The sequence below is a fragment of the Oncorhynchus kisutch genome, linkage group LG12 (genome assembly GCF_002021735.2).
Source record: "Oncorhynchus kisutch isolate 150728-3 linkage group LG12, Okis_V2, whole genome shotgun sequence".
Lineage (NCBI taxonomy): Eukaryota > Metazoa > Chordata > Actinopteri > Salmoniformes > Salmonidae > Oncorhynchus > Oncorhynchus kisutch.
In genome coordinates, this window is record NC_034185.2 from 28,695,473 (window position 1) to 28,767,561 (window position 72,089).

General features: G+C 41.2%; 2 protein-coding genes across 3 annotated transcripts in view; both read left to right on the forward strand.

Annotated features, from left to right (window-relative positions):
• The first annotated feature begins 17,957 nt into the window (after window positions 1-17,957).
• LOC109900839 (snRNA-activating protein complex subunit 1) lies at window positions 17,958-38,734 on the forward strand. The gene is made up of 11 exons (XM_020496689.2): window positions 17,958-18,229; window positions 18,313-18,451; window positions 23,975-24,134; window positions 24,840-24,980; window positions 27,636-27,740; window positions 29,627-29,770; window positions 29,954-30,010; window positions 30,302-30,364; window positions 31,244-31,385; window positions 36,843-36,902; window positions 38,481-38,734. The coding sequence occupies exons 1-11, from the start codon at window positions 18,220-18,222 to the stop codon at window positions 38,516-38,518; spliced, it is 1,059 nt and encodes a 352-aa protein (XP_020352278.1). The 5' UTR covers window positions 17,958-18,219; the 3' UTR covers window positions 38,519-38,734.
• Window positions 38,735-50,685: 11,951 nt separating this feature from the next.
• The window catches only part of sgpp1a (sphingosine-1-phosphate phosphatase 1a), a 23,767-nt gene continuing 2,363 nt past the window's right edge, over window positions 50,686-72,089 (forward strand). The window contains exons 1-4 of one of the 2 annotated variants that reach the window (XM_031837342.1): window positions 50,708-51,476; window positions 51,595-51,812; window positions 58,422-58,511; window positions 70,549-72,089. The exon at window positions 70,549-72,089 is cut by the window's right edge and continues 2,363 nt beyond it. In XM_031837342.1, the coding sequence (XP_031693202.1) occupies window positions 51,738-51,812; window positions 58,422-58,511; window positions 70,549-71,100 (717 nt within the window). In that variant the 5' untranslated portion in view covers window positions 50,708-51,476; window positions 51,595-51,737 and the 3' untranslated portion in view covers window positions 71,101-72,089. Of the gene's footprint in view, window positions 51,813-58,421; window positions 58,512-70,548 lie in introns of both variants that reach the window. The other variant, XM_020496690.2, reaches the window with a different exon arrangement.

A 72,089-nucleotide genomic window follows, 5' to 3' on the forward strand; every position in this document is an offset into this window, starting at 1 on the left:
GTGTTGATTTATGACATTTGAATGTGCATTAGATGGCAACAAGATCATATTGTACAGCAATTTCATCAGGTAACATGAATACAAAACCGGCGAGAGGTGGTTAGAATAGGATGGGAGGCCAAAAGTCTGTGTAACCAAGAGATTCTCGAGTGTTGGAACAAACATAGTCTGTCTCACTGTTGGGTCAACAAGAAAGTTCATAGTCAACAAAGCATGCAGAAAGCATGCAGGAGTCATATGGCAAAATGCACAAGAAACATTTTTAATATAAAACGACTTGGGGCTAGCCATTGTAAGTTCAGAGTCACTCGCCCCAACAGTGCTTGTGTGCTGGTGGCGAGTGAAAGCTCGGAAGAGAGGTGGGGAGTGTGGTGGGGGAACCTGTGCCAGACAGGGAGACAGTCCAGGGCAGACGGTGAACAGATCACCAGGTGGAATCCAAGCAGCAGCACAACAGGCAACGGGAGTAGGTGTCACACCCACTTGGAAGAAGCTTTTATTTCTGGAGGCAGATTTCTTGTAGAAAATGCCATTGGATGGTCTCTGAACAGCGGGAGGGGGCTTCAAAGGCCTCTGTATTTGGATGGGGCAGGCTGCGAGAGACTCCTAGCACTTGTTGGGCCCAAAGGCCTCTACACCTCTTACTTCACACCTCAGTACTAATTTAAGTTGTATCTTGTCTGTTCAAGCCAACCTGGAAGTCTTAACTCAGCATTCGGGCCACATAAAGTCAAATATATCATGGTAATGTACTTTATTTTTCATTTTTCTTCTTCTTGGCTTTCAAAATAACATCAGACCAAACACTACCCACTCAGTTCCAGGTTGGATGGTGTCATCAGGAGTGTGCAGGGATGTCCACCAGAGCTGTTGTCAGAGAATTGAATGTTAATTTCTCTACCATAAGCTGCCGCCAACGTCGTTTTAGAGAATTTGGCAGTATGTCCAGCTGGCCTCACAACCGCAGACCACGTGTAACCACGCCAGCCCAGGACCTCCACATCCGGCTTCTTCACCTGTCGGATCTTCTGAGGGAGGGTACTGAGGAGTATTTCTGTCCAAAATAAAGCCCTTTCGTGGGGAAAAACAAATTCTGATTGGCTGGGCCTGGCTCTCCAGTCGGTGGGCTTGGCTGCCAAATGGGTGGGCCTATGCCCTGCAAGGCCCACCCATGGCTGCATCACTGCCCAGTCATGTGAACTCCATAGATTTAAGACCAAATTTATTTATTTCAATTGACTGATTTCCTTATATGAACTGCAACACAGTAAAATCTTAGAAATTGTTGCATTTATTTTTGTTCAGTATAGTTTCTTTATTATTTTTTCTTTATTTCACCTTTATGTAACCAGGTAGGCCAGTTGAGAACAAGTTCTCATTTACAACTGCGACCTGGCCAAGATAAAGCGACAAAAACAGAGTTACACATGAGATAAACAATCTTACAGTCAATAACACAATTGAAAAATCTGTATATAGTGTGTGCAAATGAAATGAGGTAAGGCAACAAATATGCCAATAGTGGCGAAGTAATTACAATTTAGCAATTTACTCTGGAGTGAGATATGTGCAGATGAGGATGTGCAAGTAGAAATACTGATGTGCAAAAGAGCAGAAAAACAAATATGGGGATGAGGTAGGTAGTTGGTTGGTTGGATGGGCTATTTACAGACGGGCTGTGTACAGCTGCAGCGATCGGTAAGCTGCCCTGACAGCAGACGCTTAAAGTTAGTGAGGGAGATATAAATCAAAGCATCCTTTGATTGCAATTTATTCCAGTCATTGGCAGCAGAGAACTGGAAGGAAAGGCGGCCAAATGAGGTGTTGGCTTTGGGGATGACCTGTGAAATATACCTGCTGGAGCGCGTGCTACGGCTGGGTGTTGCTATGGAGACCAGTGAGTTGAGATAAGTCTTTGCTAGGTAAAGCTCCGCCTTATAGATAACCTGGAGCCAGTGGGCTTGGTGACGAATATGTAGCGAGGAGCCAACAAGAGCATACAGGTCGAAGTAATGGGAAGTATATGGGGCTTTGGTGACAAAACGGATGGCACTGTGATAGACTGCATCCAATTTGCTGAGTAGAGTGTTGGAGGCTATTTTGTAAATTACGAATATGTAGCGAGGATCGTCAGGATAGCAAGTTTTACGAGGGTATGTTTGGCAGCATGAGTGAAGGAGGCTTTGTTTGCGAAATAGGAAATTGATTCTAGATTTAACTTTGGATTGGAGATGCTTAATGTGAGTCTGGAAGGAGAGTTTACAGTCTAACCAGACACCTAGGTATTTATAGTTGTCCACATATTCTAAGTCGGAACCGTCCAGAGTAGTGATGCTAGTCGGGTGGGCGGGTGCGGGCAGCGATCGAGAGCATGCATTTCATTTTACTAGCATTTAAGAGCAGTTGGAGGCCACGGAAGGAGTGCTGTATGGCGTTGAATCTCGTTTGGAGGTTTGTTAACACAGTGTCCAAAGAAGGGCCAGATGTATACAGAATGGTGTCTTCAACGTAGAGATGGAGAAAAGAATCACCCGCAGCAAGAGGGAGATCATTGATATATACAGAGAAAAGAGTCGGCCGAGAATTGAACTCTGTGGCACCCCCATAGAGACTGCCAGAGGTCTGGACAACATGCCCTCCGATTTGACACACTGAACTCTATCTGAGAAGTAGTTAGTGAACCAGGCGAGGCAGTCATTAGAGAAACCAAGGCTGTTGAGTCTGCCGATAAGAATACTGTGATTGACAAGTGTCGAAAGCCTTGGCCAGGTCGATGAAGATGGCTGCACAGTACTGTCTTTTATCAATGGCGGTTATGATATCGTTTAGGACCTTGAGTGTGGATGAGGTGCGCCCGTGACCAGCTCGGAAACCAGATTGCATAGCGGAGAAGGTACGGTGGGATTTGAAATGGTTGGTGATTTGTTTGTTCACTTGGCTTTCAAAGACTTTAGAAAGGCAGGGCAGGATGGATATAGGTCTGTAACAGTTTGGGTCTAGAGTGTCTCCCCCTTTGAAGAGGGGATGACTGCAGCCGCTTTCCATTCTTTAGGAATCTCAGAGGATAAGAAAGAGGTTGAACAGACTAGTAATAGGGGTTGCAACAATGGCGGCGGATCATTTTAGGAAGAGAGGGTCCAGATTGTCTAGCCCAGCTGATTTATATGATTCCAGATTATGCAGCTCTTACAGAACATCAGCTGTCTGGATTTGGCTGAAGGAGAAGCGTTGGGGGAAATTTGCAGGATGCACATTTCTGTTTGAAAAAGCTAGCCTTAGCTTTCCTAACTGACTGTGTGTATTGGTTCCTTGAGAAGTTGCATATCGTGGGGACTATTCAAAGCTAGTGCAGTACTCCACAGGGTGTTTTTGTGCTGGTCAAGGACAGTCAAGTCTGGAGTGAACCAAGGGTTGTATCTATTCTTAGTTCTACATTTTTTGAAAGGGGTGTCTTGTCTTTACTATCATTAAATTGAAGACATAGTTTTATCAAAGATTCCCTGTAATTAGTATAATGCAATCAAATTAATTAATTGTGTACCTGTAATTAACTAGGAAATAGGGGCACCAAGGAAAGCATTCAGATTACAAAGTTATAATTTCCCAATATAACCTTTCAGATAGTTTCATATCTGATCAATAGTCTTCTGATTAATGATTAATTTATTTTACTTCACGTTAGTCTCATTCCAAACGTCTTAAACTGTTGGTTATCTGCACGAACCCAGTCTTCACTATGAGTCATCCATACATCAATTGTCTTAAATTATTTATTTATTACTAACTAAGTAATTCACAGAAATGCATAAACAAACAGTAAATATGGTAACATGAAATGATAGAATGTACCCTAGTGGGCTGAACCGGCATGGCAGCTTGTTAGACAAAGGGGCAACAGAGTTAATTATAACAATTAAAATGCTAATCCCTTACACATGAACGCTCACTCATTCGGGAGCAATTGCAATCAATATATATATTTACGCTCAGTATGTCGTCTTGATCGCTGGTGAAAAGTTCATTTCTTTTGCAGAATTGTCCTCTCTCGGTTGTGGTTAGAGGGGATTGTTCAGAGTGACATTCGTTATAGAATGGATGTTTCGGTGGTTGTCGTTCTTCGCGTTCAATGATGCCAAATTCCTAGCTGCAGACTAGTAATCAATATCAAAGACTTGTTCTTATTCTGTCAGTATCGATAGTCTAAGAGTTTAACCACGTGGTATGGTTAAAAAGATTCAGCAATGGTCTGCAACCTTTAGTCCCCCTCCTAATGGAGAAAAACATGGTCTACTGATAATTTCTCAAAGTGAGGTTTTATTCAGAATGGCAGAAGAGGGCTGTCTCAGGATGTCTGGCCCTAACTGGGCTCAGGGGCGGTCCTCTGATTTAGTTCAAATCTTCATTAAACAGTCCACAATCATATTACACCATTATTCAAACAGTATCATCCTCACTCGTTCATCTTATACAACAATTAGATGTAAACCTCATATCTGAGGCTATTATATAAACAGCGGTATGGTAATGTGGCCACACCGTCTCTCTTGAGCTTCCCAAGTTGTGACAAACGCACCAGTTCGTAGCTGGATTCTTCACCGATCTTTTACACTTTCTCTGGAACATGAAATTTGTTAGTTTTACACTTTCTCTGGAACATGAAATTTGTTTGTACCTCACGTTCTGTGAGGTGGAAGGATTTCCTTTGTCTCCATGAAAACGACTCTCTATAACTGTGTGTCCATGAGGCAGGTTCTTCCTTAGGAATTTACGACCTCACTCTGCCCACAGCAGTCTGGTTGTAGAAGCAGAGAGCGGGGGATGGTGCTCGCTGTTCTCAGAGGGCAACATAATGACAGGGGCATGCTTATTTAAGATGGTGAGGAAAGCACTTTTAAAGAACAACCAGGCATCCTCAACTAACGGGATTAGGTCAATATCCTTCCAGGATACCCGGACCAGGTCGCTTAGAAAAGGCCTGCTCGCAGAAGTGCTTTAGGGAGCGTTTGACAGTAATGAGGGGTGGTCGTTTGACTTCGGACCCATAACGGATACATAACGGAGGCAGTGATCTCTGAGATCCTGGTTGAAAACAGCAGAGGTCTATTTAGAGGGCAAGTTGGTCAGGATGATATCTCTGAGGGTGCCCGTGTTTACGGATTTGGGGTTATACCTGGTAGGTTCCTTGATCATTTGTTTGAGATTGAGGGACTCTAGCTTAGATTGTAGGATGGCCGGGGTGTTAAGCATATCCCAATTTAGGTCACCTAGCAGTACGAACTCAGATGATAGATGGGGTGTAATCAATTCACATATGGTGTCCAGGGCACAGCTGGGAGCTGAGGGGGGTCTAGGACAAACGGCAACAGTGAGGGACTTATTTCTGGAGAGATGGATCTTTAAAAGTAGAAGCTCGAACTGTTTGGGCATAGACCTGGATGGTATGACAGAACTCTGCAGGTTATCTCTACAGTAGATTGCAATTCCGCCCCCTTTAGCAGTTCTATCTTGACGGAAAATGTTGTAATTGGAGATGGACATTTCACATTTTTTTGTGGCATTCCTAAACCAGGATTCAGACACGGCTAGGACATCAGGGTTGGCAGAGTGTGCTAAAGCAGTGAATAAAGCAAACTTAGGGAGGAGGCTTCTGATGTTAACATGCATGAACCCAAGGCTTTTACGGTTGCAGAAGTCAACAAATGAGAGCACCTGGGGACACACAGGGCCTGGGTTAACCTCTACATCACCAGAGGAGGAGTAGGATGAGGGTACAGCTAAAGGCTATAAGAACTGGTCATCTAGTGCTTTGGGAACAGAGTATAAAAGGAGAAGATTTCTGGGCGTGGTAGGATAGATTCAGGGCATAGTGTACAGACAAGGGTATGGTAGGGTGCGATTACAGTGGGGGTAAACCTAGGCATTGAGTGACGATGAGAGAGGTTGCATCTCAGTTAAGCTCAGTTTGGTCTCCGCATATGTGGGGGGTGGGACAAGGGGGCTATCTAAGGCATGTTGAGCAGGACTCGGGGCTCCGCAGTAAAATTGAACAATGACAGCTGCCCTAAACAACAGTATACAAGTCATATTGCAGGAATCTAATGATGTAATGGAAAGAAGCAGTCCGATAAGCTCAGGGCTGGTATCGCGCTGTGCAGACTGGCAGGTACTACCCGGGCTAAAGCGTCTGGGCTATTGTCACGAGAATTTTCAATCCCAATGATGATAACTAAACAATTATTTGAGCTTTGACCAATCCCCGAGGTTTGTAAGACCCTGGGTTTAATAATAATTAGGCAGACTCAGCTTCTGCAAAAGATTCGTAAGCTTTATTCAGAAAATGTTCTAAAGTCAACCAAAAATTGAACAGTCTTTATAACCCCCTCTACACACACAGAGACACACACACACACACACACACAGACAGGTTTATCACTTTTCTACCAGCCTTGGCAATTTCTCGCCGTTCCTTTCCTCCCCAGATAAGAGGGACCTTGGAAGGAGCCTCTTTCTTGTTGTCCTTTGTTCTCTCAACTCTCACAACACTACATAGCAACCAAAACTGATAGAGACATACCCCAAGCGATTCCTTGTTCTTCATGATGCTCTCTGCGCTTTTAACGGACCTCTGAGACTATCACAGTGCAGGTGCATTTATACGGAGACTTGATTACACACAGGTGGATTGTATTTATCATCATTAGTCATTTAGGTCAACATTGGATCATTCAGAGATCCTCACTGAACTTCTGGAGAGTTTGCTGCACTGAAAGTAAAGGGGCTGAATAATTTTGCACGCCCAATTTTTCAGTTTTTGATTTGATTTGAAAAAAGTTTGAAATATCCAATAAATGTCGTTCCACTTCATGATTGTGTCCCACTTGTTGTTGATTCTTCACAAAAAATACAGTTTTATATCTTTATGTTTGAAGCCTGAAATGTGGCAAAAGGTCGCAAAGTTCAAGGGGGCCGAATACTTTCGCAAGGCACTGTATATATCTGTGATGGTGAGAAATTTTGGTTGTCTGAATTACAGCTGTACAGATCCTTTGGGAAGAATTCAACTTGGTTAAAGCTTCTCTGGTGTCTGAGAGTTATTTACTCTGAAAAATAAGAACCTAACACTACGAAGAATCTTTCACAAGCACATTTCGTTTGTTAGGGACCAGACAGATAAAGTCAAGTGTTGATTTGCTAGAAATAATCAAATCATATAAAAATACATTTTAAATCTCTTGTGCGTAATCACTTTTTCATTGATTGTCATAGAAAGATCAGCACAAGTGCAAATTGTTCTGAAAACATCTGGCCTACTTTTACAACCTTTGATTTGCATCAAAAGTCGTGGTGATATGATAGAAATAATCAGGTTATATAAAATTGCATTTTAATCTCTTATCCTCAATACAAAACAAGCAAAATAATATACAGTATCAATAAAAGTTTGGACACACCTACTTGTTCATGGGTTTTTCTTTTTTTAAACTATTTTCTGCATTGTAGAATATTAATGAAGACATCAAAAGTATGAAATAACACATATGGTATCTTGTAGCAACCAAAAAAAAGTGTAAAATAAATCAAAATAAATGTATATTGTAGATTCTTCAAAGTAGCCACCCTTTGCCTTGATGACAGCTTTGCACACTCTTGACATTCTCTCAACAGCTTCATGAGGAATGCTTTTCCAACAGTCTTGAAAGAGTTCTCACATATGCTGAGCACAGTCGTATTCCTGGTCGTAATGCTGGTGAGTTACCATCGCTCTGATATCCAAAAGTTCATCCCGGCTGTAAGTAATAACACAAAATGGCCTAATAATGTAAGAAATAACACATAAAAATACAAAATACTGCAAAGTTGCCTAGGGGCTAGAAGCACAGCTGCCCTCTCTATTCGCACCATTTTTTTTTACTTGATGGAGTTCCAATATATGCTGAGCACTTGTTGGCTGCTTTTCCTTCACTTTGCGGTCCAACTCATCCCAAACCATCTCAATTGGTTTGAGATTGGGTGATTTTGGCTAGGGCATCTGATGCAGCACTCCATCACTCTCCTTCTTGGTCAAATAGCCCATACACAGCCTGAAGGTGTGTTGGGTCATTGTCCTGTTGAAAAACAAATGATTGTCAAACTAAGTGCGAACCAGATGGGATGGCGCATCGCTGCAGAATGCTGTGGTAGCCATGCTGGTTAAAGTGTGCCTTGAATTCTAAATAAATCACAGACAGTGTCAACAGCAAAGCACCATCACACCTCCTCCATGCTTCATGGTGGGAACCACACATGCGGAGATCATCCGTTCACCTACTCTGCATCTCACAAAGACACGGTGGTTGGAACCAAAAATCTCAAATTTGGACTCATCAGACCAAAGGACAGATTTCCACCGGTCTAATGTCCATTGCTCGTGTTTCTTGGGTCAAGCAAGTCTCTTCTTATTATTGGTGTCTTTTAGTAGTGGTTTCGTTGCAGCAATTCGACCATAAATACCTGATTCACGCAGTCTCCTCTGCACAGTTGATGTTGAGACGTGTCTGTTACTTGTACTCTGTATAGCATTTATTTGGGCTGCAATTTCCGAGGCTGGTAACTCTAATGAACTTATCCTCTGCAGCAGAGGTAACTCTGGGTCATCCTTTCCTGTGACGGTCCTCATGAGAGCCAGTTTCGTCATAGCGTTTGATGGTTTTTGCGACTGCACATAAAGAAACGTTAAAATGTATTTTAGTTTTCCGCATTGACTGACCTTCATGTCTTAAAGTAATGATGGACTGTCATTTCTATATGCTTATTTGAGCTGTTCTTGCCATAATATGGACTTGGTCTTTTACTAAATAGCGCTATCTTCTGTATACCACCCCTACCTTGTCAAAACACAACTGATTGGCTCAAACGCATTAAGAAGGAAAGAAATTCCACACATGAACTTTTAACAAGGCACACCCGTTAATTGAAATGCATTCCAGGTGACTACCTCATGAAGCTGGTTGAAAGAATGCCAAGATTGTGCAAAGCTGTCATCAAGGCAAAGGGTGGCTACTTTGAAGAATCTCAAGTATAAAATATATTTTGATTTGTTTAACACTTTCTTGGTTACTACATAATTCCATAAGTGTTATTTCATAGTTTTCATGTCTTCACTATTATTGTACAATGTAGAAAATAGTACAAATAAATAAAAACCCTTGAATGAGTAGATGTGCCCAAACTGTTAACTGACACTGTACATTTTGTTCTGGTTTGGGTTGTCAGAGAAACATCAAACTAAATCCAAATTATTCAAACCAGACCATCAATGGAACTGACACAAGCCATTACCACCATACATAAAGTTTCGGCATTACAAAGGATGTTACAGAATTATCTGCCGGTGACTCTTAGATAAACACCATCGAATAGCCCTCTCTCAGAGAAAATATGAAACTGGCCCTTCACATCTCTGGCCCTAATCAAACCGATTGGTTGCTAGTGACCAGGTTGCCAGGTGCCTTATCACACTGTGGAATCAGCCTATCACAGGCAGTCATCTTGGGTACCAGATCCCCAATTCCTGCCACCCCATCTCAGTCTTCTTCAAGCAGTTGCAGAGAGAGCATCAAGCCCCTACACATCTTCCCTGCCCAACACAACTGGACTCATTCACCAACCTTGACATGTGGAAAGGTGTCTGTGTATAACGTCTATTCTGTAAGGTTCTGCATCTGTGCATTCTTTCCCTGGTGTATTAATTTGGTATGTGAATATTCGTTGCCTATATTGTCTCCTGTTACAGAACCACTACCATTCCACTTTCTATGTCTGCCAGTCTATGTCAATAAAGTATCCCTGTGTGTAACTCTGAAGTTGAATCATTCCCCATGTCCTCTGAACACGGCCGGGGCTAGCGTGTCACAGTCCAGCAAAAATATGGAGAGCCAGGTCGCACTCTTTCAAATGGTGTGAAATTACTGGGCAAAATCGTATGCAATTATAGGTCCCCTTGTCAGTCCAGTGCCCTGATCATTGTCTTGTTTCAAGGTATTTATGGAGACAATACTGCAAAAAATAACACCTCAACCCTGAAGACCTCCACCTGGCTGCCACAAGCTCGCTCAGAACAAGCTGCAGAAGTCATGATTCATTTGGAGTAGAAAATGCTGTATCCCACTTGCTTCAAGTTGCACTGGACCAGGGTTTCTGTAATGTTTGGTTGATGTGAGGAGTGTGAATGATGTTTGCTGTACTAATGATTCTGATGTGCTGTTTGAAACAAGTCATGCAATTGAAACCAAGTGCCCAAATGATGGTCTAAATGCAAACCCTTAACCCAGCCATATACAGATACTGTAAGTACGGGGTAGGTCATCGTTTCATCCATGCTGGTAGGAGGTGAAGTTTCCCCTGTCCTCTCTCCATCTGTCATGGCCCGGTATGTTGCTACTCGCCTTTGTGGGACTTTTATAGTTCATGAATTGATGTGCACATATGAATTACATGTTGTGTCTGCTACATACTGTATTTGAATAGCTGTTCTTGGAAAATGTTAAACTACTGTATGAATCTGTTGCTTTGAGGTTCTGATGCTGTAAAACTAATTGTCCATTTATTTCTGTGGACTATGGAAGAAGAGACATTTATCTTTTCAAATGTAACCAGCACAAACATGTAGTTCCACCAATATCTAGTCTAGACATCTTTCACTAATTATGTTACATATGGATAGGCACGAAATATAGTTTCAGATGATCATCAAATCAAAATCCAATTGTATTTGTCACATGCTTCGTAAACAACAGGTGTAAACTAACAGTGAAATGCTTACGGACCCTTCCCAGCAATGCAGAATGCAATTGAATGCAATAAAGACATTCAAATAATGTGTGTGTGTGTGTGTGTGTATAGAGTCAAAAAGAGTAAAAGGTCAATGCAGATAGTCCGGGTAACTATTTGGTTAATTATTTAGCAGTCCTATGTCATGGGGGTAGAAGCTGTTCAGGATTTGTATCCCATTGGACCGGTACCAATTGCCATGCAGTAGCAGAGAAAACAGGCTATGACTTGGGTGGCTGGAGTCAATTTTGATGGCCTTCCTCTGGCACCACCTGGTGTACAGGTCATGGATGGCAGAGAGTTCGACCCCAGTGATGTACTGGGACGTACACACTACCCTCTGTAGCGCCTTGCGGTCGGATGCTTGAGGTGGATGTCTGCTTTACCTTTTTTAATTGGGAGCATCTTGACTGGCTGCATCACCGCTTGGTATGGCAGTACCAAGCGGTGATGCAGCCAGTCAAGATACTCTCAATGATGCTGCTGTTTAAATTTTTGAGGATCTGAGGGCCCATGGCAAATATTTTCAGCCTCCTGAGGGGGAAGAGGTGTTGTTGTGCCCTCTTCATGACTGTGTTGGTGTGTTTGGACCATGATAAGTCCTTAGCAATGTGGACACTGAGGAACTTCAAGCTCTCAACCTGCTCCACCATAGCCCTGTTGATGTGAATGGGGATGTGTTTGGTTTATTCTAAATATGTCTTAAGTCCCGCCGGGGAACTAATGGGACTTTTCTGTTTTTTTATATGTTGGCCACTCAGGGAGATGCATTGTTCTTCTTCTGCGTTAGGCTACCAGGAAAATGGAATGTGGGGATTGGGGGGTTGACCAGGATCCTTCACTGGTATCCTGGAGATGGTTGTAGACACAACATGGACAATAGCTCCAGCCACCTCTCCCAGTCATCCACCTCTTCCAGTTCAGCTTAAGGTAGTGATTTATTAAAAATATTGAAAAATATATTTTGAAATTATTTGAGAAACTGCCCTGTCAGTGGATTATAAAATGAAGTATTGACATTCAACATTCATTGAAGAGGGGTGAAATATCCCCAGACCCATCACGCAACTGTATACCTAAACTAATGTTGTGGACTGTGATGCGCATTGTCAAACGTCACACTGGTGTCCACTTCCTTTTCCACAAAGCTTTGAAAATTAGCAATGCGAGTGTACAGCCTAATGCAGATTTAATGCAGCCTACTGTTTGAGCAATTGAGATTCAGTAGATACGGTTGATAAATGGTTTACAGAACTAAAACTAACTTAGAAGGTTGACGTTTTCTAGGAAGGAGACAAGGTTTTCCGGAAGATAAGAGGGTAAAGCCATGACAATAGGATTAATCATGACATTTTTTAAATATTCTCTGCATTCTGTTGTCCTCTTCTTGATGTCAAACCTTCCTGTTTCTCCAGTTAAAGTATCTGTTTCTTCTTGAAGTGTCTTTCCCGTATGTTTTTAAAATATTTTACACTTGTTTTGATGTTTCTATGACAAACAATGAAAAAGTTATTGCGAACGAGATTTAAATGCATTTTTATACTATTTGATTATTTCTATCAAATCAACACTTTACTTTTTTATGCTAAATTCCACTTTGAATTATGGCCAGTGACACAAAATCTCAATGTAATCCATTTAAAATGCAGGCTGTAACTCAACAAAATCTGTAAAAAGTCAAGGGGTGTGTATACTTTCTGAAGGCACTGTATATCTCAATCAGTAGAGTGGACTACTAGGCATTTTGTGTAGCACTGTCTACAACTAGGCCTACTCGCTGGCATTTGGGTTGCTGTCTGTAGTGCTGAAAGACGCCTGTTCATGCAGGCCAGTTTTGTGGGGCACAAGCTTTTAGGGCCTGTGAGTGTGTCTAATGGTTGCGCCACCTACCTGCTGTTGTTTGATAGGTTGGTTTTTGTATTTATTTAGGATCCCCTCTACTCTTCCTGGGGTTCAGAAACATTAAGGCAGTTAAATATTAAATACAATTTAAAATATTAAATGACATTACATTTCATAACACTTCACACAATACAATAATTGTGTTCCCCCAGGGCACTACTCTACTAACACATCTACAATACAAAATCCATGTATACTGTGTGTGTAAAGTGCGTGTCTTATCGTGTGTATGTGTGTCTGTGAGTGTGTGTGTGTCTCTTCACAGTCCCCGCTGTTCCATAAGGTGTTTTTTAAATCTGATTCTACTGCTTGCATCAGTACCTGATGTGGAATAGAGTTCTATGTAGCCATGGCTCTATGCAGTACTGTGTGCCTCCCATAGTCTGTTCATGAATTAGGGATTGTGAAGAGACCTTTGGTGGCATTTCTTGTGGGGTATACATTGTTGTCCGAGCTGTGTGACAGTAATTTAAACAGACACCTTGGTGCATCCAGCATGTCAACACTTCTTACAAAATCAAGTAGTGATGAAATCAATCTCTCCTCCACTTTGAGCCATGAGAAATGTACATGATATTTTAATGTAAGCTCTCAGTGTAAATTTAAGGGCCAGCCGTGCTGCCCTGTTCTGAGCCAATTATAATTTTATGGGGTCCCTCTTTGTGGCACCACACGACTGAACAGTAGTCCATGTGTGACAAAACTAGAGCCTGTAGGACCTGCCTTGTTGATAGTGTTGTTAAAAAGGCAGAACAGCACTTTATTATGGACAGACTTCTCCCCATCTTAGCTACTGTTGTATCAATATGTTTTGACCATGACAGTTTTACAATCCAGGGTTACTCCAAGCAGTTTAGTCACCTCATCTTGCTCAGTTTCCAAATGATTTAATATTAGATTTAGTTGTTTGATGGTTGGTTGTGGTTGTTTGATGGTTTTCTTTGTGATGGTGTCATACTGATAAACACTGTGTTTGTGTGTGTGAGAGAGACGGGGACTGGGACCGGGGGTGAGGGTGGAAAGGGATTTGTATCCCAAATCAATGGCGGGAAAGGGATGTGAGTGACCCCTCACTTTCACATCGTATTATATTGCCATGCTGCCTTGAAAGTGTACTGTATATTTTTTGTGATTAAAAATCAAACAATTTTGCTCTGTATAATTTCTGCTCTGTGTGTAATTGTGTCTCTTTAAGCTGTTTTGAATTGTTGTTTGTGGTAACACAGGGCACCATTGAAAAAGAGACCCTAGTCTCAATTAGGATTCTCTATATAAATAGAGCCGCACCCTCAGAGCATGCGCAGACCAGCTGGCCGGTGTGTTTACGGACATATTCAATCAATCCCTATACCAGTCTGCTGTTCCCACATGCTTCAAGAGGGCCACCATTGTTCCTGTTCCCAAGAAAGCTAAGGTAACTGAGCTAAACGACTACCGCCCCGTAGCACTCACATCCGTCATCATGAAGTGCTTTGAGAGACTAGTCAAGGACCATATCACCTCCACCCTACCTGACACCCTAGACCCACTCCAATTTGCTTACCGCCCAAATAGGTCCACAGACGATGCAATCTCAACCACACTGCACACTGCCCTAACCCATCTGGACAAGAGGAATACCTATGTGAGAATGCTGTTCATCGACTACAGCTCGGCATTCAACACCATAGTACCCGCCAAGCTCGTCATCAAGCTCGAGACCCTGGGTCTCAACCCCGCCCTGTGCAACTGGGTACTGGACTTCCTGACGGGCCGCCCCCAGGTGGTGAGGGTAGGCAACAACATCTCCTCCCCGCTGATCCTCAACACTGGGGCCCCACAAGGGTGCGTTCTGAGCCCTCTCCTGTACTCCCTGTTTACCCACGACTGCGTGGCCACGCACGCCTCCAACTCAATCATCAAGTTTGCGGACGACACAACAGTGGTAGGCTTGATTACCAACAACGACGAGACGGCCTACAGGGAGGAGGTGAGGGCCCTCGGAGTGTGGTGTCAGGGAAATAACCTCACACTCAACGTCAACAAAACTAAGGAGATGATTGTGGACTTCAGGAAACAGCAGAGGGAACATCCCCCTATCCACATCGATGGAACAGTAGTGGAGAGGGTAGCAAGTTTTAAGTTCCTTGGTATACACATCACAGACAAACTGAATTGGTCCACTCACACAGACAGCATCGTGAAGAAGGCGCAGCAGCGCCTCTTCAACCTCAGGAGGCTGAAGAAATTCGGCTTGTCACCAAAAGCACTCACAAACTTCTACAGATGCACAATCGAGAGCATCCTGGCGGGCTGTATCACCGCCTGGTATGGCAACTGCACCGCCCTCAACCGTAAGGCTCTCCAGAGGGTAGTGAGGTCTTCACAACGCATCACCGGGGGCAAACTACCTGCCCTCCAGGACACCTACACCACCCGATGCTACAGGAAGGCCATAAAGATCATCAAGGACATCAACCACCCGAGCCACTGCCTGTTCACCCCGCTGTCATCCAGAAGGCGAGGTCAGTACAGGTGCATCAAAGCTGGGACCGAGAGACTGAAAAACAGCTTCTATCTCAAGGCCATCAGACTGTTAAACAGCCACCACTAACATTGAGTGGCTGCTGCCAACACACTGTCAATGACACTGACTCAACTCCAGCCACTTTAATAATGGGAATTGATGGGAAATGATGTAAATATATCACTAGCCACTTTAAACAATGCTACCTTATATAATGTTACTTACCCTACATTATTCATCTCATATGCATACGTATATACTGTACTCTATATCATCGACTGCATCCTTATGTAATACATGTATCACTAGCCACTTTAACTATGCCACTTTGTTTACATACTCATCTCATATGTTATACTGTACTCTATATCATCTACTGTATCTTGCCTATGCTGCTCTGTACCATCACTCATTCATATATCCTTATGTACATATTCTTTATCCCCTTACACTGTGTATAAGACAGTAGTTTTTTTGGAATTGTTAGTTAGATTACTTGTTCGTTATTACTGCATTGTCGGAACTAGAAGCACAAGCATTTCGCTACACTCGCATTAACATCTGCTAACCATGTGTATGTGACAAATAAAATTTGATTTGATTTGATTTGATTAAATAAAATTAATACAAATGTTTTAATGTTTCCTTTCAAATGTATGAAACAATGATTTGTATCAGAATATTCATAAACATTGTGATTGGAGGACAACTGTGCGTGTGTTATCGGATCAAATCCTCTCTTCTCCTCAAGCTCATGAATTATAAATTTGCCAAAAGTCTCGTCTTGGCCCGGGTATCCCGCGAACCAGACCGAATTTGATCTAAATCGAGACAGCTTTCCCTCAAACAGGCTGATTGTCATCATTAGGCAATAAGGAGCAACTTTTCCACTGCTGGAGATGGCAGATCGTATTTTCCCTCAGGTGGCTGAGAGGAAAAAGGCAGAAATTCTGGTTGGAACTGCGCATCAGGAGAAGATGAGAGCATAGACTCGGATGAAGGAAGGATGGCGCAGGCAGATGTGGAATATGAATCAGATGGCAGTGGAAGTAAGGAAGAATGGACCTTTGTCCAAAAGGACAGGGGAAAAAAAATCAAAGTTAGGATGGGAAGAGAGCACCTAGTGTTAAAAAAAGACATCACATTTGGTGGATGTCTGGTTTCTGGGAGAATTGGGGCCCAACATGGTGGAGAGAGGTGTGGGTAAAGTGGAGTCGGTGAGGGTCACGAGGAGTGGGCTGGTCTTGATTTTTTGTGTTTCTTCTGAACAGAGGAAGAGTGTCTTGGCAATCAGACAAATTGATGACCATGCTGTATTGTGTTTGAACTAAGGAGAAGAGCACCTGTCAAAGGAGTCATTGCTAGAGTCTCTGAGTAAGTGGGCATCGAGGAGCCAAAAAGTATTCCTGGAGTGGTTAATGCATGGAGGATGAATCGTTGGGCCAATGGCAGGAAAGAAAATAACTTGTCTATTATTGTGTCCCTGCTGACCCGAGTGAAGCTGGGGTATGTGCACTTTCCTGTAAGAGCTTTTACTTCCAGGCCGTTGCAGTTTAAACGGTATAGAATGTTTGGACATGTAGAAAGTGTCTGCAGGCGGAGGAATCCGAGATGTGGAAGTTGTAGAAAAGAAGGTCATGGTGAAAGTTATGAAGAAGATGTGAAGTGTCGCAACCGTTGTTTGGGAGGGAGTTTAGCCCCTCTGTGGTTCTTCCTGCTATCCCACCTTGATTTCTCCCTCAGACAGTGATAGATCTAGGGTTGCTTGAGAGGGTAAGAGATGTTGAGGAATGAGTAGATTCAGTTGTAAGTGAACATTTAAGAACACAATACTAGGCTTTCTTGAATATTTTCACAGATGGATCTAAGGACCATAAAACAGGGAGCAGCTTTTAGTGTTCCTGAGTTTAAGGTGGCAGTGACAAAAAGAACAACGGATAATTTATCTGTTTACACAAAGGAGTTGTTGGTCACACTATTGGCTATTGGAGGTGAGGCCAGACAGGGTAGTCATCTGCTCTGACACCTGTACAGCACTGATGAGCTTAAATTCATGTGTGTCTCAGAGCAGACAGGATGTATTGTATGAGGTTTGTATAGGGTGTTTGTATAGGGGGAAACAGATGGGGGTATTTGTGATGTTCCTCTGGGTACCAGCTCACGTGGGAGTAGAGGGGAATGAGGAAGTGGATATTATTGCCAAGCAGGCTCTTAAACATCCTAATGTTGAGATGGAATTGTCAATCAGTAAAGCAGAAGCCAAGGGATTCATAAGAACAGCGATTAAAAATAAGTGGAAAGAGATGAGGAACAGGAAGAGTATGGGAAGACACCTGTATAAGATCCAGGAACAGTATGGGAAGACACCTGTATAAGATCCAGGAAAAGGTGGTGGCAGGGAGGTCCTCAGGCCGATTGAGACGGGAGGAAAGTGTTGTCACAAGGCTGAGACTTGGACACATAAGGCTAAATAGTACATTGAAAGTGGTGGGGAAACGTTCGAATGGGAGGTGTGATAATTGTCAGGAGGAGATGGAGACAGTGGAACATGTTCTATTTCAATGACAGAAATATTGTTATTAGATTTGAGGAGTAATGGGGTTGAAGAGCCAGGATTAAGTGAACTCTTGGGGAAATATTCGGGAGATGCAGTGTTTAATAATGTATTTTGTTTCCTTCAGGAGACGAGATTATTGGGTAGGATTTAGACCGTCAGTGTCTCTGGTCCACACTCTAGTCAGGTTGGTGGCAGTAATGCACCTTAAAGTTGGTTGCCAACTGCCATATAAACTCCACAGAAGAAGAAGAGGAACGTATTAGGTTGATGCACAGCCCATACAGAAGCTGGCGGCATGCACCCATAACATGTGTTTGCAGAACACAGTAATATCGAATAAGATTAGGCAAGGACGGCAAGCAGTTGTATTGAAAAGGTCGCATGTTGAGCTCTGAGAGGCACGTCAACTTCACTGAAAAGGGTAGCCAATCACCATACTTCTGAAATGCCGAATGGTAAGTAGGATTGCAGTACCACACTAGTGAGTTTAACTATATCTGTATTTGGTGTATTTGAGTTTAAATATATCATTAATCAGGTAAAGCGAAGGATCGTTTTCTGAAGCCACTTGTAGCAGACTACGAGGAACTGCTGGGTCGTTTCCAACAGACGGAATCCGTGCGGTTTGAGGAATTTACTGCTATTTGGAGAAACATGGGCTTCTCAAGTGTATTTTAGTAAGTCCCTTTCCTCTTCATCAGTCGTCTCTTTAAGATTACCTACCGGCATACCTAGTGTCGACAATTTGTTGCCAAATATGCATTTGCCATAATGCACTCTTTAAAAAAAAATTTTTTACATGCAAATTATTATTAAACCACTGCCAACCTGTGCCCGGTTTTCCGATAACGATGGAATTTAGGCTTACTGGTGTTTTAACGATGAGTCTTTCCTACAACTGCTGAATATTTAACACGAGTTTCCCAAAACGCCACGCAGAGAACAACGCTAAGTGCGTCGTCGTCGGAGTGTTTGTCGATACTGATCGGATGGAAGGGCAGCACTGCTCTCGGGACAGCTTTCTCAGTTTAAAATCTGAATTATTTCACAATACTGACGACGGTTGAGCTCCTAGTGAGAGTTTACAATCTACGGCTGCAAGTATTGAAGTGGCTTAATGTATTGCAATACCCAATAAAAATGCACTAAATCAGCGATTTGGCGCGTCATTTCGCAACATTTTAGGCTACGCATCATGAAATGTATTAGACAAATTAGGCAGTAGCCTACAAAGAACAAAATATATTCAATTTATTGAACATGAAATAGGCGTATGTGCTACTCTATTTATATTTCAATGCAGTCATCTTGGTTTTAATTTATAGTTTATTTTATATCCCGCTGTATTAATTGCAAAGACATTAGCAACTTTTGTTGTAGTACACTTTGTTCAGCAGTTGCAGAGAGACGGATAAACCATGTGATTCTAGTTTTAGCAGAGATATTCTGTGTATAAAGTGACGCGGGAGGGGAAAAAAGCATATACTGAAGCATGTAGTTTTTCTTCGAGTGGTCAGAGGCAGACGTTAGGGGTGCTTGTTAGATTACGAGCGTTTTCAAGTGCTACTTTAACGATGGTTTTGAGAAACAGCTCGAGGTTAAACGATGCTCATACGAAGGTTCTAAAGATGAATTTCTCCTTAAAATGCTTTTTGGAAACTGGGCCATAGTCACGTTCCAGAGTTTGACAAAAACACATTTACTTGAACAGTGCAGATGCAAAGTTTGGTAATGGCTCAAATCGTAGTTCTTTAACCAACATTTGCATTTGCACTGTTTGTCAAGAAAATGTGTTTTTGTAGATATTGTTAGAAGTACTCCCTGTGCCAGGCAGGTTGCTTCCCCAGTGATGTTACCTATGTGATAAATGTGTTTGCCCAATAAATCCTGTTAATTCATAATTTTTTTAAATGTATATATATGTTTTATTATTACTAACACAACAAATACAAAAAAAACTGAAATATACAACAACTACATGAACCTAACATACAGGGGTATTACATATTTGTTCAATTTGTTAAATACTTTTATGGTGCGTATTGCTTATTTGTTTTTACATTTACTGATCATTTCAAAAATAATATTTCAATTATTTCAATCTTAAATTATGTGAAGAGGGGTTTGTTCTCTGCACACTTAATTTTATGGACAGAATCTTCCATGAAAGATAAAACAAATTAACAATTTAAAGTTAAATCAGGGTCCATATCACTTGGATGAAAATAAAACATAATATCAGAGTCTTTCAAATTAACATTAATAGTCTAACTCACACAAATCTTATGACATAAGAACAGTCCCAAAATAAATAGTCAAGAGTCTCTGGGTCACAACCACAAAATACATATTTGTTATCAATAGCTATTTTAAATCTGTGTATAATAAAGGTCTTTACAGGGTAGATTCTATGAATGAGTTTATGATACTACTTTCACCTTACTAGATGTACAATATTTACCAGATAACAACGAAACTTTGTTCCAGTTCACTTGTCCAAGGGCTGCATTCCAGTTCACTTGTCCAAGGGCTGCATTCCAGTACATTTTACCAGAGGGAATTGTAACATATTGACATAGTTTCCTTATGTACATGTTATTACATTTATAGTTTAAAATGTAAATTCCTTCTAATTGTATTGAGGCTACAAAATCCTCAACACTTGCACTTGGAGTATTGTTATATTCTCCTAAAAGAAGAATAGCACCTTTAGGGACAGCTCTAACAACAATTTGATACTCCTCAGGAGTGAATGTAGCATTGTGTTCTAATAAATTCTGGATAATCATATCGTTGTGCATCATTAACAATGAATTGTTTAACTTAACAAATAATGTTGTCAAACCAGTTCTGTAAAAACAGACATGTTTTTGTATTTTATGTCTATTATTCCAGATTGTATATCTAATGTGGGGAAAAAATGTTTGTACATGAGGTTCCAAGTTAGAAGTACTTGTTTATGAAAGTGTGCAGCTTAATAGGGATTTTACCCGAATCAAAGTTGAATTTGATTAAGAATTCTAGACCAAGCTGTTGTAATATTAAATTAGGGATGATATTCCAAATGCAATCCTTATTTCTTAAATAGATTTGTATCCATTTTAATCTTAAATATTATATTAGAGGTTTTAATATCCAGCGCATTCAACCCTCCCTCACCTTGGATGCTACATATTACCGCTTTTCTTAAATAATGAGCTTTATTCCTCCGTATAATAAACCTCAGTATGAAGTTAACTAATTTAGAATCAACCATTTTAGTTACTGACAGAGGAACATTTAAGGCAAGGGAGGTATAAACTAATCTGGACAGACCTTCAGATTTTGATAAAAGTACACATCCAGCTAAAGAAAGCTCTCTTAAAAACCAGGAGTTAAATCTCTTTCCAATTTTCTCTACAATAGGAGAGACATTTAAGTTGGCCCTTTCTGATCTTTGCTAACTGTAATACCAAGATATGTGATCACATCTTTTACGAGGATATTACATACTGAGTTTAAGTCACATCGTTTCAACGCAAATAATTCACATTTCCTAATATTCAGAGATAAACCTGATACATGTGAGAATACTCAATAGCTTTCTTGACTTGTCGTCAGCCAATTGTGAACATTTTATCTCTTGTATCTGAGTACCCCTAAAACTAATCTTAATTATATGAAGTGCCATAACTTGTGTGATCAATAAAAATAAGGAAGGAGATATTGGGCATCCCTGTAAAAGTCTACAACTAAAATAACTATCTTCCATAATGTGCTCATTGTAGTCTATCTAGTCGAATATTATTACAGTGCCTTGCGAAAGTTTTCGGCCCCCTTGAACTTTGCGACCTTTTGTCACATTTCAGGCTTCAAACATAAAGATATGAAACTGTATTTTTTTGTGAAGAATCAACAAGTGGGACACAATCATGAAGTGGAATGACATTTATTGGATATTTCAAACTTTTTTAACAAATCAAAAATGGAAAAATTGGGCGTGCAAAATTATTCAGCCCCTTTACTTTCAGTGCAGCAAACTCTCTCCAGAAGATCTCTGAATGATCCAATGTTGACCTAAATGACTAATGATGATAAATACAATCCACCTGTGTGTAATCAAGTCTCCGTATGAATGCACCTGCACTGTGATAGTCTCAGAGGTCCGTTAAAAGCGCAGAGAGCATCGTGAAGAACAAGGAACCCACCAGGCAGGTCCGAGATACTGTTGTGAAGAAGTTTAAAGCCGGATTTGGATACAAAAATATTTCCCAAGCTTTAAACATCCCAAGGAGCGCTGTGCAAGCGATAATATTGAAATGGAAGGAGTATCAGACCACTGCAAATCTACCAAGACCTGACCGTCCCTCTAAACTTTCAGCTCATACAAGGAGAAGACTGATCAGAGATGCAGCCAAGAGGCCCGTGATCACTCTGGATGAACTACAGAGATCTACAGCTGAGGTGGGAGACTCTGTCCATAGGACAACAATCAGTCGTATATTGCACAAATCTGGCTTTTATGGAAGAGTGGCAAGAAGAAAGCCATTTCTTAAAGAGATCCATAAAAAGTGTCGTTTAAAGTTTGCCACAAGCCACCTGGGAGACACACCAAACATGTGGAAGAAGGTGCTCTGGTCAGATGAAACCAAAATTGAACTTTTTGGCAACAATGCAAAACTTTGTTTGGCGTAAAAGCAACACAGCTCATCACCCTGAACACACCATCCCCACTGTCAAACATGGTGGTGGCAGCATCATGGTTTGGGCCTGCTTTTCTTCAGCAGGGACAGGGAAGATGGTTAAAATTGATGGGAAGATGGATGGAGCCAAATACAGGACCATTCTGGAAGAAAACCTGATGGAGTCTGCAAAAGACCTGAGACTGGGACGGAGATTTGTCTTCCAACAAGACAATGATCCAAAACATAAAGCAAAATCTACAATGGAATGGTTCAAAAATAAACATATCCAGGTGTTAGAATGGCCAAGTCAAAGTCCAGACCTGAATCCAATCGAGAATCTGTGCAAAGAACTGAAAACTGCTGTTCACAAATGCTCTCCATCCAACCTCACTGAGCTCGAGCTGTTTTGCAAGGAGGAATGGGAAAAAATTTCAGTCTCTCGATGTGCAAAACTGATAGAGACATACCCCAAGCGACTTACAGCTGTAATCGCAGCAAAAGGTGGCGCTACAAAGTATTACCTTAAGGGGGCTGAATAATTTTGCACGCACAATTTTTCAGTTTTTGATTTGTTAAAAAAGTTTGAAATATCCAATAAATGTCGTTCCACTTCATGATTGTGTCCCACTTGTTGATTCTTCACAAAAAAATACAGTTTTATATCTTTATGTTTGAAGCCTGAAATGTGGCAAAAGGTCGCAAAGTTCAAGGGGGCCGAATACTTTCGCAAGGCACTGTATGTGGCTGATTTGGATAGAGAAAGCTGATCCGAGAGCAGCGCTGTCTTTTTCTTTTGATCCTATCAGTGCCGACACACACCCCAACTACGCACTTAGTGAAAGTTATCCCTATGTAGTGTTTTGGGAAACGCATGTGAATTCTTCGGTCGTTGTAGGAACAATGCATTGTTAATACACTCAAACCTAATCGCTATCGGGAAAGGATGTTGCCCCACATGCTGGATGTTGCCCCACATGCTTGACTACAAGTTCAGTTATTCTTTCTAGGCAACTGCCATATGCCAACATGTTTTTTAAATTGTTTTTATCGATTTGCTCAATGGAATAATTAGTTTTACAGTGACACATTCCATCCCTGGAATGAGCTATGTTTTGAAAACATTATACTTCTTTCACTGCGATGTAAACATATATTGGTATGTGGCTGTTTTGACTAATGGGAAGTACTGAACCTCTAGTCTGGTAACTGTACACATACTGTGTATAGAGTTACCATCTGTGGATACCATAGTATTTGCGTTAAGTCATATTGAAATGGCTGTACCTGTTTAGCAGCATGTCACACATTGGAAGGTATATCTGTAATCATTGGTAGAAAGTTCTGATTTAAAAAAGGCATTTCCCGAGCGCCCAAGAGAGCATTAAATCAAGTTGTTCCAATAATCTAAAATCCATTCCATGTTGTGTTCTTGCTTATTTCATACACACCGGTCTCACACCTGTTTTTGTCCTAGCTAATCATTACCAGTGCTACTGTTGTAACTCTTCTTAATTTTCCCTCTGATCTTCATTTTAGCGGTTCACTTGCTGGTAATGAGATGAGGGAATTCTGCCACCTAACCCTGACCATGGCCTTCAACTACTTCTTACCCCCATATAGCTTCCAGATCAGAGTGGGGGGTCTGTACCTTCTCTATGGCCTATACCACACACAGCTCGCCTCACCTAAAGAGAAGGTGCTGAAAGACACTTTAACTCTCATTATTCAATCCCATTTATTCCAATAGTGTTTTCTATTTTTTTCTTTAACAATTGACTTGATATACTTTTCTACTTCCTAAACTAATATGCTGTACTGAACAATGTCTGTGGAGAATCTCAATTGTATACTCCTCGCCGCCTCCTGAGTAGAAGGTCACAGGGGATGCACCTTTTGGCTTTCTCATTCAATGGGTTTTGAGGAGGATGTGCGGAGTATGCAATTGAGATTCTCCCATAGTGTGCAACAACTTGCAGACAGCCCTAGTCTCGGAATGTCTGAGTTTCCCATACAATGACTGTAAATCTTCCAGATCCAAGTGTTCCTTGTCAATCCATTTGTGTAACTCATCAGAAAATTCTATCTGATACATATGGGTGAAATTTGTTTCTCACTAGCGCAGGAGAAAATATATGCATGTTCCTGACAGTAAATAACCCCCGACGATAGCTCATGAAGTATATCCGTATGAATTTGCTGTTAACCCAAACACAATAATGATATGTCCCCAAAATGACTCAAGTATCCCACATGGGCGATCTGTTCTTGATTCTTGTGGTTGGATGATAAGTTGAATGATATGTATCCAACTTGTTGGGTGCTTTGTTAGATGTCTTAGGGGGATGAAGTCATGCACAATATGTCAAGTTGAGTAAGTGTTTTTTTTTTTTCCCCCTCCCAGATCAGGATTGCCCTAAAGGACTGGGAGCAAATTCAGAAGTTTTACCAGGATTCGGTGAATTCGCAGCACTATGATGCAGTTTACATTATCAGGAAGCTAATAGCTGAGAATGCTGTCCTTTACACTGCCATGCCTCAGATGGTAAGGCACTCCCAAATTACATATTGTAATTTTAAAGTATCCCTTAAGGTATTTTGTAATATTACATACTTGGCAAAATAGAATCTAGAAATCCATTTAATGTCTACATATCTTCCAAAGCTTATTAAACAATGTAGGAGTACAAAATGGCAGTGCAGTAGCTTAAACAGTGCCCTCTGTCAGTCATCTGATGTTTATTTACATCATTGGTCAAAACGAGATGTGAACAAAAATACAACTAGTTGAAACAAGCACCTATGATTCACCTCACAGCAGCAGTCTGGTCAATGTTGCTATCTGACAGACCCGAATAACAGCCTTGCACCTCAGAGCCGGTGTCCTTTTTTTGTTGTGATGTCAGCCCATCTATCTTCATAGGAAAAGAGTAATTAGTGTTGAGTTTTTGGCCAACCGATGACACTGCAAGCTTTAAAATGTTTGTTTTTCATTCAAATGTCATGTGGGTCAGTGTTTCTGCACAATCTTGTACAGATATTTCAACAAATATATATTATTTTCATTATAGCAGGGCTTTCTGAACAGTGACCTGATCAGCTTGAGTGAATTGAATTCAAATTGATTTTGTTGAATTCTTGTTGGGGGGGAATTTACCTGACACTAAAATTAATTGACCTGAAATGAGAATTTCCTTGATGTAATTTACAGTGAGAGGGAATTTAATTAAAGTAAAGTTGTTGAATTGACCCTGACCCCAACTTGAATCAGTCTGATTAGTATTACTCTAATTCAAATCCCTTTATCATGATTCCAATATTTACAAAATAATGTTTAAGCATGGAGCATCAGCTGTGGGAGCAACACTCAACATTCCAGAGTGCCAAAGAAGCCCAAAACATGTCTGCTGCAGAGAGACAAGACAAAGCCATGACAACCAGTTTTGATGAGTCAGTGTTGACATTTTGTTGATTCACCATTAACTAAGTTTATTAGATGGAAAACAAGCTATTCGTGGTGAGAAATTCTGACGTTTTGTCGCAGGTGCAGCCGATTCACGCAAGCGAATGTTTGAGATCATGGCTAGACGGCAGAATTTTTTTTTACATTAAGCCGAGTTGTATTTTTCAGCTCATCTCCACATTTTGGTAGGCTATTTCCTATGTGTTAGTCAATAATTGGATACGTGCAACTTCTCTGTCATTACTTGATGCTCTAAAATAATAAATAAAGCCTTGCCCACCAGAATTGCATAAATCGATCGATTGAATGAATGCATCTGGTGGAAAAAGTACCCAATGGTCATACTTGTGAAGTAAAGAAACCTTTAATAGAAAATGACTCAAGTAAAAGTCTAAAATATTTGGTTTCAAATATACTTGAGTATCAAATGTAAAAGCATAAATCATTTAAAATTCCTTATTTAGCTAACCAGATGGTGCCATTTTCTTTTTCCTTCAAATGTTACGGATAGCCAGAGGCACACCAACGTTCCTACATAATTTACAAACAAAGCATGTGTTTAGTGAGTCCGCCAGATCAGAGGCAGTAGGGATGTTCTGTTGAGAAGTGCGTGAATTGGATCACTTACCTGTCCTGCTAAGCATTCAAAATGTAATGAGTATTTTTGGTTGTCAAGGAAAATGTATGGAGTAAAAAGTATTTATTTTTTTAGGAATGTAGTGAAGTAAAAGTAGTCAAATATATAATGTACAGAAACTACTTAAGTAGTATTTTTATGTAGGTCCTTTACGCCACTGGAATGCTTTCATTTCTGCTTCTCTCAGAGTGAGAACATTTTAAGGAAGTGGGGTGAGAATGCAGTAACTCAAACGGATGAAAGATTTCTCATGCAAAATGTCTGAATGACATCAGTTTGACCGGTTTTAAGAAAATTAAATTCTGTGAAAAAGATCCAACGATTTCAGTTTGTCTTGACTGCATTTCCAATTTGTGGTTGAAATACTGGTAGCTTTTATATTGCTGAAAAAAGCCAATTTATGCTTATGTACCCATGCGGAGGGCACCTTATAGCTCTACATTGGCAGGATTGGTTGATGTTAAGTGGGGGCGGGAGGTCCTGTGTAAACACACTCACGTCCTTCACAACGGCTCTGCTCTGTGTAGAGCAAAAAGCAGGAGTTCCCTGACTTCTGCGGAGGCCATATCACTGTAAATTCTGCACTTCCAATGCAGATGTCGGATTGACCATGTAGCGCCTTTAACCACACATTGTCATTCTCTCTCAAGATGCTGAAAGAAATCATATTTCTCCACACCTGTTTCAAAAACAATGTTATTTGGTGTATAATTTTACTATAAGAAATCATTAATTCTGCAGAAGTTTATATTGTATTAGGCTACATGTGAAAGGTTCTAGGCCCAGAGTCAGTGTCCAGATTTCAGCGTATTCCATTTAACCCATCTAAACTTCAAAGATGCGTAGACCAGGGGGTGCGGCCACACATGTCACAACTTACTTCCGCTGTCTCTGCGCGAGCACACCGAACTTGGCTCCATTTAAGCCAATCAGTGCAGCAGAGTACACGTTTATAGACCCTCTCCCTTAATCTTGTAGGGTCAATACTTTTTTTTTTAACCAGAAATGTTACTTATTGAACTTGTATTAAAACACATTGCACTTTTACTTGATTTAGATGGAATTGACCCTATTCCTCGGTTAACTGTGTCCACCTGTAGTTGACCTTCCGTGTGAAGAAGAAGCCCCAGCATCACAAGGTGTGCGAGGAGTTCCGTGACCGACCAGAAAGGGTCAAGGACCTCATCTCTACAGATATGCTACAAGTATGGCTTTTCCTCTATTAAAAACTTTGCTACAGTAAAAACGGTTCCATGTCACACTGGGGAATCGGCACATTTCCCATGCTGAATCTGTACATCTCCCACTCAATGTGTGAATAGGCTTTTTGAACATCAGTAGGCTATAATGCAGGCATGGGGGTGTGCGTCTAAAGCCTGTCTCATACCATCCACTCAAAATGTGGTCGGGCTGTTTTTTTTGCATATAGATTGAACCAAACATATAAACATGCAAAAAAAAATGTTTACCGAGTTAGTTCATATAAGGAAATCAGTCAATTTTAAATAAATAAATTAAGCTCTAATCGATGGATTCTAAGATTCCTTTTAAAAAAATGGGGTGAGGATCAGAAAACAACTCCGTATCTGGTGTGTCTACCAATTTCCTCCTTCCTGTGGAATGTTGTCCCACTCCTCTACAATGGCTGTGTGAAGTTGCTGGATATTGGCGGGAACTGGAACAAGCTGTCCTGCTAGAAAAGGTTGGAGACCAAATCTACTGAACTTGGAGAAAACTTGGGGGATGTAATGCTGCTTTAAAAGTTGATAGTGTAATCCCATTTAGGAGAAAAAGGCATTCAAACAATTTGCTGCAATTTTCACACTGCTCTACATTAAAGTATTCTTTTCCCAACAATTAAACAAATTACCTAAATGGATTCTCTGAACATTCTCACCAAGTTCCCTCATTAGGCAAACCATTAACATTATTAGATTAGTTATTCTATATTAAAAATTTCACATTGAACAGCTACAGTGCTGCTCTTTGTTTTTGCCCATTTAGTATCTTTCACAGCCTCTTAAGCCTTAGCCTGACCATCTCTTACAGAATTCACATAGGAACATGTGACTGTGGTCAAGAGTTCAAAATTAAAATACTTTATCAACATCAGGTGCTAAAGGTAGCCTACAATTAGGAAACAATTCAAAGGCTTGGGTAGAATAAACTATTTGCAGTACATTTGGAAAGTACAGACCCCCTAGACTTTGCACATTGTTACGTTACAACCTTAATTTAAAATGTATTTAAAAAATGTATTGAATCCATCTACACACAAACCCATTTACACACAAACTTCCTTGACCAAGGCCCTACTCCCCCGATTGCTCAGTTTTCCCAGGCGGCCAGCTCTAGGAAGTGTCTTGGTGGTTCCAAACTTCTTCCATTTAAGAGTGATGGCCACTGTGTTCTTGGTGACCTTAAATTCTGCAGATATTTTTTGGTACCCTACCCCAGATCTGTGCCTTGACACAATCCTGTCTTGGAGCGCTATAGACAATTCATTCCACCTCATGGCTTGGTTTTTGCTCTGACATGCACTGGCAACTGTGGGACCTTTATATAGGCCGCTGTGTGCCTTTGCAAATAATGTCCAATCTATTGAATTTACCACAGGTGGACTCCAAGTATTTGAAACATCTCAAGGATGATCAATGGAAACAGGATGCACCTGAGCTCAATTTCGAATATCATAGCAAAGGGTCTAAATACCTATGTTAAGGTATTTTTTAAATACATTTTCAAACATATGAACCTATTTTTGCTTCATTGTGGTATTGTGTAATTTTTTTTTTTTTTTAAGTCAGTTCAGAACAAATTCTTATTTACGATGACGGTGTACCATAGATTGAAGGAAAACATTTGATTTAATCCTTTTAGAATAAGGCTGTAATGTAACAATGCAGGGAAAAGGCAAGGTCTGAATACTTTCCCAATGCACTGTACATTACTGCAATACTTGTTGCAATGGTTTTACGTAGGTGTTTAGTTTTATGTAACAGTTTGTCACACTGAATGACCCTCTGGATTAATTTAGCATATCGGACTGTTTGGTTGTCTGGCAAGTGTGTTTTGTTTGCATTGCACGTAGGAGGTGGCTAACATTCAGGGTCACCATGAGCGGCTGAAGGCGTCCGTCTTGGAGAGGTCATCCATTGCGGTGACCCAACAGGACCTGCCTGCCCGCTTGCACAGCTGTGTGCTTGAGTTCCTCCACTGGCAGGACAGGCATGAGGTGAGCATCTATTCTTATAGCGCAGAGAGAAAGCATATTTCAATGCAGCAGTGTTTAATTGTCACTGTTTTGCACTATAAACATTTTGTTGACAATTCATCATCTGTAAATTTCTACTCTGAAGAAATATTTGAGCCCAGAAACTGGTTGTGATTTTTAAACGTGGCTTTTTGTTATGTTTAGAACCATGGAGATGCAGACCACTTGGTTTATGCTGAGGAAAAAGCCCAGCAGGTCGAGGTAAGCTTTAGCGTAGTTAGCCTTTTTGTTGTTGTACTGTAATGAAATAACGCTATGACTATTTGGGAACTTGCCATAGACCGTTAAATGCTAGAAAGCCCTTCTGCACTGCTTGTTTTGCTACTGTCTAACATTACTAGAATATAGTACATTGAATAACAAACTACAAAACCCTTCCGGAGTGTACAATGGTTTTACGTCAACACTGGTGAGTACCACCGTTGGCCAGATAATGACATTGCAAGCATTGAAGGTCTTATCCTTTCCTGAATAAGCTCTCTTTTTGTCCAGTCTTCCAATAGGGCACAGCTTCTGGCATCCATCAAGACAAAATCATACGGGTGTCTTGCAGAGGTCTGCTGAACAAGAAGTGATTTTTCACACTTAATTTCAAGTGCCACTGTTAAGTGTCCAATGCATATCTGTCAAACTCCAGTCTTTGAGGGCAGAGTGTCTATGGCCTTTTTCTCCTCCCTTGTACTTTATTAATCAATAAAGGTAATTGATTAGTTAATAACTCTGCTTACCTGGTTGTCTGGGTCTTAATTGGACATTAACTGAAAGAAAATAACAAACCAGCAAATAGACATCCCTCCAGGAATTGAGTTTGATTGTCCAATACATAGTTTATTTCATACACCACTTTGTAATGGCTATGCATGTGTTTTATTAATAGAAAATGATGGGCAACATTTTCCTCTTGCTAAAAGGTGCACAATGAGCTAAAAAATCTGAGCAATTACTTTTTGGGTAGTTTCCACTGACCTGTAGGTGTCTGCACAGATCTTGGCCATGTTGGACATCAAATACTGAACACCTTGAAAAACATCAGAAGCAGGCATTTCTATTGTTTATCCCCACAATGCACCACACATTGAATGTCGTTGATCACTGCTGGAGAACCAACTTAAATATATCTGATCAAACGTGCCCCTTGCCAACTTTCCCACAACAGAGGTGAAGCAACAGGAAGGTGTATTGGGGAGTAGGCTAATTAGCCTTTGTTCATGAATTTAGTGATTGGCATGGCAACACTTACAACTGTGGCTTTTGCTAATGGAGTTAAGGACAAGGAAAATGTTGCCCTACATGTGGTATTTTTTGCTTGTCTGCATCATATGCATCTGGTTTATCAATTCTTAATTCATTGCATTACTGGCTAGTGGATATACTCTGTGTCCTATTCAATGGAATACTTTTGAACTGATTGATCATTTTTATGTTTATCCACAGGCCTCGAAGTCACGGCGGCATCGCCAGGTGGAGATGGACACATCCATTTCTGGAACAGGCTACATTAAAGAGGCTACCAAATATCACAAAAGTAGGGCGCCATCACTCAAGGCCCGAACCAACAAGAACCTCTGTGGGGAAGGTCAGTCAGTATACCTCTTGTTTGATGAACTTTTGGGGGTGAGATGTTTTGGAGGAGTTTCTCCAAAGTCAACAGTGATGTGGATACACTTTTATAGCTAGCCACAAAGCAAGAGAACACCTTCAGGCCTGTCAGACTGAGGTTCTGTTCTGGCTACACCACTAACAGGCAGCTAGACAAGTGGTCACACCAGGATTAGTCTATTTTAATTCCACTTGCATGAATTACTCTTAAGGGCATGTTCAGACTCCTAGGCACCTGAACCATGGGGTAAACTTGGCATCTGCCACACCACTTATTTAATCTTTTATTTAACTAGGCAAGTCAGTTAAGAACAAATTCTTATTTACAATGACCGACGACGCTGGGCCTATTGAGCGCCGACCTATGAGATTCCCAATCACGGCCCGTTGTGATACAGCTTGGAATCAAACCAGGGTCTGTAGTGACGCCTCTAGCACTGAGATGCAGTGCCTTAGACTGCGGTGCCACTTGGGTGGCTTGGGTCTAAAATGATTTGAGCCTTGTGGAGGTCCCTGACCATAAAGATTTCACACATTCCTTTCTGTTTGACTCCAAGTACCTTGCTTGCTGTGGTGATAATCCTTCTCAGCATATATCTGGCATTGCCAAACCAACAAATAATACTAAAAGTTAAGATAATCTCAATGAAAGATTTCTAAAACCGAGCTAGTGTAGTACAGTGACTGTCTTTGTAGATCAGGTCTGTACATTTACTCCACTGAAGCTTATTGTCCAAGAGGACACCCAGATATCTGTTTTCTTCTACAATCTCTGTTCTGACCACTGATAGATGTTGCAGAGGTAGGTGCATGGACTTCAGGGAGTGTACAACACATCTCTTTGGTCTTGAGGACCAAGTGTGATTTATCACACCACTCTACAAAGGTCATTTAGGACTGGGCCATGGTGTTCCTCGTACATCTCTTCAAGCCTGTCAATTACCCTCAGTATAAACTGCCTTCCTATTAAGTAGTTATTTTTTTTGATACCAAAGGCTTATTGCGGGGACTCAAACTAGTCACCTTTCGGTGAAATTCGCCGTTTTAAAGCCAAACAATGTGACATAAGTGATTAGTGTAGATCCGATGAGAAGTTTTTGGCGGGCTATGGATGACTGCTGGCTGTATGCAAACGAGTGATTTGCATTTGGAGCAATACTGGCAGTATCCAAGGCTCAGCCAATCGTTCACATAACAGAATGCAGCACGTGACTGAAGAGACAGCCAATGTGCTAGTTACAGCATCAGCGCTCGCTCTATAAAGAGCAGGAGAGTGGAAAGGCAGTTTGCCAGTTAATTTACAGAAGCGTGTCCCCTGAACGATAATGAAGGGGTAGGTGAGAAGCCTGACCACGGAGACTGGGGTGAGAAGGTGATGAAGTATACTTCATGAGCTGTAACTGAAAAATAACTGGCATTTGGAAAGTTTGAGCTGAGGGAGAAAGTGTGATGGAACAATTATGGTTAGCATTAAATATCTTGCAAGCATTCTCCCTTGGCTAGCCAGAAAAATGTTGAGCAAAATCAGCCAACTAAACTGATCAAATAATTGAGTTCATGGTGTGGAAAATGAGCTGGCTAATAAAATCAGACAGCCAATGTTAGCTAGCTAATGTTACAACATCAGATAAGCAAACATTAATAACCTAACCAATTCACTATGGTATTAACTGGTAACGTTGCTGTTCCTCAAGTTATAACTCGTTAGTTTGGACACTGGCAATCTGTGTGAAATGTTAATAACAAGCTAGTGAACTAACAGTAATATTTTCAGAATGAGAGAATTAGGTGTTTTTTATTTTTATTTAATCACGTAGGCTAGTTGAGAACAAGTTCTCATTTACAACTGCGACCTGGCCAAAATAAAGCACAGCAGTTCGACACATACAACAACAGTTACACATGGAATAAACAAACCTACAGCAGAACAAAAGAAAACCGTCTATATACAGTGAGTGCAAATGAGGTAAGGCAATAAATAGTCCATGGTGGCGAAGTAATTACAATATACCAATTAGACACTGGAATGGTAGATGTGCAGAAGATGAATGTGCAAGTAGAGATACGGGGGTGCAAAGGAGCAAGATAAATAAATACAGTATGGGGATGAGGTAGTTGGATGGGCTGTTTACAGATGGGCTATGTGCAGTGATCTGTGAGCTGCTCTGACAGCTGGTGCTTAAAGCTAGTGAGGGGGATATGGGTCTCCAGCTTCAGTGCTCTTTGCAGTTCGTTACAGTCATTGGCAGCGGAGAACTGGAAGGAAAGGTGGCCAAAGGAGGAATTGGCTTTGGGGGGTGACCAGTGAGAAATACCTGCTGGAGTGCGTGCTACAGGTGGGTGCTGCTATGGTGACCAGTGAGCTGAGATAAGGCGGGGCTTTACATAACAGACTTGTAGATGACCTGGAGCCAGTGGGTTTGGCGACGAGTATGAAGCGATGGCCAGCCAACGAGAGCCAGCCAGCCAGGTCGTAGTGGTGGGTAATATGGGGCGTTGGTGACAAAACGGATGACACTGTGATAGACTGCATCCAATTTGTTGAGTAGAGTGTTGGAGGCGTTGCTTGTTAAACAAGTGTAGCTGGGCCTGGCTTAAACTGGATGCCACTATAGAGGTTAAAGGAACAACACACGCTTTCCCACTTTTTCAATTCAGTCGATTAAAAGGGGTATGCCAGGTGTACGCTCTGCCTCAAAGGTCAATTATGCCAACGAAGTTTATCATGCTCTGCTGGCACATTGTGGAACAGATGTCCACATTCAGAAAGTGTACAATGTAATAATATGCAGTGTAGCCCAAAGATATTGCTTCTGTTGAAATTGACAGTAAGACGTGTGAGGGGGGATTATTGAATTTTACTTGGTGAATGCAATTTTTGCACAAATGTAGCCTTGTGCACTTGATCGATGTCTACTATAGTGGCCACTATAATAGAGCAAAAATAAAATGCCTGTTTCATATTTCTACTAAAGATATTTTTTTCCCCAAGTGCAATATTTGTGTGTGGTCACAAGTGTTCTATTATAAAGGCTGTCATGGCTAACTGCAATATTAGTGTATTTTTTCCTCAAGACTTGAGTGTCATTTGCAGTAAAGTCTAGGCAACAAATAACATTGGATTGCTTTCTTTACATTTTTTTAGCTGTGAGTTAGGTTCACATTAACCACTTTCTTTTACAGAGACTGATCATGTTGATAATTTTCTTTGTTTAATTAGTGAACCTGCATTTCCTCCCAGCAGGGATTTTTTTTTGCATGTTTCAGTGAAGAAAAAAGGTGTCACCTTTTTTGGGCCCTCAACAGTTTGCTTCCCTGTTATTGTTAGGTTTTAGTAGGCACAACTGACTCAACACAGAATTTTACAACATCTGAGTTCATTAAGATCAGAGCTGCTGTCCTTGTACCTCCCACAGAGTACAGTCAAAACATCCTTGGAGACGAGTGATACTATTGTTCCATACCTGGACAGTTTCTCCAGTAGGTTGGCAAGAGGTAGACAACATTGTGGTCCAATGTCCCCAGGGGGTGTCTGGTGGTGGCAGAGAAAGCACTTGGTATTGTCCGATAGCACAAATCGAGTCTTATTTTTCCTAGTGTGACATTTCACATATTGGTGGTACATGCAAAGTACAGTTTTTAAAATCCCCTAAAATAAATGTTGGCGTGTCGGGTGAGATGGATTCCAGTTTTTGTGACTGGTTATTGATCAGCAAGGTGGCGGGTAAGGGAAGATTGTTTAAATCTTTCTGATTCCCCCACGTTTGCATTTTGGTTTGTAATCCACTCGCAGACAATCAGGGAATAGATGGGCCATTGGAATATCCATCGTGTTTGAATTGCATTGTAGTAGGAACTCTCTGCTGTATTGGATCCGCTGCCAGCGGCGTTTTCATAATTTAGTCCGTTATTGTACATACCTGCTACAATCAACAAGATCAGTCCAGCACACCATCACTGTAAAGCTCTTGTTGAGAGAGTGTTTACAAAGTGTACGAATTAAAAACCTAAAACGCCACCCCCACTGTGGGATGCAACAGAGCCGTGCCCCCCTGTCACTCTACAAGGTGGTTGAAAGTGTTACGCAGGTGCTGGCCCATGTTGACGCCAATGCTTTCAACTGTTGTCAAGTTGGCTGGATGTCCTTTGGGTGGTGGACCATTCTTGATACACACAGTAAACTGTTGAGTGTGAAAAACCCAGGAGCATTGCAGTTGTCGACACACTCAAACCGGTGTGCCTGGCACCTACTACCATACCCCGTTCAAATGCACTTTTATTTTGCCCATTCACCCTTGCACACAAACACAATCCATGTCTCAATTGTCTTGTTTCATACGCTTAATCTACACTGATTTGAAGTGGATATAACAAGTGACAGCTTGCACCTGTTCAGTCAGTCATGAAAACAGCAGGTGTTCCTAATGTTTTGTAGACTATGCATATGGCCAATATAAGGGCTGTTATTGCATGACGCAGAGTGCCTGGATACAGTTGTGGAGTTGATCCGTGTGGTGCACAATGTTAATGAGTGGCATGGGACCCAGCTTCTCCTGCCCGAACAGAAGGAAGGAAGTTGTGTTGCCTGCTTTCACTCTAGTTTCAAGTCCTGTGACCCCGCACATTACATTAACGAGAATGATTTAAGTGATTCCATTTTCTCTTTTAGGAGCTTGATTATCCCTTCCAATTTAGCTGGCGCTGTTTCTAGGTCATGTAGTCTTCTCCAGATTTTCCACTTTGGTTGAATAGGTATCTATTTTAGCATTGAACACTGCCATTGATTTCTGTTACTGGTTTTTATTGTCTAGGGCAGAGGCAATATCCTCACCAACAATCTCTCGTATACTACTGGCCTGCTATTTCTGTTGCCTGGTATTGAGAGCCGCCATGTTTCCACAGTTGAATTGTGGATGGACAAATTCTAGCTACTGGGGCGTAATAGACTTGGTAGTTATTTCTTGTCACACAATGCATGTCTCCACACCGTAATATGATATTTAGTATTAATAAGTCAGTCAATTCATGGTAATTTGCCAAAGAAAGCCACAAAGGCCATGTGTTTCAGTGTATGCCAGCTGACTTTTGAGGGATAGATGAATGTGTACTGTGTTGATGCATTTGACCTGTCTGTCCAGGCTTTTAAGTCACTTGATTGATATAGATGAGGCTGGTGGGAAGAGCTATAGGAGTACGGGCTCATAGTATTGGCTATAATGGAATACATGGAGTCAGGTGGTTTCCCATATGTTTGATACGGTTCCATTCCAGCCATTACGATGAGCCCGTCCTCCTATAGCGCCTCCAACCAGCCTCCTCTGATAACGTTTATTCATATTTATCAAGCCAAATTATGCTCTTTATTTCACTGATTAACTCTGGTCATCACCAACCTTACAATAGCTTTTTGTTCTGCTGTGTCCCTTTCCATTAGGAGATGAACAGAAGATCCAATATTGGCTCCTTAGTGCTGCAGAGGAGGATAAGACTGCATGTAAGAACAGGCCAATGCCACTTACCAGTGAATAGGGGATTATTTCAATGTAGATCCATACAAAAACACTTGTAGTCCACTTTATTGTGTTCTTCAAAGTAGTTCCCTCCCACACAGTTACCTGAAAGCCAAGTGGGGGGGGGGGGGAAGGAAACAACTAAGTATAAGTCTGGATTTACACTTAACCAAGCGTTCTCCTTAGCAATATGTCATTGATGCTTGTATAAAGTTATAAATTCTGGCATACATCAAAATATCACAATTCACATGTCAGGCTATTTGTATTTTTTTATTTTTGGGTTGTGTATTGAAAATGAAAGTTTGAGCTGCACAGTATGGCAGGGTCAATGACATCCAATTAATTAATAGCACTGGTGATCTCCCAAAAAAGGAAAAAAACACTGACAGAATTTGGTGTAAAAGGTGTAAAAACTGCTACGAGGGACAAATGTAGCGTGTTTTGGAATATTTTATTTCTCGTACAGAATAAAATAGGTTGACTTTCGTACTATGGGGGATAGTAGACTGACGTGTTGTTCGTTAGGCCTACTCATCTTGTTGGCTGACAAAGTAAATGTGGACTGTTCTTCCAATATCTTCAATATGCACCTTGGAATTGGATAAGGATGCATGCAGTTCCGTGTCTGTCATCACTAGTAGCCTGTGAGAAAGACCCGATCACTTTGACAGAGAGCCGTGAGAGGTGATTCGGAGCACTCAGGGAGAAGGGCACAACGGCCGCTGACCGCAAACGGCATGGATTTTTTTTGGGGGGGGGTGCATTACGGCCACACCAAGGGGATGCCACCGTGAAATTCTAGGCATTATCAAGTGCTTGTCAAATTGTGAATGAGTAACTGATGTAGTGTGTTCAGCCTGCACAAAAAAACTAAGCAGAGCTCATGCCTTTCCAGCAACTTTTTTTCCAATCATTCGGGTCATATCATGCAGCCTTACAATGTATTAAAAATCAAAACATAAAGCCCAGCGTTTGTAGAACTAAAGTTAGATTAATACCTCTAAATTAAGCGAAAAGGAATTCTTATTTCTTTGTTAACCACTCAACACATAGTCCATGTGCACACTCCCTCAAATCATTTGGAGAAAATATCCTTTCCATTTCATTCAACTTTGTTCAATTGTATTATTCATTCTACAAAATAATGCCACGGAATTCTAAGCAAATCCTGTCTGCTAAATTAACTAGTGTATCCCACAGCCGTATGGCATAGCCAGATCAGGGCCTAACACATTTAAATGTAGATGTTCCAAAGGTCTGCATCAGTCAGTGGCTTGTAGGCTATGCGTGGAAGCCAGGAGATGGTAAATGTATGTTTAATTAACAGTCAATTACTGTGAGACCGACAGTTATTTGCTTGACAATCACCGGCTGATGAAAATACATGAGCTCCACAGCCCTATCCCCAGCCGAGTCATACCAAAGAAATGTTTTATATTGTTATGGCATATTCTTTCATTATTTGTGCATTTGAATGGACCCCAATGTAATGAAGACACTCAAACCTGCTGTTTTCATTCTCCTAAATTACTTTGACTCTCTCTTACATTTTGTTTCAGTGAAAAGACAGAAGCGAAAACAGAGTTTCCGGTGGTGAAGAGAATGCAGAGGATTTGGCCTTTAACTGCTGCACTTATGGAGAGGCTAATACATTAGGAGAACACTAAATATCCACATTATGAATACATTCATCAAGTTGTCTGAGGACTTCAGCCAGTTAATTACTGTGCATATAACAGGAAATGTAATTAATAGAGCACTTTTGTTTTTGTGTACAAATAAATGTGGCACCAAATTTGCATCATTCTATGAATTTCCAAGCATGGATCTGTAATCCTTTGTCCTTCTGACAATAGTACTGCACTGGGTATGGTTCCCTCGTCCCCTTGTTTTTAGTCGGTCACCCTACCTGAAAAATACTTTTGATCTTGGGTGGTGTTTTTATACCCCAAGTTCCCCTACAATTGACCCATGTTACATTTAGCTCCACTTACCCCTATTACTTACAGTGAATTGCGGCGCGTTGAAGCCCTTAAGTCTAATAATGCATCTGTTACTCTAAGTAACACAATATATTTTAAAAATCCATCTGTCAGTTTAGATGGAGAACAGGTTTTTTTTTGCATTGGCAGCGTCACAATCCACCGCATATGCCTATGTCGGCCTTCCGCATCTGCGTTGAAAGGGGGCTGAGCTACAGCACTGTTTGTCAGACCATGAGACATCCCGAAAATTGGTCTTCTCAAGAAAACGTCTCTGTAGCGTCCGAATGGTTTGGCCTACAACCCCCACAAGTGTCACGGGACTCGTCTTAAGGTAACCCGTACAAATGAATAGAAGTATGGAGGCAGTTTTGTGCCAACAAAGGGGTTAAATATGTCCCAACAAATGTTTTTTAGCATTATTACGTCTCCAAGATATAGGACAGACATTTCAAAACTTGAACCCTTATGATTTCATTTTGTCCTTGTGCCATTTATCAATGCGTTTTCTATGGGCTTTAGTAGTAAAGGCCAAATTCAATATTTTTGATACCTAAAGGGGTCCTAAATTCAAAATCAAATGGCTAACTGATCCATGGTATGACCATCCACCAAAACATTTTCATATTGCTTTGTAGAACTAGCGTTAGTGCAATGACTTGAAGACTATTGGTATCTACTACCATGCTAGCAGATACCATGGATTTCTAGTCATTGAACTAATGCCATTTAACATTGACTCGCAAAACTACCTCAAACTTCCTTCATACTGGACGCAGAGACATAAAAATGGTAACCACGAGTTTGTCTGACTCTGGGGAAGTAGATAAAGGGGCTCATTGACAAAATCCCAAAGCAGTCTCACAAAGTAAGGCTTAAGGCTGTTGTAGTATCTGTCAAGATTAATGTGATGGCAGGGATTGCAAAATGATTGATTAATACCAATCATATCTCATTCTGCCAGGTAATTTGCAGTCAACATTTCAATTCGATTATTTATTTTTTTGGCTTATCCCTTTTAGAAATGTACATTCAAACATGACATGATTGAATTGCGCATTGCGAAGATTCAACCAAGACTTTGGACCAACCTTTTTTGAATACCTGGTGTGCATACCCATTGACACCGCAACGGCTCTCAAGGAACTACAATGGACTTTGTGCAAACTAGAAACCGCATATCCTGAGGCCTCATTTATTGTAGTTGGAGACGTTAGTGAAGCAAATCTGTGGAAAACGCTACTGAATTTGAATAAACACATCAACTGCGCTACTAGCTCATCAAGAGTTCTTGACCATTGCTAGTCCCCCTTCCAGGATGGCTGCAAGGCCCTCCACTGCCCTCCCATCAACAAATCAGATCACGCCTCCATTCTGCTCCTCCCTTGCTATAGGCAGACTTAAACGGGAAGTACCTGTGGTAAGGACTGTTCAAACTTGGTCTGACCAATTAGAATCTATGCTTGATTTTCTTGATTGTGCGTACTAGAATGTGTTCCAGGTTGCCTCAGAATAACATTGACGTATACACTGGCTCTGACTGAGTTTATCGGGAAGTGCATCGAGGATGTTCCCACTGATGATTACAACTTATCCAAACTCAAAAACGTGGATAGATGGCATAATTGGCCAAAACTGAAAGCGTGATACACCACAAGGTGACTGTGAACATGGACAAGTACAGTCAGTCAGCTGTGCCCTCCGTAAGGCAAACAGGCAAAATATCAGTACAGTGACAAAATGGAGTCACAATTAAACAGCTCAGACATGAGACGTACAGTTGAAGTTTACATACACCTTAGCCAAATACATTTAAACTCAGTTTTTCACAATTCCTGATATTTAAAAAAATTCCCTGTCTTAGCTCAGTTAGGATCACCACTTTTATTTTAAGAATGTGAAATGTAAGCATAATAGTAAAATTATATATTTCAGCTTTTATTTCTTTCATCACATTCCCAGTGGGTCAGAAGTTTACATACTCAATTAGTATTTGGTAGCATTGCCTTTAAATTGTTTCACTTGGGTCAAATGTTTTGTGTAGCCTTCCACAAGCTTCCCACAATAAGTTGGGTGAATGGCCCATTCCGCCTGACAGAGCTGGTGTAACTGAGTTAGGTTTGTAGGCCTCCTTTGCCACAACTTTGGAAGTATGCTTGGGGTCAATGTTCATTTGGAATACCTATTTGCGACCAAACTTTGACTTCCTGACTGACGTCTTAAGATGTTGCTTCAATATAGCCATATCATTTTCCCTCCTGTGAAGTGCACCAGACCCTCCTGCAGCAAAACACGCCCACAACATGATGCTGCCAACCCCATGCTTCACGTTTAGGATGGTGCCCCCCCCCCAAAAAAAACAACATAAAGATGGTCATTATGGTTAAACAGTTATATTTTTGTTTCATCAGACCAGAGGACATTTCTCCAAAAAGTATGATCTTTGTCCCCATGTGCAGTTGCAAACCGTAGTCTGGCTTTTTTATGGCGGTTTTTGAGCAGTGGTTTCTTCCTTGCTGAACGGCCTTTCAGGTTGTCGATATAGGACTCGTTTTACTGTGGATATAGATACTTTTGTACCCGTTTCCTCCAGCATCTTCACTAGGTCCTTTGCTGTTGTTCTGGGATTGATTTGCTCTTTTCACACCAAAGTACGTTCATCTCTTGGAGACAGAACGCATCTCCTTCCTGAGTGGTATGACGGCTACGTGGTCCCATGGTGTTTACTTGCATACTATTGTTTGTACAGATGAACATGGTACCTTCAGGTGTTTGGAAATTGCTCCCAAGGATGATCCAGACCTGTGGAGGTCTACAAAAAAAAAAATCTTTCTTGGTTGATTTCTTTTGATTTTCCCATGTCAAGCAGAGGCACTGAAGTTTTGAAGGTAGGACTTAAAATACATCCACAGGTACACCTCCAATTGACTCAAATGATGTCAATTAGCCTTCTAAAAGGCTAATCAGAAGCTTCTAAAGCCATGACATAATTTTCTGGAATTCTCCAAGCTGTTTCAAGGCACTGTCAATTTAGTGTATAAACTTCTGACCCACTGGAATTGTTAGTGAAATAATCTGTCTAAACAATAGTTGGAAAAATTACTTGTCATGCACAAAGTAGATGTCCTATCCGACTTGCCAAAACTATAGTTTGTTAACAAGAAATTTGTGGAGTGGTTGAAACACTAGTTTTAATGACTCCAACCTAAGTGTATGTAAGCTTCCGACTTCAACTGTATGTGGCAGGGATTCCAGACAATCACGGATTATAAAAGGAAAATCAACTACGTCCTCAACATGGGTGCATGCTCAGCCCCCTTCTGTACTCCCTGTTCACCCATGACTGCATGGCCACACACGTCTCCAATTTGATCAGCTTATTTGCATACGATGCAACAGTGGTAGGCCTGATTTACCAACAATGGCGAGACATTCTACAGGGAGGATGCCGAGGGCCCTGGTGGAGTGGAGCCAGGACAAGAACCCCTCCCTCAACGTCAACAAAACAAAGGAACCGATCGTGGTCATCGACTGGGCCGCAGTGGAGAGGGTGCCGTCCACATCACTAATAACCTTAATGGTTCAGCCACACAGTGTTGTGAAGAGCATTCACTAAAAGGAGGCTAACGAAATCTGGCTTGGTGCCTATGACTCTCACAAACTTCTACAGATGCACCATTGAGAGAATCCTGTTGGGCTTTATCACCGTCTGGAACAGCAACTGCTTCGTCCGCAACTGCAGGGCTCTGCAGAGGGTGGTGTGGTCAACTCAATGCATTACTGGGGGCACACTGCCTGCCCTACAGGACATCTACTCTGGGAGATGCAGCAATGGGACAAGACTAATTAATTACTAATTGGATATAATGAAAAAAGGGGTAAAAAGTACCTGCATGGTGCAGGTGAAGCACTCCTCAGTTTCATGCACCTTGCTAGAGCAGTTGGGAGAAATAGTCATGCATATTAACATATGTTAATTGGATGCAAATAAAGGTTACTTCACTACCACACCCACAACAGAAGCACAATCATGGTCTCGGATTCACAACTTCTGTGAGAGGTCACTGTTATGCCTGAATTCGACTGCTATCAGTGTTGAGCGGGTGTATGAAATCAATTTCTACCTTTTAAGCAAAGCTCTTAACCGTGCCAGCTCGTTCTTAATTTCTATTCAGTTCGACTCGCCAGCAAAGGGTGCTTTAATATTTTTAGGCAGTGGATTTACTTTAACTTCCTTCCATGCCTGTCGACACACTCCTTTTAGGCTTTGGTTAAATATGTAGTAAATAGGGGTGGCAATACAGTCTATCGTTCTCAATAGTTTCCCATCAAGATTGTTTATACCTGGTGGCTTATCATTGTTGATGGATAACAATATTTTCCACCTCTCCCACACTAACTTGACCAAATTCAAAACAGCAATCTAAATGGTTAAATGAGTGGTAAATAGATGTCATTGTTGCAATAGTTTGTGAGCGGGCAACATGGTGCGATCTTAAATTGACATGTTGAAATAATTTGCCATATAAAATGTTTGTTAATTCTGCTAATTTCCCTAATGTGGACAGTTTGTTACTACCTGACACAAGCTTGTATATCCAGTAGTTCCTCCCGACTGTATGTAATAAAACCTAAGATTACCTGGGGTACCAATGTAAGAAATAAAACGTAAAACAAAATACTGTATAGTTTCCTAGGAACACGAAGCGAGGCGGCCATCTGTCGGCGCCGGAAGTATTCCAGTAGTGGAGAGGGTAGAACGTTTTAAGTTCCTCGGTGTACACATCACGGACAAACTGAATTGGTCCAACCACACAGACAGCGTGGTGAAGGCCCAGCAGCGCCTCTTTAACCTCAGGAGGCTGAAGAAATTTGACTTGTCACCAAAAACAGTCACAAACTTTTACAGATCCACAATCGAGAGCATCCTGTCAGGCTGTATCACCCCCTGGTACGGCAACTGCTCCTCGCACAACCGTAAGGCTCTCCAGAGGGTAGTGAGGTCTGCACAATGCATCACCGGGGGCAAACTACTGCACTCCAGGACACCTACACCACCCGATGTCACAGGAAGGCCATAAAGATCATCAAGGACAACAACCACCCGAGCCACTGCCTGTTCACCCCGCTATCATCCAGAAGGCGAGGTCAGTACAGGTGCATCAAAGCAGGGACCGAGAGACTGAAAAACAGCTTCTATCTCAAGGCCATCAGACTGTTAAACAGCCACCACTAACATTGAGTGGCTGCTGCCAACACACTGACTCAACTACAGCCACTTTAATTATGGAAATTGATGTAAAAATATTTCACTAGCCACTTTAAACAATGCTACTTAATATAATGTTTACATACCCTACATTACTCATCTCATATGTATATACTGTACTCTATCATCTACTGCATCTTGCCTATGCCGTTCTGTACTATCACTCATTAATATATTTTTATGTACATATTCTTCATCCCTTTACACGTGTGTGTGTATAAGGTAGTTGTTGTGAAATTGTTAGGTTAGATTACTCGTTGGTTATTACAACTGCTAACCATGTGTATGTGACAAATAAAATTTGATTTGATTTTCACAGAATTTCTGGTATCGTCACACCGACTCGCGCTGCCTCTCAGCGCTCGACGTCGCCGGTCTACCACCGGCCATGGCACCATCAGTACGCACATCTGCTCCTCATTACGCTCACTTGGACCTCATCACCTTGATTACTCTCCCTTTTTTCAGCCCTCAGTAGCCTCTGTCATTAGGAAGTATTGGTTTTGTTCACGTTCAGTATGCTTCTCCTGTTTTGTTTACCTGCCTTCTCTTTTCATTAAACTTACCTTCTGCACCTGCTTCCAGACTCCAACCGTTTACGTTAATTAAGCCATTAAATATAGAAATCAAATCAAATTTATTTATATAGCCCTTCGTACATCAGCTGATATCTCAAAGTGCTGTACAGAAACCCAGCCTAAAACCCCAAACAGCAAGCAATGCAGGTGTAGAAGCACGGTGGCTAGGAAAAACTCCATAGAAAGGCCAATACCTAGGAAGAAACCTAGAGAGGAACCAGGCTATGTGGGGTGGCCAGTCCTCTTCTGGCTGTGCCGGGTGGAGATTATAACAGAACATGGCCAAGATGTTCAAATGTTCATAAATGACCAGCATGGTCGAATAATAATAAGGCAGAACAGTTGAAACTGGAGCAGCAGCACAGTCAGGTGGAAGTTGAAACTGGAGCAGCAGCATGGCCAGGTGGACTGGGGACAGCAAGGAGTCATCATGTCAGGTAGTCCTGGGGCATGGTCCTAGGGCTCAGGTCAGTTGAAACTGGAACAGCAGCATGGCCAGGTGGACTGGGGACAGCAAGGAGTCATCATGTCAAGTAGTCCTGGGGCACTATCATTATTTCAATATTCCGTCTGTCTAATCACATACACAGTCCTTCGGGTCCGTAGATGTATGATCTCCTTCCTAACTTAACTCAACATTCTGAAACCTATTTTAAGTGCTTATTTATTAGAACTGACCCTTAAGTCAATCTAAACCAAATTCTTAAGGGTTTTACCCCTAAGAAATACCATAAACAGGAAATATCTTACGATATTGATTTCCAAATAAATTACAATTTACCAAATTATGTTATTGTACTTAGGAAATACCTTAAGTATGGAATCACAATTTCCTTCCAAAATCTTGGTCTTGCAACTTTGATTACTAAATAATGTACATTTACCAAACACTAAAATATCACATTTAAATGAGCCTGCAAATTTGACCCAATTTGTAAATGAATAGGGCACCGAGCTGGTAGTATGACTAGGTAACAGGACAACTCCTTTTGTAAAGATTTTTAATAAGGTCCCTCGATTAGTAGTTTGGCCAAGGATTGTCTGGGTCAAAGCTGAGAAAGATGGGTCGACTTCTTCTCGAACCGCTTTCATCCGGGTCACAGCACTAGATTGTTGAGGAATCAGGCAGAACTCATTAATCAGCAATAAGAGTTTATTCAAGCAATTTGCAGGTAAGTTTACACTCAGGATAAAACCCGGAGATAAACAGAATTGCAGAGTAATTGTATACACCTACACAAATAACTGCTTTTCCCTCAAAGCATTAGACCAAAAATAACAGGTTCTAACCAGTTCTCACAGCCTACAGTGCAGTCAAAGTATTCAGACCCCTTGACTTTTTCCACATTTTGTTAGGTTACAGCCTTATTCTAAAATTGGTTAAAAAAAAATTAAAAATCCTGCATCAATCGACACACAATACCCCTTAATGACAAAGCAAAAACATGTTTTTATAAATTTGAGCAAATGTATTAATTATTTTAATTACATTTGCATAAGTATTCAGACCCTTTATTAAACCTTTGCTGAAGCACCTTTGGCAGTGATTACAGCATCAAGTCTTCTTGGGTATGACACTACAAGCATGGAACACCTGTATTTTAGGAGTTTCTCCCATTCTCTGCAGAGCCTCTCAAGCTCTGTCAGGTTGGTCGGGGAGCGTAGCTGCGCAGCTATTTTCAGGTCTCTCCAGAGATGTTCGATCGAGTTCTAGTCTGGGCTCTGGCTGGGCCACTCAAGGACATTCAGAGACTTGTCCTGAAACCACTCCTGCGTTGTCCTGTTGGAAGGTGAACCTTCACCCCAGTCGGAGGTCATGAGCGCTCTGGAGCAGTTTTTCATCAAGGATCTCTCTGTACTTTGTTCCGTTCATCTTTCCCTCGATCCTGACTAGTCTCCCAGACCCTGCTGCTTAAAAACATCCCCACAACATGATGCTGTCACCACCATGCTCTACTGTAGGAATGGTTCCAGGTTTCCTCCAGACATGACGCTTGGCATTCAGGCCAAAGAGTTCAATCTTGGTTTCATCAGACCAGAGCATCTTGTTTCTCATGGTCTGAGAGGCTTTAGGCAAACTAAGTTGGCTGTCATGTGCCTTTTACTGAGGAGTGGCTTCCACCTGGCCACTCTACCACAAAGGCCTGATTGGTGGACTGCTGCAGAGATGGCTGTCCTGGAAGGTTCTCCCATCTCCACAGAGGAACTCTGGAGCTCTGTCAAAGTGACCATCGGGTTCTTGGTCACTTCCCTGACCAAGGCCCTTCTCCACCGATTTGATCAGTTTGGCCGGGCGGCCAGCTCTAGGAAGAGTCTTGGTGGTTCCAAACTTCTTCCATTTAAGAATGAAGGCCCCTGTGTTTTTGGGGACCTTCAATGCTGCAGACATCTTTTGGTACCCTTCCCCAGATCTGTGCCTTGACACAATCCTGTCTCTGAGCTCTACGGACAATTCCTTCAACCTCATGGCTTGGGCTTTGCTCTGACATGCACTGTCAACTGTGGGACCTTATATAGACCAGTATGTGCAATTGCAAATCATGTCCAATCAATTGAATTTACCACAGGTGGACTCCAACATCTCAAGGATGTTCAATGGAAACCGGATGCACCTGAGCTCAATTTCGGGTCTAATAACAAAGGGTCTGAATACTTAAGTTTAAAAAAAACAAATGTTTTTGCTTTGTCATTTTGGGGTATTGTGTGTAGATGTATGAGGAAGAAAAATAATTTAGTCCATTTTGGAATAAGGCTGTAACGTAAGAATGTGGAAAAAGTCCAGGGGTCTGAATACTTTCCAAATGCACTGTATGTATTGCTATAGGCATGTTTGTATTGTTATCAAGGAATTGCCTGAATGTCTCTTCTGTCTGTTTCTCACTCTTTTCAAATTATTGAATTGAAAACAGGTTTATTCGTTACTGTTTTTCAATCTCATGAATAGCCTTGCTTCTAAAACTTGATGCTGTGCCCCAGCCTCCAGCATCTCGGATCACCGCCCAACCACCAGCTCCAAAGGCAAGTGCTTAATTAGCCATTTTTGACGACCCTCCCACTCTGTCTGCTGAATTCTTTCACTTTGCTATTTTCCTGAATAGGATGTCGGTGGGAGGAGCCGGGAGGTCATCAGCCGTTCATTGATGAGACAATCTCCATGCAGACACACTTGTGTTTTGGTTGTAGCATTTTGTGGCTTGTTTACTTTGGCACCTCAACACCCCTCATTATCACCATCTAAGTACGCAACCACTCACTCACACACCATTGTTAATTGTATATGTTTTACTTTAGTTCAGGAATAACACATTTTATCTTCACGTTGTCTCCCTCTTTGTTTTCGGGCGACGAGCTGGTTCGTGACACATTTTTAAAAAGTGTATTTGTCATCGTTTAACGTTGGAGAGTGCTAAGATATTAGTGTATCATCAACATTTATACAGCCAAGACCATCGGCAGAGGGGATTACCCCTTTGGAAATAAGTAATCCCACGCTGCAGGCCTGCAGTGGAGATGGCACCTCCAGCATAGACATGGTTAAAGACCTGCCTGTGTTTGGGAGGGAAGTGATTGCTACCCATGGATTATCTGGAAATGCCAATAGAGGGACTTTAGCAAAGCTGACCCTGGATGAGAGAGAAGTCTAACTGATAATTGGTAAGGGAAACATTTAGATCCTAATGCAGCATTAAGTTATTTCAGGTGGAAAAACCCATTTAACTCAAATGTTTTTTACTTTGACCCGAATTGGATTTGTGGAAATGGTGCAAAACAAGTTTCCAGATAACCCCCCCCCCTGAAAAATGAATCCGAGCAGCACTGAGGGAGAAGGTATACACTTTTCTTCTCTGTTTGATAAAATAACGCTTATTGGGCAACATTTCCTTTAACCCCAAATTACCCCTTATTCAGTTCTAAACTCAGCAAAAAAAGAAACATCCTCTCACTGTCAACTGCGTTTATTTTCAGCAAATTTAACAGGTGTAAATATTTGTATGAACATAAAATTCAACAACTGAGACATAAACTGAACAAGTTCCACAGACATGTGACTAACAGAAATGGAATAATGTGTCCCTGAGCAAAAGGAGGGTCAAAATCAAAAGTAACAGTCAGTATCTGGTGTGGTCACCAGCTGCATTAAGTACTGCTCCTCCTCATGGATTGCACCAGATTTTCCAGTTATTGCTGTGAGATGTTACCCCACTCTTCCACCAAGGCACCTGCAAGTTTCCGGACATTTCTGGGGGGGAATGGCCCTAACACTCACCCTCCGATCTAACAGGTCCCAGACGTGCTCAATGGGAATGAGATCCGGGCTCTTCCCTGGCAATGGCAGAACACTGACATTCCTGTCTTGCAGGAAATCACGCACAGAATGAGCAGTATGGCTGGTGGCATTGTCATGCTGAAGAGTCATGTCAGGATGAGCCTGCAGGAAGGGTACCACATGAGGGAGGAGGATGTCTTCCCTGTAACGCACAGTGTTGAGATTGCCTGCAATGACGACAAGCTCAGTCCGATGATGCTGTGACACACCGCCCCAGACCATGACGGATCCTCCACCTCCAAATTGATCCTTGTCCTCCAGCTGGTCCACATGAACGGTTGATACCACCCCCCTCCAGTCTTATTCAACTCCCTGATTCTCTCAGCTCCCTTCTTAGCAGCCGACTTGATGTCGGACCACTTCTTTTTTACAGCGTCACTGCCCCTTGCCATACCCCCGACGGCAGAGACAGACTCGGCCACTCTCGCCCATCCTCTCTCTTTCGTCTTGCAGTGACCCCGCAGTTATCGAGTTTCCCCAACAGCAACCGTTTCCTGGCTGCTATTTCCTCCATCACTTCAAGCTCTTGTTTACTTAAGTTTTTTTTATTGTGCTTCCCTTGGTTATCCATTTTTGGTTTTGATATAGCTAACGTAAGTCTGGTGGCTATAATGTGTGAAAAATAAAGTTTGTGTGTATAGAGTTTGCAGCCAACTACAAAAAGATACTCGAGACAAAGCAAAAAAATGATTGTAATAAAATGGAAATATCAACACTTTAATATAGAGGGCCAAATCCTATCACATGGGCTTATTTATTGGTTTCAAGCACGTCACTAATGTCAATGCCACATAAGAAGATATTTACAAAGTTCCGACATTTTGCACTTGAGAAATAGCAACTTTGCTTAACTTTCTTCATAATTCCACGATAACTAAATCCTTGTTTTATACGCTAATGAAAGCAATTAAATGTTTAACTCAAACTTCATCTGAAAGTTTCAGAGTTTACTATTTGAAACTCAACATGTTTTAGAACTAATTTCAATACGAAATATGCTAACATGATTGCTATTGCTAACTAAATCGTTGCATAGCGACTCATTTTAAGACGCCATTTAAGCAGTTTGTAAGAAGATATTTGAGAAGTTCGTAAGAAAATCAATCTTAGTTTATGTGAAATTACTCAACACCTTAAGATTTCATGATTTTCTTATGAACTTCTCAAATATGGTTATAGTTAAGCAAAGTTGCTATTCCTCAAGTGCAATTCCTCAACAATATCTTATGAACTTGTTTTTTTAAATTTTATTTTTTGAGTAAGTGTTTTGGGAATCTCTAGACCCAGCTCTCCAAACGTTAATGTCAATACGTTCAGTTCTCACCAAAATATGGAGTTTCGTAGAGCATCTATCATCATTACTGCCCTTATGTACTTCCAAAAAAGGTCTAAGTAAACATGTAATCAATGAGCTTTCGGGATAATGTACTGCTGCTGGATCAGCCGACCTGCGTGGTAGTAATTCGTTATTTTATTCGAGGTGACGAAGGTGGATTTGGTGAACTGAATGTATTTTAATTATGTAACAACATTCCAATCTTGTTTAGCATTGTCTAGTCGTCCATGCTTCCACTATTTGTATGCCTTTGCGTCACTTTCAATTAGGGACTTTTATTTTGAAGTCAACCCGCAAATTCCACTATTGTTGCTAATCGTTATGGTGGTGAGTTTCTCAAACGCGCCGGCCACAGGCATAACTGGTCCGGATTATTTTGTGACAAGTAGCTACCTACCTACATCCGACTCCCCTCCGATCTAGCTACAAATTTTGTATTCCAACGACTTTTCAACTAAACTGAAGTGTATCGTATTTCCTCTATTTTGTCTGTGAAAGCTACCTACAGTAGCGAACGAGACTCCATCTTGCATGTGATTTGGAGGGCGGCTAGCTAGCTAAACTAGTTTGTGTCAGACGTACTATGGCGAAAGATCTAAAAACGTTGTTCGTACGGTGTTGTGGGTATTTGCAAGATCCGCACCATGTAGCATCATTTCAAAAGCTCTGTGGTGTCCAAGGCTCATTCCCAGTCAAACTGAGCAGAAAAGAATGGGAAAATGATTTTTTTGTTAACGGTGCCTGCGTGAAACGCCACCAGGACCAAAGTGGAAACGGCGAGGGACATGTTGGCGGACAGCAAATCGAAGGTCCTCTGCAAAGAAAAAGCGTAACTGCCGAAGAACAACATAACGACTGTTCAAACAAGCTGCAACATGGAACAGCTCTGGTGTCTGGGATAGGGGAGACACCCGAACAACAGACGGTTTCCCATGAGGGAAACAGACAAAGTAGCGGCTGTAGATTGACTGGGAAGTCGTCCAAAGCTGTTGAGAGTGACCGCGAGAATGGGGACTCTAGTGGAAGGGTCAAACCTCTTCGCAGGAACTCACTGACTGGGGATGTAGGCCAGGAGTTTATTATTCAGAATAAGTTCCTATTCTACCTTTTCACATTCGGGTCCGAGCTTGGTAACGAGATGTTCTTCATTGTTTTCTTCCCCTTCCTAATTTGGAATGTAGATGCTTTTGTCAGCCGGCGAATCCTTGTGGTTTGGATTTGGAATCTTTTCCTCGGCCAATCTACCAAAGACATTGTCCGCTGGACGCGACCAGCATCTCCGCCTGTGGTTAAAGTGGAGGTGTTTTACAACTCGGAGTACAGTATGCCATCAACGCATGCCATGTCCGGGACCGCCATCCCTTTCTCGCTCTTCCTACTCACGTATGGACGCTGGCAGGTAGGCTATGCATCAAACCTAGCCTATGATCACAATTTTGAAATTATAAGATTTGTTTACAAACAATTTAGTCTTTTGGGATTCTGATGTGGTATTGACAGTTGAACTAAACTCATGAAACATTTATCCACCTCATTCTAAAGGCACCGTAATTATATTCAAAATTGTATCCCAACGCCCACACATTCGGACTGAGCATTTAAGTGGCTCAGGGAAATAAATGATGTTATATAGAAAAATACAGTGATTTAAAAAAATAAAATAAAGTGATGATTAAAAAAATTTACTGGATGAGGGCTTTAGAATTTAATTACGTTTTGTAATGGAGTGGCAACGGGATACAGCGTTTATGTATCCCAATTTGCCCAGGCAAAAAAAAAAGGATATTTCTGCGCATGTGCATGATTTAAAGAAAAATTGTTACGGGGTGCTCGGCGGCGACGCCCCCTTCCTTCATCGCCTTTGTCTGGACGTTTGGGTCTTTGCGTGTCAAAAAAAGATACACGTCAAATAACGCAGTTCTATTATACAATGTTGTGTGTAATACATTTGCACGTGCAATCCAAGCGCCACCACTACTGTCGGTAGCACTGTCAAAGCTGTACAAAAAAGTCTGCAAACACCGGCCACCAACGATGTGTTTACTGTACCGCGTTGGTAATAAAGCATGATTTGTTCGACAGCACCAATACAACCAGCCTGAAAACAATGACCAGTAGAAACTGCAGTCATTTTCATTATTCTTAACAAGGATTCCGGCTAAATCATTGCTAGTGGAATTTGCGGGTTATCTTCAAAATAAAAGTACATCGTTGAAAGCGATGCAGAAAGTTACAATTGGTGGAATCGTGCCGTATTTAGACTAGGTAATGTTGAACAAGGTTGGAATGTGAAGCAATGAAATGGGGTATCAGTCTACTCTGTGACAGCCAACAGAACACAACTGAAAAGTTTACGCAGATATTAGTGTTGTAGCTCTTATGTGAAATCACCTTCCCAGTCAGCCTATTTTGTGTATTGACATTCATATTGCACTGTAAAGCTTTACCTAAGGATTGGAGATCAATGAAATGGGGTATCAGTCTACTCAATACCCAATATATCTTTTCCCAACGTCCTCCTAAATTATCAGACTCCAAAACAACCACACAGTATTGTTTTTCCTCGGGAATAGTGTTCAATACACATAGGTTGACAAGAACTGTGTCTCAATTCACAGTTGTTTCAGAGTCCTGCAATAAGAGCTACGATGCTAATGTTCTCTGGGTGTTGCTGAGTAGACTGATCCCCCATGCCATTGATCCACAATCCATAGGTAAGGCTGTACAATGAAATAAATATGCCCACAATGAAATTCTAAAGTATAATACATCCAGTGTGATTTCAACAGATTTGTCAAATTAACAAATTATTGTCTTGATGTTTTTCTTTTACATTCCAACCTCGTTTAGCATGAGTTATTCAGTTATGGCATAATTCTACTATTTGTATTCATTTGCATCACTGTCAAAGACGTACTTTTATTTTGAAGGCTAACCTCAAAGTCCACTATTGCGGCTAATCCTTATTGTGGCTAGCTTCACATAGATGTGTCCGACCACCATTAATCAAATAAGAACGGTCTTATAAATTGGGGTTATTTTAGACGATGACACCTAGCTATATAGTTAGCTAGTTAACTATAGCAACTGAAACAGATTAAGTCGTTTTGCTATGTTTTTGGGGAAGAACATTCCATGAGCTAGCTAGCGCTTTTTTTATGACCAGCACTGTAGGTGCGCAAGACAACTTTACCAGCATCATAGCATACATATCGATGAGTCGTTGTTACTTATGAAATACGAGTGATGGTGTAATCACTGTGAAATAACTACGCAAAAAAATAATGAACGCTTTAAATTATTTGACATGTATCTTTTTTGACACAAAGACCCAAACAGCTTTCCATAGTTCGCTGGTGTAGCCTTCAACATTTATGGAATGCCGTAGTTTCAGATTCTCGCAATAAAAGCTACGATGCTAAACTTCTCTGGGTGTCATTGAGTAGACTGATACCCCCATGTCGTCATCCACAATCCATAGGTAAGGCTGTACAGTGAAATAAGTGTGCCCCCAATGCAATTCTAAAGTCTAATACATCAAGTGTGATTTCAAATTTTTGTCAAATTGTCTTTTGTTGAATTTATTTAACTTTCCAACCTCGTTTAGCATGATTTATAAAATTATGGCATAATTCCACTATTTGTAGTCCTTTGCTTCACTGTCAACAACAGACATTTTTCACTAATGTGGTTAATCCTTATTGTGGCTAGCTTTACATAGGTGGGTCCGACCACCGTTATCAAATAAGAACTGTCTTATAAATTAGATAGATAGTTAGATAGCAAACTATAGGTACTGAAACGGATTATACTGTTTAGCTATGTTTTTGGGAAAGAATATTGTTTGCTTCCATGAGCTTGCTAGCTTTTTTTAAACGTCTGACTTCAACTGTATATTTTTGGGAATGTTCGTTCAAATCGCTGCGGAATAATTTTTTTATTTCAGCTGTTCAGAAACATGTTCAGCTACATTAAAAAAATGAATATGTGCCTCAAATAAAACATGCCCATAATGTGATCTGTATGCTTCGATTTAAGAAAGAGGTTTCCAGAGGGGCGAAACTCCGTAGCCACTGCCTATTCATTTTTTAAAAACTGAATGTCTAGAATGAGCTTTATGATACATTTACATAACACTATCAAATTCTATGGCAGCCATGTTAGCTCCTCATTAACATTACATGGGGAAAATTTAAACAATGCTTTTAACTGAATGTTTAGAATTGGAACAATATTCTAAAAGTTGGCTTAACTCTCTAAATATATGGCTCTGGGTACACTTACCCGTAGGATATTAAAAATCAGCTTTTCTGTGTCGGAATGGTTTGGGGGTACCCAAACAACAGAATGCGTGGGTGTATACCGGTCATTAAAGGGGAACTGCACTTGCTTATTTGGCCTTGTATTTTTTTAGCTTGCTCCTCAAATGCTGGATGCCATGACAGAAGCCAACTCGGAGTTGGCTTGAGGGTGTGATTTGATATGTGCGTTTCTTGGGTGTGTCCACCACCAAGACACCCATCTGTCTGATCCTTGCTCACAGAGTGCAAACCAGCTGTGTAACGTGAGCCCCAGTTAGAGGTGGGGGAGGAGAGGAACACAACAGCCAGAATGACAGAGGGATTCATGTGATGTGGTATTCTAACAATTCACAGCACATTTAACATTTGCGGGACATGTTTTTTCGGCAATCCCAAAGTTGTCTGTCTAACCGCCCGCAGCATGAACCATTCCAACCGCGCCTCAGACTTCTCCTTCGGGTCCTACGGTGATGCGGGGCTCGATTGTGAACACAAGGTTAGGTAGAGGGTACCTAGCTAGCAAACGTTAGCTAGCCCAAGTGTGGCTTACAGCTAGCTAGCTAGAAGAAGATCCATGGTCTCCCGGTGAAATTGATTTTGAAAATTATTGTCTCAATACTCTCCCCACTTGAGTGTTGTACATAAATAAAGATCACTGTAAACAGTAGTGCCGTTGCAAGGGATTTATTATAGTTAGCTAACTATATGGAAAACAGTGTTCGTCTTCTCATTCTGCAGCAAAAATCTGGCTGACTGACGACAGTTGTGACTGCAGAGCAAGTGAAAACTACTTCCCTCTGGACTGGATCAAATGGAAAACATGAAACGGTTCTGATTGTAGTCTCAACATTACAATACCATGCATGGAGCTCAGAGATGTGTGAAATTGTACAATTTAATCACAACTTTGAACCTTTTCCAATGTTTTTATTTAACTGGGCAAGTCAGTTAAGAACAAATTCTTATTTGCAATTTATGGAATTTTCCAAGTATTCCAAAGGAGCATGTTGACAGTTGATCATGCCCCTCTTAGTGTTATATCAATGATCCAAAATCTATTCTGACCAAAGTATTATTGCAGATCATTTCATGATGTACTTAGATGTTGTATAAAGGTAAACAAAATAGGGAAACCTGTCACCTTTTAAACATTGCTTAGGCCCAACTCAACATCCTTGCCTCCTTTCATTCAGGTTGGTTGCTCAAATGAGCTAATTTTCCAGTGAAAACAGAGTGAAACATTTGTGGCTGCTTACTATTGCACAATAGCCTGCTTTTTAATGCTGTATGCTCACTGCTTGTACATTAGCCCCGACAGCCCTCCCCCATATCCTAGCAAGCAATCTTACTGGTTCAGTCATATCAGGAGAGATGTGTTGTGATGCCCTCTTAATGGGAAAAGTAAGAGTGGCTAATCTCAGAACCAATACGACTGAACATGTGTGATAAGAGAGAGAACAGGCTGTTTCATTATCCCTTGTGTAACTGAGCCACAGACTCAGTTCAGCAGGTTTAAAGAGTGTGTTGATCCAGCGACGAGAAGTTAGCATCTCCCTGCAGTTTTGGGTGAACTGTAGCCTAGTCCATGTGATTGGATGTCCAGGCTTCTGTCACAGCCTATCCCCACCATGACATTTCACTCATGACATTGTCATTGGCAATCATCAGAATAAGGCCTTCTACTCCTCTCCATTTTTATGGTTCGATATTATCCGTTTAGTTGACCAATGAGCACAGAAATGGATGCAATTTGCTAAGCCTATTTGGTCGAAATATAGCAAGACATTTGCTTCGAATTCTGATTTACTGTAGGACTGTTTCAGTATCATCTAGGCCCGGAATGGCCAACTCCAGTCCTTGGGGGCCTGATTGGTGTCACTTTTCCCCCAGCCCCAGCTTACACTGCAATAATCAACTAATCATAATCTTCAGTTTAGAATGGAATTAGTTTAATCAGCTATGTTTGCTAGGGATTGAGAAAAGGTGTGACACCACTCCGGCCAGTAAAAAGCATATTATAGCCCATTTGGAGTTTGCTAAAAGGCTCTGACCATGAGAAACAAGATTCTCTGGTCTGATGAAACCAAGATTGAAGTCTTTGGCCTGAATGCCAAGCGTCACATCTGGAGGAAATCTGGCACCATCCCTATGGTGGTGGCAGCATCATGCTGTGGGGATGTTTTTCAGCAGCAGAGACTGGGAGATTAGTCAGGATCGAGACAAAGATGAACGGCGCAAAGTACAGAAAGATCTTTGACGAAAACCTGCCCCAGAGCGCTCAGACTGGTGCTAAGGTTCACCTTCCGACAGGACAACAACCCTAAGCACACAGCCAAGACAACGTAGGAGTAGCTTCGGGACAAGTCTCGAACAGTTCTGGAGAGACCTGAAAAAAGCTGTGCAGCGACGCTCCCCATCCAACCTGACAGAGCTTGAGAGGATCTGCAGAGAAGAATGGGAGAAACTACCCAAATACAGGTGTGCCAAGCTTGTAGCGTCATAACCAAGAAGAATTGAGGCAGTAAGTTACTGAGTAAAAAGAAAATGGTCTGAATCCTTTATTGAATCCTTTATTTTTTAAATTTAGTTTTGCAAACATTTCTCAACGATTTCATCAATTTAAGAATAAGGCATTAACGTAACAAAATGTGGAGAAAGTCATTGGATCTGAATACTTTCTGAATGCACTGTATTGAAGGAGGGTAATTCGTTCCTCCCCAAAGCCCCCAAGAGGTTTGACAACCATCCCCTATTATGGATCGCCCCCATGCCAGTAAATTTAGATCTGTCCCTAACCAGACTCAATAAATATCTTAACGTTACAAACATCTTACCATCCTTCTGCCAAATAATCTTTCTATGGATTACAGTGGGGCTCTGCCTATAAATCTATACCAAATCACTCAAATATTTATGACTCATTTCAGAATCTGTTTTTCTTGAAGGGGAACGGAGACAAAAGCAAAGACCTCTTGGGAAAATGTCTATGGCATTAAAATTCACGGTTCATTGTTAATCTGTCCATCAAACATCTGGGTAGGCCTATTCTGATACTTGAAGAGTCTCATTACTGTACATTTTTGACAATGGGGCTATTCAATCCTGACCCTCGAAGGCATTGTACAACTTGTTTTCTTTTCTTCCTTGTGGTTAGTCTCATAGGTTAATAAATGACTTTCCGTGATTGGCCTGATAGTTCTCCCATCTGGTTTCACCATAGACATTAAAACCAGTAGATAGCGCTGATGTCATCCACGTATTCCTATGACTATGTAAAACTCCCAGTGGAGCATGAAGCTGGGAATTATTAGAATTTGAAGCTCACAATACTGCTGATGGCTCTGGGTTCACCATGGATCATGGTTGATATAGTCCTTTTCATCCTGCCTGAAAGCCTCGTAGCTTGCCAGCCCGTGATTGGTCTATGTCAGCACGTGTGACGACAGGTCGCAGGTCTGAATCAGTCTGATTTTAATGAATAGCCTAGCCAAATGAACAACCAATAGGCCTATTGCTGTGGCCCTCCAGGACTGTAATTGAATAGCTTTTTACACACTTGAGATAGAACACACTGTACCTGTGACTGATTGCTATTCAGCTTGTTAAGCACAGCTAATGATATGTATAGGCTGAAGTTTTTAAATCATGAATGTGAACAATAGTAACCCCCTCCCCTTTTTTTCCCCGTTTGTTGCTCTTGCTCACAGTACCCTTTCCTGTTTGGCTTGAGTCTGGCCATCTGCTGGAGTTTCCTCGTCTGTGTAAGCAGAGTCTACATGGGCATGCACTCTGTCCTGGTAAGTCAATAGTATTTTAGACCAAACAAGAACCTTTTCTTGAAATATGAGGGGGTAAAACGTGCATTTTAAGAAATGTTTATACATTTGTTGTTGAAGACATTCAAGGTTTAACCTGCAATCCAAACCGAATCCATGCTCCGTTTCACGACAGTTCCACCTCGTGGTTTCCATCTTGCCATGCCTTCATTGAAACACCTTATTCTAAAATAGGATCTTCATGTTAAAATCAATCTACTTTCACCCCTGCTTGTCCAATACAGATGTTCTGTACACACCAGGGCGATTTGAAAACGGTGTGATGTGTGATGTGTTGTACTGCTTTGGGTGCATGAAAGCACTTAATAAAATAACTATTTATTATAACCACCACACAGAATCAGACAGAAATGTAGACTATCCTGTCCATTTTCTCCAGTGCAAATTCAAGCCAGGCTCAAAACATACACTGCCTCTTCAGAAAAAAAAGCCCTGTACCTGACTCGCTTTTCCAATAGTTGGACGTTTACAGGAGTTAACACTTAACTTTTGGATGTCATGTGATTTTTTTTTTATAGCTCTGCCTTTTTAAATTCATGCCCCTTTTGACTTTTCCTAAATTACTCTATTTAACACACTGACGTTGTTAGAATGTCTATCACTAACATAATTTGTGTTAGGAGGACATGTCACCCCCCCCCCACCCCATCCCACCTTCACCCAACAGTTGCCTGCCCAGCTGATAATGGCCCATCTAAACTATATCAAAGTTAATTTCACACATATAATAATAGATGTAGCCTTAAAACCAGATTAAATTGAGTCTGATGGTTGACAATATTATCAATTATCAATGCAAGTCCTTCTACAGAGTCGCATAATTTTGTTGTACGATTTTTAGTCTTCTATAAACCATACAAAACATACACAACCAACATCCTACAAACATCAACTACATCACAGCTGCCCAGACCCACTAGCACATACCCCCATCTCCAGAACCCACATCACTTTCTGCCACATGGCCTGAAACGGCACCATTTTGTTTCTCTCCATAGCCCACGCACATTCAATATATTAAATAATAAATAATTTGATTTTTCCATTGTTAATGATAGCCGATTTGATTGATTTTCCAAGTTTTTAGTATCTGTTTTTTCAAGATGAGTGAAGATGAGTCACTACACCCCCATATACCATGTCTTGAAATAGGCAGACTTTCCAGACCTTAAAGCATTCCCAGAAGGCATGGATTTTTCACTCATTATTAGTTTAACACTTAAAGAAAGAATCTACCCAAAACCACTCATTACTATAATTGTCAGTGTTAAATAACACTGTCCGAACAATATTTTTTGTGAACAAATGTTTCATTTTGTCATTATAATAAGGTTGGTAGCAACGTGAAAATCGTTGTGGAAATCTGTTGCAACTCGAGTCGACTACAAAAGCCGCAATGCTCTCTCTATGGGGTAGCTGTAAGTAACCGTTTAAGGCCCAATTTTTTTTGCAGCTATCAATTTACGAGTCTACAATCTCAATGTTCAACCTGTAGATTGATGTGCCTCAGAGTGGAGACACTTACTTTCACTTAGGAAATCTGTTCAATTATTCCCACAAATAAAAAGAAATGTGATCATGTCCCAATGTAATCAAGGTATGAAATGATTGTATTTGAAAATGACAGAGTACAAATTATGATAATTATGTTCCGGCCTCCCGACCATCCGGTCTGACAAAAATCAGCCCATGGCGGGATCTAGTTGCCTACCCCTGCTCTACAGCATAATAATATGCTCAATCAAAGTTCAAGTTGAATTTCCTAGGCTTTTCTTAATCTTATGGCTTAGATCCCGCTAACGGGATTGATATGACAGCCAGTGAAAGTGCCGGGCACCAAATTACACCATTTTAAAGACAAACTTGTTGTTAATCCCACCACTGTCTGATTTCAAAAAGGCTTTACGACGAAAGCACACGAAATGATTGTTAGGTCTGCACCTAGTCACAGAAAAACACAGCCATTTTTCCAGCCAAAGAGAGGAGTCACAAAAAGCAGAAATAAAGAAAATGAATCACAAACCTTTGATCTTCATTATATGACACTCATACATGTATTGTGTAATAAAGTCCTATGTTTTGTTCTATAAAGTTCATATTTATATCCAAAAAATATCAGTTTACATTGGCGTGTTACGTTCAGTAATGTTTTGCTTCCAAAAAATCAGCCGATTTTTGAAGAGAGCCACATCAATTTACAGAAATACTCATCATAAATGTTGATGAAAATACAAGTTTTATGCATGGAACTTTAGATACAGTGGTTGCATTAAGGAGAAGTGTGTCAGATTTCAAAAAAGCTTTACCGAAAAAGCACAACATGCAATAATCTGAGTACGGCGCTAAGACACAAAAACAAGCCATACAGATATCCACCATGTTGTGCAGTCAACGGAAGTCAGAAATACCATTACACATATTCACATACCTTTGATCTTCATCAGGATGCACTCCCAGGAATCCCAGTTCCACAAATGTTTGATTTTGTTGGATAAAGTCCATCATTTATGTCCAAATACCTCCTTTTTGTTTGCGCGTTTAGTACACAATCCAAACTCACGAGGCGCGGGCAAGTCCAGGCGAAAGTTCAGACGAAAAGTCATGTTCGTAGAAACATGTCAGACGAAGTATAGAATCAGCCTTTAGGATGTTTTTATCATAATCTTCAATAATGTTTAATCCGGAGAATTCCTTTGTCTGTAGAAATGCAATAGAACGCAGCTAACTCTCACGTGAGCGCGCGTGATCAGCTCATGGCACTCTGCCAGACCCCGGACTCAATCAGCTCTCATTCCCCCCATCCTTCACAGTAGAAGCCTCAAACAAGGTTCTAAAGACTGTTGACATCTAGTGGAAGCCTTATGACCCCAATGACATGGAAAACTACAAACCGCATATTTCCCACTTCCTGGTTGGATTTTTTCTCAGGTTTTTGCCTGCCAAAGGAGTTCTGTTATACTCAGACATCATTCAAACAGTTTTAGAAACTTCAGTGTTTTCTATCCAAATCTACTAATACTATGCATATACATTGCTCAAAAAAATAAAGGGAACACTTAAACAACACAATGTAACTCCAAGTCAATCACACTTCTGTGAAATCAAACTGTCCACTTAGGAAGCAACACTGATTGACAATAAATTTCACATGCTGTTGTTCAAATGGAATAGACAACAGGTGGAAATTATAGGCAATTAGCAAGACACCCCCAATAAAGGAGTGGTTCTGCAGGTGGTGACCACAGACCACTTCTCAGTTCCTATGCTTCCTGGTTGATGTTCTGGTCACGTTTGAATGTTGGCAGTGCTTTCACTCTAGTGGTAGCATGAGACGGAGTCTACAACCCACACAAGTGTCTCAGGTAGTGCAGCTCATCCAGGATGGCACATCAATGTGAGCTGTGGCAAGAAGGTTTGCTGTGTCTGTTAGCGTAGTGTCCAGAGCATGGAGGCGCTACCAGGAGACAGGCCAGTACATCAGGAGATGTAGAGGAGGCCGTAGGAGGGCAACAACCCAGCAGCAGGACCGCTACCTCTGCCTTTGTGCAAGGAGGAGCAGGAGGAGCACTGCCAGAGCCCTGCAAAATGACCTCCAGCAGGCCACAAATGTGCATGTGTCTGCTCAAACGGACTCCATGAGGGTGGTATGAGGGCCCGACGTCCACAGGTGGGGGTTGTGCTTACAGCCCAACACCGTGCAGGACGTTTGGCATTTGCCAGAGAACACCAAGATTGGCAAATTTGCCTTTGGTGCCCTGTGCTCTTCACAGATGAAAGCAGGTTCACACTGAGCACATGTGACAGTCTGGAGACGCCGTGGAGAACGTTCTGCTGCCTGCAACATCCTCCAGCATGACCGGTTTGGTGGTAGGTCAGTCATGGTGTGGGGTGGCATTTCTTTGGGGGGCCGCACAGCCCTCCATGTGCTCGCCAGAGGTAGCCTAACTGCCATTAAGTACCGAGATGAGATCCTCAGACCCCTTGTGAGACCATATGCTGGTGCGGTTGGCCCTGGGTTCCTCCTAATGCAAGACAATGCTAGACCTCATGTGGCTGGAGTGTGTCAGCAGTTCCTGCAAGAGGAAGGCATTGATGCTATGGACTGGCCCGCCCGTTCTCCAGACCTGAACTCAATTGAGCACATCTGGGACATCATGTCTCGCTCCATCCACCAACGCCACGTTGCACCACAGACTGTCCAGGAGTTGGCGGATGCTTTAGTCCAGGTCTGGGAGGAGATCCCTCAGGAGACCATCCGCCACCTCATCAGGAGCATGCCCAGGCATTGTAGGGAGGTCATACAGGCACGTGGAGGCCACACACACACTACTGAGCCTCATTTTGACTTGTTTTAAGGACATTACATCAAAGTTGGATCAGCCTGTAGTGTGGTTTTCCACTTAAATTTTGAGTGTGACTCCAAATCCAGACCTCCATGGGTTGATAAATTTGATTTCCATTGATAATTTGTGTGATTTTGTTGTCAGCACATTCAACTATGTAAAGAAAAAAGTATTGAATAAGAATATTTCATTCATTCAGATCTAGGATGTGTTATTTTAGTGTTCCCTTTAATTTTTTGAGCAGTGTATTAGCAACTGGGCCTGAGTAGCAGGCAGTTTACTCTGGGCACCTTATTCATCCTTATTCATCCAAGCTACTCAATACTGCCCCCATCCAAGATAAATTATGTAGATTCATCTTGGCCTCTGTTTCACCAGCCCTTTCCCCAACATTTAGTTTCTCACTACAACAAATGTTGTATAATGGAAATGCACAAATAATTTTGTTGCAGTCTTTCTCATGTCATTCAAACAAGTCTGGTGCTTCATGCTCTAAACGACTCAATTTTCTAGTTCTGCTGTATGTAAAGAAATGGTCGGGCTGTCGGTTGAGCCTAATGCTTCGATTGGACAGAGCTCAGCTTCATCTCAGTTTACTCGCTTTTTATTGCACGACAAGTTCCACTCGCACGTTTTGCTCAGATCATTTAGATTGGTGCTGCCAACTGGGTATATGATTAATCAGTTGGCGAGGATGTTTGCCAGCAAGCTAATAATGTGTATAATATCTAACAAGCGGCATGAGCGTAGGAAAACAGGATAAAACCTTGATGCTGATTTCTGACTCAGTTGATAGCAAACTTGCATGCCTGTTGCTAGTTTTGAGAACTCTCACACACCTCTTCTGCTCCTGCAGCTTGTTGTGGTCTATAAAGCTGCAGAGAGATGATTTTAAGTAGGCCTAGGTTGACCACAACCATTTTAAAACATGTTATAACACTTCTGTTTTTCATCATTAGGGGTCCTAGCACCCAAGGTTAAAATAAGTGATGGGCATTTTGAGTCTTTTCAGTGAGGTGGATCATTCAACACTTTGTCAGTAGGATATCAGTTTTTTTCAAATCAGTCCATCTTGTGACATTTTGACTTCTGAGGTAAAAATGAAAGTCCTTGTGCACACCTATCATTGAAATTGTTCAGTGGAGTTCATGCTTAACCCATTCAAGTGTCTGTGTACACGTCTTTCCAAAGGTAATAAGGGCAAAGTTCAGTTGAGGGCCAACCTCACCATGTTGGATGTCTTATCCGGGACATTTTTTTTTTCTTCCTTTTTTCCACCCTGACACTTTGTTTCATATTCAACATCATGACATGGCTCTTGCACAATGTTTACTCTTATCTGTAAAGAACCTTGAACTTTTTCTGAACATCTCTATAGCTTGATAAGATGCTCAATAAAAAGTTTAAGTTGAATTACTGAGGCTAGGCCTAACCTAAATCATGTAGTAGTGCCTCTTTTGCAATCCTTTGCCCCAACATTTAGTTTTCAATCAAAAATATTTTGTATAATGGAAATGCACCAATTATTTTGTAGCATGAAGTTCATTATTGTCAAGTGATTATGTGTTTGCCGATATCTCGGAAAAAACAATTATCATAATGGATATGGAGAATTTTCCGGGTGCAATTATAATACACGTATTTTTTATTATTATTATTATTATTATTATTCGTGATCGAAAAATAAATGTTCAGCTGCCAGCACACATCTTTCTCTTGTTGTCAAACAAGTATGAGGTGGTGCCTGCTCTCAATGCTCAATTGGCTAGTTCTTCTGTCTATAAAGAAATGGGCGGGCTGTAGGTTGATTTTACTGCTACAAATGGATAGAGCGCAACTGTATCTCTGTTAACTCGCACTTCATTGCATGAACATTTCTCATGTTCTGCTCCGATTATTTAGATTGGTGCTGCCAACTGGTTATATGGTCAATCGGTTGACGAGGACATTTTCCAACAAGCTAATAATGTGTATATTTAATTGATAATGCCAGAGAAGCTGTAGTTTGGAGGATATATTGGCATGGGTGTTCGTCTTGGGATGGCAAACCTTGCCAATATATCCTCCAAACCATGGCTTCTGGGGCGTTATCACTTTTATACACCGGGGTACCAACTTATTGAAATAATGATTGACATATTTCCATTTAACATTATTTTGATTTAATTTATTCATACTATTTCATCCTTCCATGCGGATAAAGTCCTGAGGTTGCTACCCAAGCCATCTGGTCGTTCATTTCATTGTATTGTATTGTTTCCAGTTAAGGTTCACTGGTCGTTAGTTCGATTGGGCAGGTTGCTATGGCAAACAAAAATTGTTGCTGTAGACCCCCCCCCAGCTAGCCAACTACACAGCTAACACTATCACTCCAGACTGTAGCAGGAAAGATGCCGAACTAGCTGCATTTAGTTTTTCTATTGACAGGTCTTTGTATACAGTGCCTTCAAAGTATTCACAACCCTTGTTTCATTTTGTTACAGCCTGAATAAAACATTTATTAAATGTAGATTTTGTATCACTGATCTATTCTCCATTCTTCAAGCCTTGGCTGTGCGAGTAAATAAAATATTAGTCCCATCAGTGTGAGCTGCACAATTTACATGGTCACCTCACTCAAAACACCCTATTTTTTAGGAGGCCAAACCCATGATTTGGTCAAACAGTGAAGTACACTATCCTCATGATTCCTTTAACGAAAGTGTCTGCGTGCCCCCGTAGGCTACCTGTTGTGCTGGGGTCTGCTACTGTGTTGAGCCACTCTCCTTTCCCGGGGGAAATAAACGCTCTGGGGAAAATAGTGTTCTGATTGTGTAACATTTTAAAACCCTATTTTGGGGAAGACAAAGCTATCCCGTTGTTATAGTTGAATAAAGAAGGTTATCAGCTTTCTGTAGGTATAATTTGTATTTCTCAGCTCTCAATTTTGAGCTCAATAGCAACTATTTTACAACCAAGATATTTGATATGGCTTTGAGATACGGAGCATGCAACTTGCACTTTGGCCATTGCGATTGCATAGGCCTCATTGGGTGCTAGGCTACAACGACAATGTTTTTTGGGACATAAAAAATGTACTGTTAGATTAACATGGCTACTGGCTACTGGCAGAGTTAGCAATCTAGCTAATGTGTTTTGAATTTCCACTTACTCAGTTGGTGAATTACCACAAATACAATAAAATAGCCTGAAATTATTTGGTGCACATACACATGCAGGCAAGCTCATCAGAAAATTCTGGAACCCTATTTTAACAGTAAAATATAACAACAATAGCCTAATTGTCAACCCAAAATGCATGACAATCACTGGATTAGGGTGCACATTCAAATATTTCAAATCACAACATAAGGATGATGAATCAACTTATTTCTTGAATCACATCTCAGTAGTCTACTTAAGCAATACGGCCAGGGGGGGGGGGGTGTGGTGTATGCCCCATATACCACGGCTAAGGGCTTTTCTCCTGCATGACACAACGCGGAGTGCCTGGATACAGCCCTTACCCGTGGTATATTGGCCATATACCATGATGGGTTCTGACTTCTAAACTTGTCAAATGAAATATCCTTGTTCATGGTATGGAGGGAGAGAGGGGAATGCAGAACATGGTATTGTTAGATATCAGGTGTCCTGTGGAAAGGAGAAGTGCCACCGTCTGGTTTCTACACCAGAAGGTAATGGTTATCTGTAGGATGAATGTATATGGTGGGGTCAATTAAGGTTGGATATCAGCCAAGGGCTTGGATTGTTATTGAGTAAGGGGAAAGCAATCACATGGTTGTGGTCACTGATAAGTGTGGAGAGCTGTGGATTAGTAAGGAATGGTTGGCCGAGGTCAGGTCACATTAAGGGAGAGGGAACAGTTGTTATTACCCACATCACTTATTTTCCTGCCTAGCAATACTGATGTAATGTTTAGAGAAGAGGAGGAGACTTCACCTAAAGTGGGGTATAAATACTTGTGCTGGTGGGAACATGTTTTTGTCTGTTCAACTGTCTGACACATTTGGTGAATAAACATGGTTTGAGCTTTTCATAGTTGTCTGTTAGTTTTTACTCTGTAATTTAAAACCTAACAACCACAAACCTCCAGGTGCCTTATTGCTATTATAAACTGTTTACCAACGTAGTTAGAACAGTACATATACAAGTTTTGTCATATCAAGGCTGTCAGCCAATCAGCATTCAGGGCTCGGATAATTTTTTATAAAGCACTGTGAATGGACTTATAAGATACTAAAAATATATATATATATATATATATATATAATATATATATATATATATATTGCGTGACTATAAGCGAAATCATGTGCAGTTCCACCAGGGGAAAATGTTAGTCTGGAGCCCTGACCTAATAGCTTTTTCCTTGAGTCATAAAAGTGCATTGAAATGAGTTAGGTGTGTGGCTACTTGGAGACACCAGTTAGACCTCTCACTCAAACCCATGTCATTGTTTTGTCTGATGTTGCACATGCCCCAAATGTTCCATGTACCATAAAACTTAAATGAATAGCCTGGGCGTTTATTTGTTTAAATCATTGAACACAACCGGTGCTTTTTAGAGACAGGCTACTATTTGAGACAGGTATCTATTTCCTTAATGCACAAAGCTTTTACTAATTTGCAGGGTAATTGTTTAATTCCAGCATTCACTTCCAGTATTTTCATACATTTCTTTATTTTGTCTAAGTTGCCAAAAAAAAAAAAAAAACTTTTCCTTGACCGAATAATTATTTTCATTAGACTGCGTTTTCGTACTGTTTTTGTACTTGCCAGTTAGCTAGCAGTTAATGTTGCTGTTAGCAGCCAATGCCTAGAAGTTTCTTACTGGTGATTGAAAATGGATGAACGCCATAATTTTTTAAGTCATTACTGAATGTAACAAATCAAACATTAACCTCATAAACAATTCATGGTAACTCATGGTAATCTGGTAAACAATTCATTTTGACCCAGCGTTTATTTGAAACGGGCGTTTATTTGCTGAAATGTGTGTCATTGCCGAGCTATTAAAAGGGACAGGTGGCTATTTGAGACTCAGCATTTAGTTGAATTTTGAAGGTATTGTTATTATGTTACAGAACGTATCGAGTATTTACAGATTTTGTTATCAACAAATTCTGGGGAAAATGTCAATGTAGAATGCACAAAGTCAAGTGTAATGTTTGGATTCAGTCTTGTCAGATGGACTGTTGTGTTGATTATGCGTATGCTTTTCATATTTCTTCTGTAAGAAACATGTCAATTTTGCCCTATCCATATAGGCAAATTCCCAGAAGTATGTAGGGTTAATTGTTACATAGTTCAAATATGTTGTAGACAAAATAATGAAAAGGGATGTATGCTAGCCACAATAAACATATAAGATTTGTAGGCTACTTAAACACGTACATTGAATGTTGTTTGCTTTTTGCTTGACTTGAAAAACTTGTGACTCGACTCGATCTTACAAAGCAAGACATGGACCTGACTCGAGTCTCGACCCGTTCTACATGGGACTCGACTTGAGACTCGGGCCTTATGATTTGAGACTTGCTTCTGACTCGAATAACAGTGACTTGGTCCCACCTCTGCCTGGCGGTATGAAAAACAAATGCATAGAAATAATTTTATAAAACCTTTAAATTTGCCTTTATTGCCATTTATGTCATGCCATTATGTCCACGTTACACTGAATCTGAGGAATGGGAGAACACCAGCCATGACCACCTAATCTCCTCTCCATTCTTAATTTTCACCCAATAACTCTCTTTCATAAAGCAGCGAGGGGGATGATCGTTGTTCTGTGAGAAGTTGATATATCTGAACAGGCCCTCTCCTCACTAGATCACAGCGCTGGTCATCACCAATACTCTGTATTGGCCAGGGGGATTGTCTATTATATTTACTAAATATTCAAGTGACCGCTCTAACAATGGAACTATATCAAAAGGACCATTCTAACCAATGAGACTGCAGATACACGTGTGAACAATAGGCCATAGAGATAGAGGACACCTCTTTGTATCTTTGCCGTTATAGGCTCTGCTGTCAAAGATGCGATCTCCATTTTCAAGTAGTCAATTTTTTTCTTCATTGGCTGATTGCGCCCAAAATCACCATCCAGTTGACTACTTTCAAATGGTGGCCGCCCTCAATGGCAGTGTCTATGCTAAAACGGGTTATATCCATGATGGTTCCTCTATTTATCTCCGATATAAAGTTGTTTTTGGGTAAGTTTCCAAAATGCCACGTGCCCCCCCCCCCCCCCCCCCCCCCCCAGATGTCTGGACCATTCTTGATACACACAGGAAACTGTTGAGCATGAAAAACGTTGCAGTTCCTGGCACTACCATACCCCGTTCAAAGGCACTTGAATATTTTGTTGTTGTTGCCTATTCACCCTCTGAATGGCACACACAATCCATGTCTCAAGGCATATAAATCCTTCTTTGTATTTAACAAGTGACATCAATAAGGGATCACAGCTTTCACCTGGATTCACTTGGTCAATCTATGTCATGGAAAGAGCATATTTTGTACACTCAGTGTATATCAGTGCATTTGTATCAACCTAACCATTACGAAACTTCTATTAGATCAAATAAGCCTCATTGGCAATGAAAGAAAAGTGTCCAAATTCGACACCCATTGACCTCCATACAAAAATTCCTCACTTCATGGGCTATTTTTCGTGAACAGGTTTTGGGCTGAGTAAAACCTCTAGCTTTGCCTCTTCCTCTCTGGTATAAATTACAATGGATTTATATATTTTCCACAATCTGCCTTTTTTCTGGCCTGCAAATTGATTTTGACATGGATTTTTTTTTTTATTGTTCAGCCCTCTGTTGAATTTCAAAATCCCAATGTGGGCCACATTGGGGCCTTGAGCCAAAAGGTTTGCTTAAGGGTGAAAAACAACAACAATCTGTCTATGGTCTGCGGGGGCCCTCTAGCGTCCAGGGGCCCATTTTTCAGTGTGTGTCAGTCAATCAATCAGTCCAAAGTTGACTGAAGAGGATGTGGATTACTTAAGAGAGCTGAATTCAGGTTTTGGGATCATTGCAAGTTTGCAAACTTGATTTTCTGGTTAAAATCCCATCATTGTATTTCAGATGACTTAATGTCTTTGAGGGAAAGATCGGGGACAATTGAACGGCTAATGACGTTATTTAAATATATTGCCTCTGTCTTTTTTTTGTCTTGTAATCTCTCACCAAATAGAAAGTAGAGTAAAATGGTGTTTGAACTATTTTGTTGTCATGTCATTTGAACATGGATTTTTTTTTTAATTCACAGATTAATAGTAGTAGAGAAATAATTATAGATCCTGTGTGTGTTAAGAGTAATTTTGCTTCCAAGGTTGTTGGGTTTCTTATCCCTCAGAAAAATGCCAATCTATCCATCAACCATGGGACCCTCCTCCTTGTTTTTTTTAATGACCAATTTATCCCTTTTACCAAAGAGCATCTTCTAATTACATAGACCTACTATTGTGTACTCTAGCAGCACTTCCCTTCTTTTTTTCCACAAGTTATCCATCAACTAATTGAAGATGTAGTTGCGTTTTTCCCAATAGTTTCTCCCCACCACACTGCTGCGTTGACATGCGTGTTAATGTATTTTGGTTTCAAAGCACCCTAATATCCTTTGCAATCTCTGTTTTACAGGAGGTCATCACTGGCTTTCTATACAGCCTGCTGATCCTGGCCGTCTTCCAATCAACGTTGGACCAGATTGACAGTTTCTACCTGACGAGCCACCATGCACCACTAGTCATTGTCATCCTGCACGTAGGCTTAGGCTTCCTGGCGTTCACCCTGGACACATGGAGCACCTCACGGGGTGACACAGCGCAGGCTCTGGGCACTGGGGCCGGGGCTGCCCTGGCCTCTCACCTCAACCACCAGCTGGGCCTGCTGGCCGACCCACCACTTTCCTCCCTGCCCCTGGCACTGCCCCCCCTGAGTGCTGCCCTATTGGCCCGCTCCCTGCTGCGCCTACTGCTTGGGGTGGTCGTCCTGCTTGCCACCCGGGCTGCAATGAAAGCAGCCACCATTCCGCTGGCCTGCCGGGTGTTTGGGCTGCCTGCTGGTGATGTACGGCAGGCACGGCAGCACATGGAAGTTGAGCTATCTTACCGCTACATCGTCTATGGCACTGTGAGCTTCAGCTGCGTCTGTCTGGTTCCCCTCCTCTTCAGCTACCTGAACCTCTCCTGAACAGACTCGATAATCTGCTAATCAGCCTCCACCCCTTGTGCTTAAACAGTACATATGTACAGCAGAGACATGGCCACATGCCTATTATATTATGGTGACCGGGAGACAAAAAAACATATGTCAACTCTAAACATGTCCACCAACTTTTTTGGGAGGGGTTGTCTTTTTCATCTCTGTCACCAGTTGTCATATTGTCAGTCTGTGCCGTTAAAAGTAAGCCCAGCTAGCACATAACGTTCTGAGAACCATATGTTTCTTAGAGCTTGGTGAGAGTGTGGTTGTCTCATGGTTATTTTGCATACAACCTTCCCACAAGTTTCTGGGAATGGCGCATGATAGTTGCTTGGCTTTGAAACATTCTCTGCACATTTAAGGAACTTGATGTTCTGAGATATTTCATTACTATAACAGAAAGTTTCCCAAAAGTTCAAACATGGTTACATTTTAAATTTTAGTAAGGTTTTAGGAACGTTCTCCAACTGGTTTGACATTGGGTATGTTCTCAAATACTTCAGAGAACGTTAAGAACGTTCTTCTGTAGGAATTTCAGTACTTCAGCATTACGTTTCCTCATGGTTCTGTTTAAAGCAATGTTCTCAAACTGTTCTAGAATGTTATTTAAAAAATACATTCCGTTCTCAGCGTGAACAGCATCTTTTTTAAGTGTGTTCAAGGTGTTGGTCACGCCCTCTAATTGGCCACACCTGATCTTAATGAGTGCTTGTTTCCTTTGAAATGGGTTCAGTTTGAATAGACTAAAATGAACAGCGTTGTATGAGTAAAAAAAACAACATTGCATGCTAGCTCCATCCTGGTGGCGTAGTGGACTAATTCAATGGATAGAAAACACAGATCATAGGTTTGAATCTCATTGACGCCATGTCACAAAAAATACATGTGTTTGCATGATTTAATGCCTACGCAAATTAATGTCCATGTGTTCTTCCTGTGCTCAGAGTTAAACTAAGCTAGCAGTGTTATTACAAGTC

Coding starts and splice junctions, on each gene's coding strand:
- LOC109900839 (XM_020496689.2), top strand. Junction 24,135..24,839: donor TCGCCTCACCTAAAGAGAAG/GTGCTGAAAGAC, acceptor TCCCCCTCCCAG/ATCAGGATTGCCCTAAAGGA. Junction 24,981..27,635: donor ACACTGCCATGCCTCAGATG/GTAAGGCACTCC, acceptor GTCCACCTGTAG/TTGACCTTCCGTGTGAAGAA.